This window comes from Amblyomma mixtum, chromosome 2, assembly GCF_055824585.1.
Source record: "Amblyomma mixtum isolate Tamu chromosome 2, ASM5582458v1, whole genome shotgun sequence".
Classification (NCBI taxonomy): Eukaryota; Metazoa; Arthropoda; class Arachnida; order Ixodida; family Ixodidae; genus Amblyomma; species Amblyomma mixtum.
Window position 1 is genome coordinate 223,979,356 of NC_143013.1, and position 72,089 is coordinate 224,051,444.

General features: G+C 46.2%; 1 protein-coding gene and 1 long non-coding RNA gene across 2 annotated transcripts; both read right to left on the reverse strand.

The window, feature by feature from the left end:
- Positions 1-14,935: 14,935 nt before the first annotated feature.
- LOC149362748 (carbohydrate sulfotransferase 6-like) lies at positions 14,936-42,782 on the reverse strand. Its single transcript, XM_089568372.1, has 5 exons — positions 42,651-42,782; positions 40,242-40,471; positions 36,083-36,114; positions 20,867-21,420; positions 14,936-15,498 (listed from the first exon to the last, which is right to left on the reverse strand). Exons 1-5 carry the CDS (start codon positions 42,780-42,782, stop codon positions 14,977-14,979), a joined length of 1,470 nt encoding a protein of 489 aa, XP_089424498.1. The 3' UTR covers positions 14,936-14,976.
- An 11,463-nt stretch (positions 42,783-54,245) lies between these two features.
- On the reverse strand, positions 54,246-56,068 carry LOC149362749 (uncharacterized). The gene is made up of 2 exons (XR_016288524.1): positions 55,898-56,068; positions 54,246-54,614 (listed from the first exon to the last, which is right to left on the reverse strand). It is a non-coding gene; the product is annotated as an uncharacterized LOC149362749 (long non-coding RNA).
- Positions 56,069-72,089: the final 16,021 nt, after the last annotated feature.

The following is a 72,089-nucleotide window of genomic DNA, read 5'->3' on the forward strand; positions in this document are numbered from 1 at the left end:
TTTTGGTCCCAAACGGGCCACACCGCAAGTCCCTTATTTGCGTCGTCTCCGAAGATGCTGCGGACCGAAGCGCCGGCTTGTCCAGGACCGAAAGTTGCCTTGAGGTCGACCGTGTTTCTTGGTTTCAGCACCACGACGATGTCGTCTTTTTCAATGCGCGGCGTGTTCTGCGGCCGCCACCGGAATTGCTTGGAGCGCTTCGAGGCTGCGTTCAGCGCACTCCCGCCCTGCGTATGCGCAGAGCTAGCCGGCATCTGTTGCTGGGTGGCACCAGCACCAGCGTCCCTCGATGCCGCCGCCGCGTTCTTCTTTCCGCGCCAGACGCGGACCATATCTTGAAGGTAATCGTCCTCGCTTGGTAGAGGATCCTCGCCTTGAGTCGTATCCTTGGATTGATCGGTATCCATTGTTACGATCTGCAAGGTGTCGTATCCGGTGACATAATTTGCAGCCGCCAGAGCCGAGGGATCCTCGACCGGGGCCATCGCAGGCCCCGGCGCTGTTAGGCTTAGCACCACCGCGGCGTGACGAAAGCTTCAAATGACCGAAAAGTGGTCAAAATTGGCCCCACCTTAACAAACGTTGTGTAGACGGGAACCGCTGAGGTTCCTGGACACGATGACACCAGGCTTGCAGAGGGAAAAGTTGGTGTATCGCAACTGATTGCGATTTGTCACGGAGCCGACGCGGTATGCGACCGCTCCCGTCACCGACGCTAGCTCCCCCTTTCATGGCTAATCCAGACGTTGACCAAGCGTGCCTGTCGTGCCTAGTCGGCGTTCCGCTGCAGCCGCGCCGTTTTTTTTCCCACGCGACGAAGGCGAAACGTAACAGGCGAGATAAAACTCAATGAAGTGACTAAACTCTCTGCCAACAAAAATTAGTTCCAAGAAGTAGCTTCGAGGTTCTTAACACTCTTATATACTAAGCTTCAGTACGTAAACCACAAAATCTTATAAATATTGCACTGAAAAAAGCAAATATAGTACTTCATTCCATCGAGAGGCGACATACTGCTTGTTTACAGTCGCCCTTCAACACACTAGTCCCAGACTGCAAATAGTTTCACTAACTGCAATATGAAGCGCGCTCTGCTGTCGCCCAGGGAAGACGCGTCCTTTTCTAACGCACGCAAAGCTTCTCAATTATTCGTTTTTTTTCTTGCGTATGCCTTATGAAAAATTTGTGAGTGCTTCGCTGTTCACCTGGGCATCGACACAAGCACTGTGTCAAGATACACCAAACTCAGTTTGTGCCCTGTACTGTTGGAGTGGTGTATAAGGTTCCACTCAGCTGTGGGTCTGTGTACATAGGCCAGACAGGGCGCTGTATAAACGACAGGCTCAGAGAGCATGCCAATTCCATGGGCTCAAATGGTGGCTCAAACCTGTCATTGGATTGCCTTAAATATAAACAATACGTAGACAGGAATAAGATGAAGAAACAGCAGTGCCGCTATCTCCTCCGTTCTACGGTGGTTATCGGGAGAGCTTCCGATAGGGTGGCCCGGGAAATTTTGGAGGCCTTCGAGATATCTTCCTTTGCGCGGCTCCTGGCTGGTCAAAAGGTTGAAAGGTTCCGACGGTGCGTTGAGCCAATCGACCTTGGTGAAGTTCTTCGCTCTCACCCGCCGTGCTCGTGGAGGATCCGGAGGTCTGTTGGGCCGTGACTACTGGCATCTTGGAGAAATAGCTGGGACTTGGGGGCTAGAACATTTTACTTCGTTTAATGCATGATTTTACCTTCCCGGAACATATGATTAAATAATCACCTAGAACAAAGCACTGCGATCAAAAACAGGTCCAAGTGCGCGGACGGAGCACAACGTCTTCCTCCTGTGTTCCCCCTCGTTCATGATGCGGGCCGCCGATAACGGTTGCACACACTCTATACACGGTGGACACAATGCCGCAAAGTTGCTGAGTCACTTGGTCGGCCGGCGAGCTGCACTTGTCTTTAGGGTTCCTTGGATTCGGGCTTGTCGCCACCGTACACGCTTGCACCGCCGCCGCTGGTCCGACGCGTTGTCGTCAACGTGCGGCGCGTCAGAATGGAGCCTGTTGCTGCCAAATTGGGAGCTATTACGGTAGTCGGACGCCGTTGTGGACCCTCCGGTGCATGCCAATGGCGCCCAGTTGATGGCCAGCCCGGCCGCAAGCAACCATTGTGCAATGTCTCTCCTGACTAATCCCATAATAGGAGGGAGGCCCACAGCGGGAGCCAGGGATCGGCTTCCCGCGCGGTCGCTCGAGGTTTCGTTGACACCAGACGAGGTCTTGACGAGCGCGACATTCGAAGTAGCAGTCAAGGCTAGGTGCACGGCTACCTCAAGCACCAAGAAGCTGGACATGCCTTAACTAAAGAACGTGACGAGGCGTTGATGACATGGTGGCAACAGGAAGAGATTTTCTTTTTTTCACCACATTTTAGCCTTTAAATTTTAGGTGACAGTCCTGCTTACGCAAGGGTAGAAACGTAGCGAAAAAGACGAGGACTCAGAGAGACAGATACACACAGCCTTAACTTCCAACATAGATTTATTAGAAGTTTGCACGGCGTGTGTCTGTCTGTCTGAGTTCTCGTCTTTTTACGCTATTCTTTATCCTTGCACTATGAACCAACAAGACCAAGCCGCTACCTTTCTGTTTAAGCACTATATTTATGATCAAATACCGAAGATAATCTCGTTCGAGGCGGTTGTCTAACACTCGTACAGTGGAAAAGATATCTTGAAATTTATTATTGGGCGAGAACCATCAGGACAACTTTTCAGTTCCCTTACATTGCCTCTTCCAAAACTTACACGTCCATAGGAAAAAAGGTAGATGGTTTATTTCATAGCCAGTTAATCAAGAAGGTGTGCTTAACGACAAACGCCGCAAGCCATTTTGACTATGCCGCATTAGCGATAGCTGAAGTGTCATTGCAAAAATTATAGAGCCAAGAAACACAAACTGAAGCCTACATGTAACTTAGTGGTTATGGTGCTGGGCTGCTGGTCCCAAAACACTGTTTCCATCGCGGCCATGGCGGTCGCTTTTCGATGGAGGCGAAATGTTAGAGGCCCGTGTACTCCACGAGGTCAAGGTACATTAAATAATTCCAGGTGATCGAAGTTACACGTAGCCCTCCAGTACGGCGCCTCGCATAGCCTCAGTCCCTTTGGAACGTTAAACCCCATAAACCAAAGCACACCGAAAAACACAGATTAAAACCATCTGCCTGGAATTCTCCATACGCTAGTTCAGCTGTGGGCTGAAAAGGAGGCAAGTTGGAAGAGCAAAAAAGGGAGATCTGAACAACATGTCAAAGCACTGATCTGTTTCCTTTTTAGCTTCACTATAAATTTCGAACGTTCAATTTAGAAATAAGGTTGAAGTTAGGTTATACTAACCCGGCCTGGTACCGTATTATCTGCCTTGCATTTTTAAAGTGTGACAGCCACGCGCAGTGACACAGAAATATTTGACTGCGGCACAACTGCAGCCGTACTTATAGCTCCTTATGGATACTGTGCTGAAAAAACACCGCGGTGAGATGTATGGTGAATGAAGTGGCTGTGCGCCGAACACATCTGTTAACATTTCTAGCAAGACGCCTTATTTCCTTTCTCAGCTTCCAGTGCACGTGCCTCGTGAAAAAAATATCCTTTTGACGTTTTTATCTTGCAGTCCTAATTGATCATTGTGACACGTTTTTCTTTTTATAAAACATACCGACCCTATCAGGCGCGGAGGCGTAACCTTATCACTTAACAGTAATACTGGTTAGAGGACAAAATACCGAAAGCAACTGTCTATCAACGGGGAATGATCCTTCCAGCGAACACGTGAGTGGAATGAACGCGACTTTCAATCCAGCGGCTCTTCGTTAGCGACATAAAAGGCGGAAACTTTCTCCTAGCTACACTAGAAAGCGTTCGACAGAGAGTCAGATACAGACGACGCCACGCCTGTGAGCCAGAAAGCTTATCATTGCTTCATTTTCCTTGGCATTGTTACTGAACAATTTTGTCGCTGCTATGTGTTTTGAAAAAATAGGAAAAAAAGTATGCTTGTTCGGTCTTTTGGTAGGGTAATTTATTTCACTGTTTTTGAATTTTATTTTGTGTGAGCTCGTTACAGCGGTGAAAAATTGCAAAAAATTATAATTTTCATTGTATCAAAAAGGTATCGATTGTATCATTTCACTCGTTGCAATTCAGCTCGGCTTGTTTATAATATTTATTTCATGATAAAAAGTTCCCAATGCAAAAATGAAAAACAAAAGTTCAATGGGAGTCCTCATATAGCACTCCTGGAGCATTGGTGCAGCAGTTAAGGAATGCTGCAGTCCTCTGCGATAACAGGTGCTGCTGCCATCCGTGGAACTTCTGAGACCCAGATTTTTGTTATGACCCTCATCAGAACATCACGCCGCCTGTTTAGCCTCCTCAGCATTCAACGTATACATGGATCGACCTTGGCATTTAACAAATCTTTTCTTCCAACTGCAATAGAAAATTGAAACCTGCTACCCGACTACATTGTTAACGAGCGCAACGCTACTAAATTTTGGCAGGCATTAATTAATCACTGTGTTGAATAAAAGATATTGCCCATTTGTCTCAAACTTCACCCAGTTACACTTATTATTTTACTTGTTATTGTGGTTGCCGGCTAATTCAGCCTTTCGCCCTTCATCATTGACCAACGTTGTATTGTGATGTATCGTTTTTCATTTTATTGTATTGGTTGGTTGGTTGGTTTATGGAGTTTAACGTCCCGAAGCGACTAAGGCTATGAGAGACGCCGTAGAGGAGGGCTCCGGAAATTTCGACCACCTGGGGTTCTTTAACGTGCACTGACATCGCACAGTGCACGGGCCTCTAGAATTTCTCCTCCAAAGAAATTCAACCGCCGCGGCCGGGATCGAACCCGCGTCTTTCTGGTCAGCAGCCGAGCACCATAACCACTGAGCCACCGTGGCGGCCTTTTTATTGTATTGCATTATGTTTTGTTGTATTGACGTATTATTCTCAGTTGCATTTGTCTTGTCTCCCCCCACCCTTATGTAATGCCTCAACAGAGGCCTTTATGGGTAAAATAAATTATGATGATGAGCCCCAGACCTAATAAATGTTTCGAAATGAAGCGATGTTCCTCCTTTTACTTAACTTTATATATATATATATATATATATATATATATATATATATATATATATATATATATATATATATATATATATATATGAAAGAAGCCAACAGCCACAGAAACCAAGGGGCACAGGAGATTTTTTAATTTATTTATTTATTTTGTGGTGTTGATAAATTTTGAATATTACTGAATATGTTATCGCTTAAAGCTAATTGATTAGAAAAGCAGAAGAAAAAACAACCACTGCCGCCGGTGGGATCCGAACCCACGACCTCCGAATTACGCGTCCGGTGCTCTACCTCTGAGCTACGGCGACGGCTGTCAAATCTTCTGCTTTCGGGGGTATTTATGTTTACAAGTAACCTAACCTTGAGAGTGTTCATCAGCGCCACCCACGTTCATAAGCGGCGGACGTAGAACGCCCTGAGTTACCGCAGGTGTGACGTAGAACGTCATCGAACGGAGAGGGTGGAAGCTGCGTGAGAACCCTCTTATGCTTCCTATGGCGTCAAGGCTGCCAGAACCGAGACCCTCGCTAAGCAATTAAGCAAACAAGGGAAGGGGTGTGAGGGGCTCGTTATAAATATGAAAGAAGCCAACAGCCACAGAAACCAAGGGGCACAGGAGATTTTTTAATTTATTTATTTATTTTGTGGTGTTGATAAATTTTGAATATTACTGAATATGTTATCGCTTAAAGCTAATTGATTAGAAAAGCAGAAGAAAAAACAACCACTGCCGCCGGTGGGATCCGAACCCACGACCTCCGAATTACGCGTCCGGTGCTCTACCTCTGAGCTACGGCGACGGCTGTCAAATCTTCTGCTTTCGGGGGTATTTATGTTTACAAGTAACCTAACCTTGAGAGTGTTCATCAGCGCCACCCACGTTCATAAGCGGCGGACGTAGAACGCCCTGAGTTACCGCAGGTGTGACGTAGAACGTCATCGAACGGAGAGGGTGGAAGCTGCGTGAGAACCCTCTTATGCTTCCTATGGCGTCAAGGCTGCCAGAACCGAGACCCTCGCTAAGCAATTAAGCAAACAAGGGAAGGGGTGTGAGGGGCTCGTTATAAATATGAAAGAAGCCAACAGCCACAGAAACCAAGGGGCACAGGAGATTTTTTAATTTATTTATTTATTTTGTGGTGTTGATAAATTTTGAATATTACTGAATATGTTATCGCTTAAAGCTAATTGATTAGAAAAGCAGAAGAAAAAACAACCACTGCCGCCGGTGGGATCCGAACCCACGACCTCCGAATTACGCGTCCGGTGCTCTACCTCTGAGCTACGGCGACGGCTGTCAAATCTTCTGCTTTCGGGGGTATTTATGTTTACAAGTAACCTAACCTTGAGAGTGTTCATCAGCGCCACCCACGTTCATAAGCGGCGGACGTAGAACGCCCTGAGTTACCGCAGGTGTGACGTAGAACGTCATCGAACGGAGACGGTGGAAGCTGCGTGAGAACCCTCTTATGCTTCCTATGGCGTCAAGGCTGCCAGAACCGAGACCCTCGCTAAGCAATTAAGCAATTATATATATATATATATATATATATATATATATATATATTTTAATGTGGAAACTCGCACAGTTAGTGTGGTCGGGCACAGCCCTTGTCCCAGCAGTGCTGCTCAGCACGCCAGCGTATATATATATGTACGATGTATATATACAGATATATATATATATATATATATATATATATATATATATATATATATATATATATATATATATATATATCTGTGTGTGTGTGTGTGTGTGTGTGTGTGTGTGTGTGTGTGTGTGTGTGTGTGTGTGTGTGTGTGTGTGTGTGTGTGTGTGTGTTTGTACAAGCCCAACTGGCCTGGTTGCACACAACCCGGTGGGCAGGTGGGCTGCCTGCCACAAAGGAGGCTTCTGAAAAACAACGGCTAAATGCGGGTAATGGCCGCTGTAATTACAAGTGCACTAAAAAGCATAGCAGTACAGTATGCCATGCTTGTTCGATATGCTGCAGTATAGACGCCAGCAGAGTGGCTAGCTAGACAACGGAGAAATGCGTATCTTAGTGAACTAGCACTTAGAGTTGCAATTCCCTATTAGCCTATGTCTGCCTGCCTGCCTGCCTGCCTGCCTGCCTGCCTGCCTGCCTGCCTGCCTGCCCGCCTGCCCGCCCGCCCGCCCGCCCGCCCGCCCGCCCGCCCGCCCGCCCGCCCGTCCGTCCGTCCGTCCGTCCGTCCGTCCGTCCGTCCGTCCGTCTAAAGCCGATTTCATGGAATCATGCTCACCAGCACCCCGGGTAGTGGGCGACCTGCCCAAGTGTACGTATACGCACACCTAGGAAAGTTGCCCCCACATTGGACACGCAGTGGGCAGGTAAGCAGCCTGCCCACCGTGTAAGGCAGCAGCTCAATTAATCGAGAGAGGCTGCACCACTGCGCCAGAAGTGGCAGGAAGACTCCCAGGGATCTATGAGTGTAGAGAAGGACCAGTTCCGTATATGGGGACATTAACCCATTATCACTATCCGAAAACTCACTTTCATAAACACTATATCTGAACACCGGTACCAAAGAGAAAACCGAACTGCTAGCACCCTTAATTCGCATTAAAGCTAACTGCTCAAATCATCCATAATTTTTGTTTCTAAATACGCTACCATAAACATTCGCCCGTGACAGTATATATCTCCCGTCTAAACATTTAGTGAGGCGTAGCGGCTGCGTTCATTGGTAGCCCCATGATGCAGACAGAACATTTTTAGGATAGGAACTCTGGAAAAAAACCAGCCCAGAAAAGATATTTCGAAATCAAGCGCCAGCACTTAGCTTGTTTTGAACGTGCGCGGCATATACAACGAAGTCTAGCTGGCAGCGAGGCGTTTGCTAGACACCAAAAAAATTTTTATCAGTAGTTCTTTTCTTTTTGATCAATTCGATCAGTTGGCGAAACGCATAGAGACCAAATGAGAATAGCTTAGCGTGAAGATAACCACCGGATAATGTGGAAAGGGCACAAAAGGTTCTAGGTACTGAGGTGAAAATACTCGACGTGTATTGAGTGAAATATGCGTATTTTTGCGGTTACGCCTATCTCAGGTTACAAATATTGAGGCGGATTCAGTGCATGCACCTTTCGCGATAAAATGCACAGCTGTCTCTAGGGTGCATTGTAGTTACATGTACAAAAATCATGAGTACTTCTCCCTAATTGAACTGATATGTAGTCATATCTAGCGTACTGAGCACTATTAGGGGAGGTAAGCAATTTTTTCTTTGCTCCTCGAAAAAACAAGGACCATGGCTTCTATGGTGTTCCAGTGTCAACTTGGCAGGAACCGAAAAACCAGCATAGGTTGAAGAAGGCTGCGAAATTTTCTCTTTTTCTGGCTGGTCAGCAGCATGATTCCAACGATGCTGATAAGAGAACACGCAAACATTTTTATAGTCTCTCATCTCCAGCACATGGTTACTTCAGGCTTCCACGACCTGCAGATGTGCGGTATCTTCAGTGTCTCAATAATTTGGCGCTGATTCAACGTTTCGGTTCCCACGAAAAAAGCTAAAAATGGTATTCACAGTTGTTATGTAAACTTTTAGGTGCAGTGATTATTATACGCAGTGCCGTTTCCATCTGGAGGTCAAAAACATTTCGTCCAAAGTGTTTAAAGAATGAAATCTTTATGTCAGGTGCAAATACTTGACGCCTCAGAGCTTACAACTTTTCATTATTACTTCCTGGCTTCCCGCCCCAGAATCCTTCATTGCTTAAAAAATATGTGGAGTATGCTGAAGAAAAGATACCTGCAATCTAATTCGCAATGGAACTGTTGCGTTCTTTATGTTTGTTCTCTAAGGAGCTTCTCTTTTTCCTTATAGGAGCATTAGAAACGTACCATGAACGCAGAAGTCATCCTACTTGGCCTGGCCATACTCGGTCTGCTGGCATCAGGTGAGCGTACATAAGAATTGAAGCTTAAGCCCAGAGATTACAGCACAAATATTGATCGCGCGTGCATTTTGCCGCAAGATATGAGAAAATGTGGACGTACTTGTGGCACGTTTGGGGAACCGTTTCAATATTATCATTTGACATTAGAGAGGAAATGCCATGTTCTGAGGCTGGGTGCTTTGCACATCCGGATACTGGCATTGCGAAGATATAAACTCACACAAAACTTCCTACCCTTTTTAATAGTATTGATAGAAATAGTACTTTGTTGTGTTTAAATTATAATGTGCAACTGCTGCGCGCGTAGATGCAAACTGAACCCATATTTCGCGTCATTCCATGCTCTTTTTCTTCCATGTGCCCAGACTGCGCTTCCGTGCGGCTGGACTTCTCGGACGAAACCGAAGCCCGAGCCTTATTAGGAGAGAGAGCTAATCGTCACGAAGCAGGTGTCCAGGATGTGGACGGTCGTTTGAGCATAAGCTGCTTTGAAACAATATGCGGTTGACCTTACGATGCAATGCGGCTGACCTGTTGGTGCTTACTCGAAGGTGGCGCTCTGTGGCGACAGTGAGCAAGTTCTTAGTGCTCAGTAGTCCAAATGCTGTTTCAGTGTTGCCAGGATTACTGTAGTAAATAACCGTACCTCTAAGGTGTTAGAAAATTAAAATTTGAGGGGCAAAAATTTTTCATGCTTTTCTGGTTCTGCAGCAGAACGCTTTACAAATGATACATCATTTACAGTGATAACAACAAAGGTCATTGTCACTGCGTGCTTTAAACATCTAATATATTTATCTTTAAGACATACGAAAGTAACCAAAACACACTGAAAACAAAGGACACGAAAATGTGACTTTTTTAGCGGTCTTGAATTGTGTGCTTGCTTAATCTTTTTATTAAGAAGGCAATTTTATTGTAGAAAAAAAAAAAAAACATGCCACCTGTAGGCGACCTTTTCTTGTTATTTATATGTAATTATCTTCGACCTAAGCCACAAGACCTCTAATTTCCTAACAATTCAAACCCACACAAGAAAATTACATTTATTTTGGCTTCTTTTCTTTTAATTGATTAGTGACTAATTTCGCATGTAGATGCTGTCAAGCCCGGCATCCCCTTGAACTCATCTTAATCTTCGGGAATGACATTTTGGACTCCGGCATAACCTTAGGAATTTTGTTGAAATGCTTTTTTTTATATTGCACGCAAGGAGCGCGGCAGATTCCTCTTCGTGCTTCACCGAAGACAGATCGTACGCTTACGTCCTTTTTTTATACTGCTTGTATCGAACTATGCGTATTTGGACGCTCTTATGGTTATATGATGAAGCTCTCCTACGGACCAGAGCAGCTTGCTAGCGCCATCTGTTGAATGCGGAGAGATGCACAATTTCCGGGCTGCCACGCGACGCCAGACGACCAAGGGCATATATGTTAGCAGGCCCCAGTCGACGCTTTTGAAACGCGGCAGTAGGCCTAAAGTTATAAACATGATTTCCATTGATCGAGTTTAGTCATCCTGCGTCTTTTAGCGAGGTCGCTGTGTTCACTGGCAATTATTTTTGCAGGTCCTTCGTTCACGACCAATGCAAATCCTTCCGGGAAGCGCAATAACTTCGCACGCAATTCTGCTCAAATCACGTGTTATTAGGAGCATGCGGAATTATGAGGCATACTTCAGCAATGCAGCGGCATTGCAAGAAACTCTCCTGGCATGCCTGCCTTTTGCGAGATAATAAGACAATAACTCTATAGTCGGCAGTTCTGATATGGTTTCGTCAAACTATTGAATGAAGCCCTCCGAGACAGGCAGTTGTAATGGAGCCACGAATTACACACGTGAGTAGAAGCGAGATTACGAAATCCAATGAATACGATAATTCGGGAATCCGTGACGAAGCGTTACCCACTTATATAATGTTTAAGGAGTGAATTACAAATGAAAGTGAGGCGGTTCAACAAGGAAAATGCAACTATGGTGGATCGCCCCACTCTGCCAAATTTGTTGCCTTCTATCGGTCATGCTGCCAGCCACCGCGATATTTCAGCACGATAACAACACAAATTGATGCCTCAAACATGTAAACGCAACAAAGCAGCGCTGTAGCTACGGCTAGAACTCGCATTTCTTGTGTAGCTAAGAAGAAGCATTCATTCAGGGTTTCGCTCGGTCGGTGATGCGGCTACTAAGATGGGCAGAGACCACTAATGACGGTGGGTTCGTGCTAAGGTCGAGCCTAAGCCCCCAGGACTAGTACACGCTCAATGGTGCCCTTAATCTTCGGCCCTTCATGCGCTACCCTTCACCTTCTTCACAAGCGTTTCTGCCAGAAGAACCAAGACCGACTACGGGAAGTGAGCTGACGATCCTGTAAAATTGACCAAGAGAGGATGGTTGCTTCTCATGCACAGGCGACTTGCGTAGCGAGGACTCTAAGCAGAGGGTTGCGATGCCTTTTTTCACTGTCTTTGAGTGGGCAGTAATATACGGAAAGAGCCCCTTCTGCGCATGAGGGAATAAGCCCAGCTCTTGCCGTATGAATCTTTCCTGAGTCTGTTTTCGTCCTTTTGGAGGAACAAAACAGAATTCGAGTGCAAAGAGGACGCCTGTAGTTGTGCCCTACATCGGCAGTTACACACATCGTGAAAAAAGTTGCTAACCGGTTTAACTTATCGGCGGTGTTCTATGCCACCCGAAAGTTTGCTCAGCTAAGTCCTTGCATAACTTGCGAAGGCTAAAAGGTTGGTTGTCACAAGAAGCACAGTCAGAGTTTCGTAAATGTCCCACTAACGTCGTAAACGAGATTCTTTTGTCCTGTGGAAAATCCGGTATTGAACATACGGGGCGTTGAGTGAACGATGTACTTGGGGAACATGCCAAAGATAGAGATTATTGAGGGTGATCGATTTGTAGAACAATGCAGGCTTTGCACCACTTGTTTCTCACGGTTCACAACAAATAGCTCGTCTAACTTTGAAAACCTTTCACATAAAAAATGCGGGATCGAACTCTGTCAGGGACGCATCTGTTTTTCTCGTGAGGGTGAGAAGAAAATTCCTTCTCACCTACTCTGATAAGACTTTTGCTTTCATGCTCTTGGTTCCTTGTGCGCTTGCGCATGCACATAGTTTTTGGAGGGCTATATACGTCGACAGCTTTTACCTCATTAAATAATTGTGAGTAAGCACCCGTGTTGTCATCCATGTTGTGTGTAGTCATGGCGCTTAAGTATCTTTCTAATTCTCTGAATTTATTTTTGCCCATCTTTACTCTTGTGTTAAAGAAACATGTCAATGCTTCGTTGAGAGTGGAGTAATGCTCTGAAGCATTTTACTCTTTTTTTTATCATGCTGAAATCCACCGGCACACGGCTTTTTCGCTTTGAGACGCAAGATTCCATCAGGTTTACCTCGAACGATCGAAGGCGCACGCGACTGTCTACATTGTTCGAGATTGTTGTTGCTAGTTGTGGCTCTTTCTCCTGAAGGCTCTTAACCCGCTTCAAATTGAGCGCGGACCACGGCGGTGATTCTGTTCTTCGAAGACAGCCGAGCATGTTTGCTGCTATCGCCAGCACCCAGTTGTTCAGTTGTTGGTGAGCTCAAGACAGCCAAATAACTGGTTGGCTATAGTGCCACCGTAGATTGCTCGTGTGTCCTTCCTGGCGTTGTCATCATCACGTCACATTATATTGTTCACCGCAGTTCTCATTGCAATCTGAAATCTGTTTGTGGAAAATGTGTACTAGGATAAAATATGTCAGCACGAAATATTCTGATACTACACTATTAAGATACTATACCACTATACTTTGCAATTATACTACTAAACTATTAAGACCATAAAGTTTGTCTACAACTAGTGTGCATTAAAAACCAGCAAAAAACCTTGAAAAGCTACTAACATGTCTTAAAATTTCACTAGCCTCAATGAATCCACAATCTGAGCCTCGCAAGAAAAACTGGCCATTTTTGCGGCATCATTTACATTCATTCTCTCATTGCTGATTAAGATATGTCGCGTTCATATTTCTTGCCAACACGCAGCGCCGAGTGGTGACCGCATGATGGCGTCATTCGGCGTGGTACATTTCAAAAGCATGAACGCGTGTTCAAAAGAAGAAAACGAGTGGCACCAAATTATGGTAAAGTCCTAACTACGTCGTTTTTCGGTACTTGGTAACGCAGGGCAGAGCACGCGTGGAGGCTGCGGGAATCTCAGTGCTTAACGCAGGCGACGCCGTCACTGCAGTTATCCTAAGACCACAACGCTGTTAGGAGAAGCTTGAGCGTCAACGCCAGAGAATTGACTGATTAATACACCTGTCACACTGCTTTCCTCGAAAGCCTTCCCAGGAAGGCTCCTCTTTTTACCAAAAGAGCGAAAGATGAAAGGAGCAGCAACGCAGCTACACGGTGCAGCCCGAAGGTGAAGCAATCGTTGAGGCCCAGCACCAGCTGATGCCCAGGAGGTGGCTGAAGTGAGAGTTATAAAGTTAGACCGGGGTTATTCTATTCACGGAGCTCAGACATTTTTTTTAAATCCTTATTGCCTGCTTAAAAGAAATTCGTCACATACTCTCATCAGTAGCACCAGTTTTTGTTAATTGCCTTCGCCGCCAGGGGCTCGGGGTATTGCTATAACAATCTTACTTTCGTGAAACCTGAGCATAAAATAAAATACAAGCCCAGGTACACAAAAGCAGACAAACCTTTCTTACAGATGTAATATATTTTCAACCAGTGTCAGCTGCTTATAGTTTTTCCTCTGCTTTTACTTTTTGACGTTGGACGGCGCTGCAATCGTAGATTGTCGAAGGCCGCACCTTTGGGCTCGAAAGGTCTCGGACGGATGCCTTCGCTTCCAAGGCACTCAGCAGCAAAGGTGCAACATCTGTGCCGTGTATCTGTACACCTTGTGCCTTTGGACATAAGGAACTGATTGTTACTAGGCTTTGCGGTGCCCGTGTGAAAGGGGTATAGGTAGCGATTTTGAATTCTAGCACACACTTTACACCTTTACTTAAAAGCTTCACACCTTCTAAACTTTGATGCCCTGTGAGTACTCAGCAAACGAATGCGGTTTACGTTTAGTACTAGATAATGCAAGGGTAGTTGCCCTTTGAATGGCATTGACCTTTGAGGTATCATGATAGCTGTTGCTGACTCCTAAGCCGGATCCCGTCTCCGGGACGCGAAGGGCAGGCCCATCAAAGAGTTCAACAGCTGTGTAGCGAAAAGACTCTAATGAAAAAAAATTCGCTGCTCAAAGCTGTGAATCATTGCAGTAACTTTATTGAAGAAACCAGAGATATATGAACAAAGCGAAAAGGCACAAACTGAATCCGAAGTAATATGGAACCAAGGGCAAGAAATACCACTCATTTGCAAGTGCACCACTTTACTTGCTTTACGATCATCGAGATGATAGGCTTTAGAGACTGGCACTGATCCTTGAAAAAGGAAACTCTTCAGGATTATAACGCAAGGATAGTGAACACAGGCGTCAACAAAACTTGCGTCATATCAACGCATGGTACGCAGGAGGACATGAGGTGCTATCTCTTAACTGACTTGCAACTCGACGGGAATGAACCTGCTGAGGATTCGTCTTCACAGTAAAACAATACGCCCTTTACAGAGCACTTGCTTGCACAAATATCAAATGTACGTAGGTATACTGTTTTTTGCATTGATTTCTAAATGCACGAACTTCCAGCATTGTTGAGCTGGCAATACTTTAAGAACCTCCTGCCATAGCTGTTGTGTTGCAGTGCATATTCAGCGCGATAGTACGGGTCATGTTTATGCTGTCATGAATGACAGAGTGGAGATGTGAACCTAGTGAACGTCGTTTAAAAGCCTGGACTCTTGGACCAATTACAATACTTAGGTGGTCATTGTTTTAATGTGCTCCGCACTTCACCGGCAATGTCGGTGTAACCTAGCCTTTGTTGTATATCACCGCACACACTCTCGACTGAGACAATGGCCTCCTTCGACAACTTCTTTGTCCAGCTCCGTATGGTCTCGCTTGTGTTCCTCTTCGTAGAGTACAGATCCTTCAAGTCCTTCGCGTTAGCCACAGTGTGGGTCTCCAGAAACGATGTCGCGTATAGACCATAATCTAAACCGAGACGGGAAAAGAGTGTCTTTGTTTCATTAAGAGGATCACCAGCCATATCTTCGAATCGAACCCTGTGCTTCCGGTTCAGCCACCTTTCACCTGAAAGATGTTCAAACGCGTCGAGGTCCTGACGCATTTGTTTACACAGAGCCTTTGCGCTTGCACATTCCTCGGCTCTCATGCACCAACTAAAGTTCCGACGAGAAGCGTAGATCGCCCGCGGGTCCCGCACGAGGTGTACCACTTGCACTTGCTGCGCGATTTCAGAGTTCCTGTTTATCCAGGCCATCACCTGCGTCATCAAATGATTCAAGTTTACAGATCACACCGTAAAACAGCGCGCTTACACGGGACGAAGAAAGAAGACACGCACACACACAGCGCTGAACTTACAACTGCATGGTTTATTGCATTGTTCGCAATAAATACCGGAAAGGAAAACAAAAAACAACCAAAGGAAGGCGAGGAGATATCCTCCTGTCGCATCATGTCGTCAAAGGTTATTCAAGATATTTAATCTCTTTTCTTGTCAGTGCCATCGATGGAGTGCTAACGCATGACGCGCTTTTCCTGTCTATGATGAATGCTTCATATAGTTCACGTTTGTGCTGATGATTGTACCGCCTCAAAATCTGGCTTCGTCCAAGGTTAGGTGAGCAATGACAGGCAGATACGTGTTTTGCCAGCGTGCTGCCGTATCCCGTGCGGATGTTAATGGCGTGCTCTCGTAGACGGTCGTTTATGCAGCGTCCACTTTGGCCCACATAAGATGCGCCGCATGACAGCGGTATCTCGTAGATTATCTCCGTGTCACAGGTGGTGAACATTTTCTCATGTTTCTTACTGCACCGCGCTGGTTTTGGGGCATCTTCATTCACCATTCTGCAAAGCATATTGAGCTTTCTGGGTGCGGTTAGGACCAAGTTCACTCCAGCACGCCCTAATATCTTCTTCAACGAGTGGCTGATCCCGTGCAGATACGGTTGGTTGGTTGGTTTATGGGGTTTAACGTCCCAAAGCGACTAAGGCTATGAGAGACGCCGTAGTGGAGGGCTCCGGAAATTTCGACCACCTGGGGTTCTTAACGTGCACTGACATCGCACAGTACACGGGCCTCGAATTTCTCCTCCAAAGAAATTCAACCGCCGCTGCCGGGATCGAACCCGCCCGTGCAGATACGGCATAACAGCCATCTTCTCTCTTTCTTTGCGTGGCCTCATCGGGAGGCTAGGTAGGCGGAGATCCTTCAGGAGCTTGAAGCCGATCCCTGAAATGAGGGCATCCGGGAAACCCGCTTCGCGTAGACGTTTCAGCTGAGATTCCATGCTAGCTTGCTGTCGGTGATGGCTCGATCTTTTGAGGGCATTGTTCAAGGCGCCCAAAGCTATTGCTCGTTTGACAAGCTTTGTATGCGCGGACGAGTAAGGCAGAAGGCATTTCTTAGACCTCGGAGCATAGCACCAACACAGATGGTGCTCACTCGAGAACAACCGTAGGTACAAGGTACTGAAGTTGGCCTTCGTCAGGCAGTTCTTTCGTGAGTTAAAACTCACCCAAATTTTCAGAGAAGACCTTGAAAAGGGCCTCCACGTCCTTGCCTGGGTCCTGATCCGACTTTTTGTAGACAACGAGGAAGTCGTCGACAAAACGGAAAACCCTTATCACGCTGGTGTTCAGCAACGCTTCTTTTAGCCGACGATCAGCCTTCGCAAGCAGAAGATCGCTGAGTAGAGGTGCGACACAGGATCCTATGCACGCGCCCTTGTTCTGTACAAACAGTTCTTCATTGAAACTGATGAACGTTGACATTAGGTAGAAAGCCATCGCCTCGAGGAACTTCTCTGTGCTGATTCCGCAAGCGTTTTGAAACCGGACACTCCCCAGTGCTTAAATGCCTTCTCTTACCACAGCAAACAGAGAGGGGTGCGGTAGTGAGTAGTATAGATCCTTTACATCGATGGAAAATACACCCACTCCTTTCGGGCATGAGCCATGAAGGAAAGCGGAGACTTCTTCAGGCTTCTTGACCTCGAACGGATCTTCTATGGCTAACAAAGAAAGTGAGTCTTGTAGAAACTTGCCCTCGAGTTGTTCTCGAGTGAGGACCTTCTGTGTTGGTGCTATGCTCCGAGGTCTAAGAAATGCCTTCTGCCTTACTCGTCCGCGCATACGAAGCTTGTCAAACGAGCAATAGCTTTGGGCGCCTTGAACAATGCCCTCAAAAGATCGTGCCATCACCGACAGCAAGCTAGCATGGAATCTCAGCTGAAACGTCTACGCGAAGCGGGTTTCCCGGATGGCCTCATTTCAGGGATCGGCTTCAAGCTCCTGAAGGATCTCCGCCTATCTAGCCTCCCGATGAGGCCACGCAAAGAAAGAGAGAAGATGGCTGTTATGCCGTATCTGCACGGGATCAGCCACTCGTTGAAGAAGATAGTAGGGCGTGCTGGAGTGAACTTGGTCCTAACCGCACCCAGAAAGCTCAATATGCTTTGCAGAATGGTGAATGAAGATGCCCCAAAACCAGCGCGGTGCAGTAAGAAACATGAAAAAATGTTCACCACCTGTGACACGGAGATAATCTACGAGATACCGCTGTCATGCGGCGCATCTTATGTGGGTCAAAGTGGACGCTGCATAAACGACCGTCTACGAGACACGCCATTAACATCCGCACGGGATACGGCAGCACGCTGGCAAAACACGTATCTGCCTGTCATTGCACACCTAACCTTGGACGAAGCCAGATTTTGAGGCGGTACAATCATCAGCACAAACGTGAACTATATGAAGCATTCGTCATAGACAGGAAAGGCGCGTCATGCGTTAGCACTCCATCGATGGCACTGACAAGAAAAGAGATTAAATATCTTGAATAACCTTTGACGACATGATGCGACAGGAGGATATCTCCTCGCCTTCCTTTGGTTGTTTTTTGTTTTCCTTTCCGGTATTTATTGCGAGCAATGCAATAAACCATGCAGTTGTATGTTCAGCGCTGTGTGTGTGCGTGTCTTCTTTCTTCGTCCCGTGTAAGCGCGCTGTTTTACGGTGTGATCATGTACCAACTGGCCCGGCAACTATCCTTAATGCAAGTTTACAGAGTGTTTGGGGGGTTAAAGGGGCATTCTGACGTCACTTTGCACTGTGTTTCCCCGATGCAGTCTGTTTCGTTCGAAAGGTGTCGTCAAGCTAAGCTAACATCGCTGAAAAGAACGCCTGGAGAGGCAAACATTTTCTTGTATTGTCTTAACCTATGAGCGAATGATGCATTTAAGAACAAAAAGCAGGGTACGAATGAAAAACAATCCAAATCAAAAGTGACCGCTGATTGAAGGTAACTGGAAACTTGTGTAAGGCGTAATATTGAAAAAATCGACGCAACATATCTATACTTGTCTTAGCGCAATAAAAGAAAGATATTGATGCACCTGCAGCTTTAGTGTTGTGAGATTGAGAAATCCCGGAGCATGTTTTTTTGCCATCTGCACGAATGGCGTTTGCTATGAGACGAAGACGAAGATGGGAGGTGATGGTGAATATAGACAAAGGAAGATAAGGTTGACGCACAATGCTTACACTAATTACCCCCTCCCCCCTCCGGACGAAAGCAACAATCCTCCTTTCGACTAGATTGATGACGAGCAAAGGGCCTGAGCCAGGATACGTGGACGATCTGGATGCCACTACAGCGACAGTCAGCAGCAGGTTAAGCGGTTGCTACACGATACCTAAGGGTGGACGCTTGTTCAAGCACTGTATAAGGAACAATACAGCGGTTCATCAATTTTTTCACGTAGCTAGGTGTACGCACGGGTGTCCAGTGCAAAACTTCATCACCAGTGCAAAAAGAAACGGCATGGAGGGTAAGGTCACTACGTCGTTTTCCGGGGTCCTGGCAAGCTTCTGTGTGGAATTGCGCAAGTTCACAGCAGAGGGTGATACGGGATGTAAATTGTTCGTAGAAGGGTGCGAATGAAGGGACGGGCAGAGAAAAGAACGATGGCTCCATGACAAAGGTAGGGGTTCGGCCGTAGACAAGCAATAACGGTGAGTAGCGGCTCGTTCATTGCAGGGCAGTATTGTAGGCAAATGTTACAAATGGGAGCACGGAGTCTCATTTGGTATGCTCAGGTTGAATGCAGGTGGAAAGCATGTCTAAAAGGTAGGATGGAAACTTTCTGTGAAGCTATTGGTTTGAAGGTGGTAAGCGGATGTGTTTTTGCGCATGGTTTTCGAGACATGAAGCACTTGCTCCAAGACAGCGGAGAGGAAAGCATTCACATGGTCGCTGAGAAGAACACGAGGGACTCGGTGGCGCAAAACAATGCCGTGCAGAAAAAAATAGGCAATCTCTGCAGCGGAGCCGCTAGGAAGAGCAGCAGTTCTTGCGTATCTGGCTAGATGTTCCACTGCTGTCATCCAGCGACTGTCCGCTGGTGCCAACGGCAGAGGTTCGTAAAGGTCGATGCCGACAACTTCGAACGGGGTGAATGGGCTGAATGCCGGACAAAATGCAGGTCATCCATGAACACTGGCCGTTCCAATTTCCACTCGTCGTTGCAGTACAGGTATTTTTTTTTAAGTTTAAACTTCTTAGAGATATCTTGAAAGAGATAAATAGCGAGATGCGCAACGACAAAGAGGAATGACAGTGCTTGACTGGAATGTAAGAAATTTTTTGTAAAGACCTAAAATCGTTTGAAATTGTAACAAAAATTTCCAGGCTTTTTTAATGAGAACATCGGATATTAGGCAGTATGTACTGTTTATCTAGCAGACGCACATGAAACGAGAAAAACGGCCGAAAATATCATTTACACTTTTGCCAAATTCAGTGAGTGCAAAAATAGCCGGGGACCAGCTCCAGGTTCACGCCCACTTCCTTCCATTCAAAAGCATTATGCGCCCGCTACGCTAAAGACACGGTGGTGAGGCGTTCATGTATGGCCACCACCTCAGCGGCCCTATAGTGAAGCGCCACAAAACTAGCGCTCGCAGCGAATGAGTGCGAGGAGGAGACACGGAAAGGAGAGCGAACCAGATTTGTTCTTTGGATCACACTGCAGACGTCGCGCACCAGCAGCTCCGCGTGAACCGCACTGCCTTTAGACTGGTTCGAGCTTTAGCTTGCGATGGATGCGCCCGGTCTCTCGGCTAGGGAAGACACTGTGAAAGCTAGGCACGCGCCGAAGTATGGTGCTTAAGGCAACAGCGGCAACAGAAGAGGGAATAGGCGGCGCAGGGCTCAGCGGTGCGAGCGGGCGATGCGTGAGCGAAGCGGAAAAAGATTCAAAGATCCTGCGGTGCTAGTAGCCAAATTGGAAATTACGTATAAAAAAAGCCGAAACACAAACGGAGGCGTGGCGGTTTACCCAGTGCTGGTGCAGATTTGGGGCATCACACTGAACGATCGACCGTGAATTTTTTTTTGTCACGATATCATTAGCTCGAGTTTATTATTCAGTCACAATCTATTTATCCGTTCTCTTACCAACAGTCGCCCCATTAATCTGTTTTCTATCCTAAGCTCACAACTGATATTGGGCAGGTGGGGTGAATACTGAAAGAATGTAATTGCTACACAGTTTCCTTTTATGGATCGTCAAAAGCTTCCTGTCGTGGCACTTCGTATATGCACAAAACCATGCCGCAAATACCTGTGCGATGGAGAGTCGTCCGAACTTGAAAACTTGAATTTCAGCCCTTGAGCACAGAGCGCTGATGTGGCCTGGGGATGAGCACGATGGTCCCCCTCCACAAGCGTCCGCAAGAAACCGGTTGATCTTGTATTCCACACGGTTTTCTTGCCAGAGCGTGAACAAAGGCGCATTATACATCCGGCACCGAACGAGCTCGTCAAGAAGTCCGAAGGCGAGCTGTTGTCTGCCCGGTCGAATACGACTCGTTCGGGTAAATAGCTGCAGGGGTTCGAAGTGAAAGTAGGTCTTCGGGCCCGAAGAAAGGAGCTCGCCGAGGAATGATGATCCTGCTCTGAAGTAGGTGACGATCAGCACTATTTTAACTTTGGTAGTCGGGACTACAGGATACGTTTCCAGGATCCTTTGAAAAGCGATTGGCAACGGACCGTCTAGCGATGAGTCTGAAATGGCGTCTTCCGGTGGTTCAGAAGTTTCGTTGGTTAAGAGCCATGAGCCGCTTGTTTTTTTCGTTCTTTGAACCAGGAACCTTGCTCGCTGTGTGTACGTAGAAACTGCGCAGAATAAAAGTAACGTTATATCATGTGCTGGATAACACGGGAGATCTGCAGGACGATCTAAGACACGGTTCATAATGCTAGATATGAGAGAGAGATTCTATTTGTTTGAAGGCAAAAATCACTCATCTCGAAGAAATTGGACAAAACGCATAGCACATCAAATGCCATTAAGACGCCATTTTATCACTGAGCTTCCGTCTCAACTTTTCGCGCAAGAGCTCCGTAAAACATCAATGTACCTGTGGCATGCTCCTTAGTTTCTCGCGGACTGGAAAGTTATTTGCAATATTTTCTTTTCTTTTTGGAACCATATAGCTCCTCTTCACTAAGAACTCCACATTCGTCCCTATTCACACTGACTTTGGTATGTGATGTAGTCGAAAGTTCAATGCATGGCCACTACATTTTTATTTATTTATTTATTCGAAGTACTGCGGACCATGCATGGTCATAGCAGGAGGGGGCATTCATACATTTTGCAATACAAGAAGTGACAAGCATATGCATAGAGAGAAAAAAAATAATAAGTCAGACAATCAATCAGAATTGAAGATATAGACAGGCATCGCAACACAAAACAAACCAAACTCATGAAGTAAACAGATAGCGTTCCAACTCCGCTACAAAACTGCTGGACAGAAAAATATGAGAAGGTAATGCATTCCATTTGTATACAGTTCTAGGGAAGTAAGCATGTTTAAATGGTTTGCGCGGGCGAAAATTGGTGCTAGTGAGTGTCCCTGCGTATGTCTGGTTCTTCTCGTACAATGTGCTTTGACGCAGTTAGACAACTTCATTTTTATTTTCCTTGCAGGCAGATGAGAAAAAGGGATACATGAGAAAAAAGGGATAAATATTTGCCGTATGGCGGACAGAACGGTAAACGGAGTTCGCGATTCCCATAGTCGCAACTTTGGCAAGTATTCCTTGACAAGAAGAATAATAAGCAATGATCGTAACTGCACTCCCGAATATAGAATTTGGTTACTGAAAATTCAATTGAAGGCATAGCTTACGAATCGAATACAAAAGCTAAATGCGTGAAATTTGATTCATATTTCAAATTTCCCAATGGTCGTACACGCATAATTTTTATGCATTCGATATTAATTACGCTGCTGTCGTTACCAATGCTCACTTAAAGGTCACCTCTACGTATGTGCTTGCCTGAATGCGTTGTGCTGAAATCTTCACGGCAGATACCCCAAAATTTTTTACGCTTAGTGCCTAATTTCGCAGCCAGGCAGTGCTTTGGGAAATGCCAAGCGAATTTTAATTTTCTTGTTTCGTGGCCTCGATCGTAAAGATTCCTACGAGTAGCCTTACTTGTCTGACTTCACGAGGATCGCGTCTGTCGGTATTCGCTCTGCGTTTGCTGAAGGAAAAGTTTCGGGCTTGTTTATGGTCACTTCAGACTAATAATAATCGTAGCTGTAACTTACATTTGTCAGTTATGCCAGCTGCTGCGAAGACGAAAGGTTTTTGGACAATGTCAGAGACGTGCTACTGTGGTTGATTACTAATTTCGGCTTCGGTTTCCAGGTTCGCCGTATTCTTAAATGGTTTTGATCCGTTCATTACATATATAAATATATATTCGTTGCAACTAAGGCAGGGAGATCCGAAACATGTAAGGAGAAACTGAACTACACCCGTGGTGGCCTGTAATGTGCCTTAAAAAAATATAAAACTCTTATTCATTTCTTCTTGAGCTATTTCTTGTTCGCACCATTCCGACTTTTCATGCAGGTGGTATCCTGAAATAATCGTATTTTATCGCATACAGTTTACTTGTCTTTGCGGTTTTCACTCCCTAATCATGCAGTTGCTAGTGTTCTAGAAACTGAGGGAACAAGGTTGACAAGGAACGCACGGAATCATTATTTATTAGTACCAGAATATATGCAACATGTACTTAAAGTGAAAAAGGTACTTCAATTTATCATTCTCTGGAAAAGCAGATTCTGTGGCCCTCTATAGGATTGTTATTGTTTGTCCCAAAGCAAAAGACTCATTTATGGCTGAGAAAATTTAATATTAATTAATTTAATTTAATATAATGTTTTCCCGCCACCTGGCTCAAAATGTGAGGTCTACACCGAAAACGACTCCGTGAACAGCGCACTGGGGTCAGTGGCGGTGTAACTAAAGCTCCGGAGTCCGCGCCCAAAAGACTCTGTAGACGCACCGCAGTTTACTTCCTAATACGACCGATGATGGCGACACTTGTATTCTATTTGTTGACCTTTAACAGCTTATAAAAGCTCTGTTTTCAATGAAAAGTGGCGTCTTCGTCGCTATATCGCGGGAATCCATCAATACAGGCCAACTTAAGTTTGCCTGGAGCGCTTGTCTGATGACCAGTGGAGGCTTTTTATCACAAAAAAACTTTATCTTTTGAGGAGCAGACTGCAACGACTGGAAAAGTGATAACTTTTCTTTTTTCGATTTTTATCTGTGTCTTTTCTCTCTTGGTTAGGTCGCATGCCCCTCCGAACATTTTAAACGTGCCTTTTGACGAAGTAAAAAAAAAAGACTTCAGTTGATCTTTCTTTTAAATCATTTTCCGAAGGGCTGTTCTGTTTACATGAACGTGAATTAAAAACTGCTCCGGATCCCTGGAACACCATGCTATATCCCAATCGCATTCAGAGCAGGTATTTTCTGAGTGCATGCTGCTGCATGTCAGTGCCGTTAAAGGAAAGGAGAGGGGGAGGTTTTTGGCGAAGGCGGGTCCATGGCTAGCATGAACATATATTATTGTCAGCATTTTTAAAGGTGCAGTGAAGAGGAATCTGAACTCGCCTTTTTGCCGCGGGAACTCGATCGACACGTTGCGAGCATTCTTAGAACCTTCGACTTATTGCCCTGTGTGGCCGATTTCCTTAATCAAATCGAATTGACGTCCGGCTCCCGCCTTTCCTTTTTGAATTCTCCCCGTAGGGTGGGCGGACTCCACCAACGCGTTGAGTGCCTTTCAGCCAGCTCCGTGGAGGCTTTGCTTTCGCTTTATTTTGTTCTTTAGGCTTCCGTGAATAAATAGTTTCATTCGCAAATAATACAGCCGCAAAATAAGCCCGCAGAAATAAAAATACGCGCGGACTATTTGCTACTACGGATTACTACGTATTACTCCGCCGATTGCAGCGTGGCAAGCCGCCACGGGGCTGGTTGAAAGGCACTCCACGCGTTGGTCGACTCCGCCCACCGTACGGGGAGAGTTCAAATAACAAAGGCGGGAGCCGGACGTTAATTCGATTTAATTAGGTAAATCGGCCACACAGGGCAATGAATCGAAGTTTCTAAGAATGCTCGGAACGTGTAGATTGAGTTCCCGCGGCAAAAAGACAAGTTCAGATTCTTCTTCACTGCACCTTTAAGTCTTGTCCAATCACGTTTTCTTCTTATTAAGCGGCTAATGTTTCCCAGTGTTCTCGGTTAAAGGTATAAAGTCTGGGGCCTAATTATGAGGTGTGATTTAAAGATTAGTTACCTTGCAGTGCTTGAGTCGAGTGATTAGGCTTTAAGCAAAGACATTCTTCTGGCATTCTTTCTGACCTCTGTGTGCAAGTGATATAGAAGAGTACCAAGAATCCTACTGCAAAAATGAGATATACGACACTTCGTGTCATGAAATTCCTGAAGGCGATGAAGCTCATCTGTCAGCAAAAGAAAAAAACATGAAAGCAGCATTTGAATATAAATTGTTTCATTTCAGTAAACAATACACACTAATCACGAAGCATATTGGAAAGAAAGCATTAACTCTAAGCTGCAATGTTCTCCGGTGTAGCCATAAGGAACACGTTACTTCTTCTGATGAGACATTGTTTCTTAAAAAATTCAAGGCAAGGATAAATAGGAATTTTCTGTTGAAAGCAATTACGAAGCGGGTAATTATTTATTATTTTGCCAAGAAAGTTGCTGTAAAAAATACAGAACAATAGCAATAAATTATGTCTTGAGGAAGATACTAGAAAACTCATCAAAAGAACAATACACTATTTTCTTTACAAAGCAATACTCTTCATTTTCATACAATTCACCTTCGAAACTTGAGTGGCGCAGAGTCACGCCTATCATAGTCAATTTATAACCACCTCTAAAATTTTGTACCCGTCGCAATAGATTGGTAAATATCTTCGACCACTCTCGCGCAACATCTGATGGCGTGACACCACTGCGCATGCGTTCATACAACTTTTAGACGGCTGCGAGAACGTGAAAGTCGAAAGATGTCAGCGAAGGCACCATGCACATGCCGAAAGTGCACTTTTATCACACGAGCAAGACGAAAAAAAGAAAACCTGGGCGGTGGAAGTCAAAGAAAACCTTTAATTGGCGGCGCAACAAGCGGCCAGCTGAGTTTCGGTATGTTTCGAGGTGTCTCGCGGCCATGCGTTTTGCGTGCCCGCATGGTTTCGTTACGCGCCTAGATTTACAAGGGCGGAGCTACAAAGGACCTCCAAGTACCTTTCTAAGTGCTGCTCAGACGAAGTTCGAGCAAGGCACACACCTGAGAAGAGGAAACAGAGCTGGGGATAGCAAAGGCTCCGCGCGCCTCCACGTTAACAAACGGATCGCTCGGTGTGTTTGCGTCGCGAACGTACCGAGAAGTTGGACAGCATAACCAGCCCTAGGAGGACAATTATTGCAGAACTTAAATATGCCCGCAAGTACCAGTCTCTACACGCTAGTTGTGACGGTCGCTCGGCGGCGACAGCGACGCTGCCGACTCCTCGGCGCTCGGACGAAATTTCTTGCCACACCCTCCGCCTCAGCCCTCAAAAACATCGCAGACTGTGTGGGGTGGAGGTCGCTGAAGTACACGCTGCAGCGAAAACTTCGTTGTCGGAATCGGGAGCTGGAACCATCGTAACGTTGGTGCAACGTAAACGAAGCGACGACGGCTGATAGAGGCCTTCAACGTCAGGCCGGCAGTAGGTTTCATTTCGGCTGTTGTAGGCGGCAGCGGTTATGGTGCTCGGCTGCTGACACGAAAGACATGGGTTCGATCCCGGCCGCGGCAGTCGAACTTCGATGGAGGTGATATTCTAGAGGCCCATGTACTATGCGATGTCAGTGCACGCTAAAGAACCGCAGGTGGTCGAAATTTCCGGAGCCCTTCACTACGGCGTCCCTCATAGCCTAAGTCGCTTTGGGACGTTAAACCCATAAACCAACCAACCAACCAACCAACCAACCAACCTTAGTGGTGATGACGTCATGAGGTCGCGTGCGTTTTCTTACCACTTCCTGTCCTCACATTTTGTGGACGCCACGTATGAGCTAAATAATGCATTTGCATTAAAATACAGATTTATCAAAGCAGAGGTGTATTAATGTTGATATATACCAGGCGGAACCAAGTGGGGTCGATGCTCGTTCGTAGCCGGCGTCCGGCAATACGGGATATGTCTACGCCATTTTAACAACCAGTGTCTATCTTTTTTTTAGTCTGACAAACAGGAATGTCCATTATCTGTTTGCACTCTTTAGAGCTACAGAGTAGTTCTATTCGGAGTTTCTGTATCCTAGATAGTGAGCCAAAATATTAGCTTATGCAGATGGTCTGATGTTTTTCTGCCCAGAGAAACCTAGTGTGGATGAAGTTCTTCGCTTAACTGAGCAGTTTGGCACAGTCTTGGCTGCCTAGATAAAGCGTTCCAAGAGGTGCGGCCTGTGCATTGGATAGTGGGAATCTACACCAGCTGAATATGATGGCGTGTCATGGTTATGTGCACCGCCATATTACCTTGGTCTACCATTAAGCAGCTACACGCACAATGGAAACTATTTAAAAGACTGCGTATAGGCTGTACGGCACTACGCTCACACATTTTTCCCACACGCACCGTTTTGCAGATTATGCTCTGCGCCAGGATTTATATCGATCGCTTCCATAGAGTTTTTTCAACTTTTGTTCGGGGTTCTTCAGTGGAACCCACAGGACGTGATTATCTTTTGCGACTTGTCAGCGCGGGTGGGCTAAATGTTTTTTTTTGCGACACTTCCAACCGGATACTTCAAGCACTTTCGAAGAAAATTTTTTACTGCTTTGCCAGCACTGAACTTATCCTCTAACTTCTCTGACTGTCCTTCTTTATAAGAGTTTATTAACGTGGTATATTTCGCTGCATGGTTTTTGGTAATATCATTTTTTAATCAAATTCTTATTTTCTGTTTCGCACAAACGCGTGTACAAAGAGATTACTTCGATGCTTTTCCAACCTGCTATTCACCGCTCAATGTATTCTTGGAGCTTTAAACAGAAGAAGGTAAACTTTGGATTGCCAGTAGATGATGTACTTACGCGGGTGCGTAAAATGCTACATTCACCGTGCACTAAAACCATCTTCTACAAGATACATACGGAAGCATTGCCCGTAAAGTCTCAGGTTCAGAAAAAGAGCATTTTTATGTCCTCTGTGAACCGCCGCCTCTGTGATGTTCTAAAAATAATTTAGCATCGCTTCATGAATTGTAAGGGCGCTATACTGTTCTGGGATGTCACGCACGGACCTTGAAAAACTGAGTGCATTTGAATTCGCATGCGATACGATAGCTTAAAAGACTGGAATATGTTTCTGAACCTATTGACATGTTCTTTTCCTGATTGGACGAAACAGCTTATGGAAACATAGAATGATGGACCGACACTGTGAATCAGTTGTTTCGACAAAATCTTCTTTCTCCCAAATGATTGTTCATTTGAGGGAAGTGTATGAACAGACTGACTTTAAACCGGAGTGGCAACCCCTCTTGGTCATGTGCTCAGCCCTACCTGCCGGCTAGTGTTCTGTTCCTCTTTTTGTGACGTCTTTATAAGAGTTTCCTAAAAGATTTTAAATAGTTCACGTAAATACAATAGAATTTCAGTCTAATAAATAGCATGTTTAAAAACAAGCCAAAATGGTGCGGTGGTCTAGTCAATAGTGTGCGCGGATCCCATTCTACGAGACTGTGGTTCGATGCCCACCACCGGCTAGCAGTTTCTTCATCTTGCTCAGTTAGGATGAACGGATGCACATTTTCGTTGCTCCCTCCAGAGGAACAGTTTAGCCCTAGGGATAATTCGGGGCTAGAATAGCGGCTAGCCGCTGTGCATTTAGAACAACACTCTGCCAGCAGGCGCTCTTTATGTCAATCGAAAAAAGATACTTGGTGTTGCACAGCGGATCAAGAGTCTTCGACATTGGTCATCCGACGCTCACATTTGCTGCCCGATGTGAGCTCCGCATGGTCCCTTGGTAGTTACCACGAAAAAGTGTAATCTGTAACGAATGACATTCATGCAGGCTAGTGCCTGTAATCGAACTCATTGTTTATGAGTCGCGTTGACTGCCGTACGTCAAAAATTGCATGAAAAAAAGTTATTTGCTGGAGCGGCATTCGTCATCATACCTGGAACAGTTTTCTTTTGCTCTACTGCCTGCCGCAGTGGCTCAGTGGTCAGGGCGCTTGACTGCTGAGATCTAGGACTCCGGTTTGATCCCGGCTGAAGCGGCCGCTTTTCGATGGAGGCCAAACGCAAAAGGCTCCCTGGTACAGTGCGACGTCAATGCACATAAAGAACCACAGTTGATAGAAATTAATCCGGAACCTTCCATTGCGATGTCCGCCATAGCGCATGTCTCTTTGGGACCTTGACCCCACGTATCATGTAACGTACCACACCTTTCTTTTACTCCCTTGTCATCGTCTTCTGGCTGTTGTTCCCGATCGTCCCAATTTTTTGGGCTCGTTACAATTGCTTCTGATCTTTTATTCTTTCATACTGTCGAACAAAAAGAATCCTGGATCAGAAACTCTGTGTCGCGGACCTCCTGTTGTTGGGCTGCGTGCACTTGCTTTTCTAATACCTTCAGAAGCATGTTTCTGTTTCCCATCTAGTGGCATTAATGGCAAGGTTTGCCGACTTATTCATGTCATATTAGGATTTGAGGGTTTCTGTATGTACGAATGTAGCGCCATATTAACCGTGCTTTTTATCGCTCATTTGGACGCAGCTGCACGAAAGAAAACGCAGCGCATTATTTGACAATGCTTGCCTGAAACTCAAATTCAATGTGGGAAAAACGCCTATATGAGAGATAATGCACACTTTTTCAGGCGCAAACACAAGTAAAGGGCGCTGCTATGACCTTCAAAGTCTCAGTGGCAGCTACAGCATGTGAAATGATGCCAGTGATCATTGGTACGGTTTCTCTTGGACAGACAAAGGTTCCGAATTTGTTCTACGTAAGGCTATATGTCACTTCTAGCAGAATGCGTGCTTCAATTACAAATGTCTGCAGCCGTATATCCGAGGCGATTCCCAGGCAAAATGACGGGAATAGCTCATTCCAGTGGATGATGGCGATTTTGGGGTCCATGCGTCACTCATTTTGAGTGCATGTTATTGCCTCCAGGTCACAAAACTCTGGACACATCCACTATGATCGCTCTTAAGGCAGCAGTGCAGCTTCGAGACTTTAAGCGACATATATTTCTCCCGGAGTTTCGCACAACCTGCTGCCTGGGTGAATAGCACAATGAAAGGTGATATACAGCCAGCTGCTTTCTTCCCAGCATGAAGAACTTGCGATTACCTCGTCAGACTTAGCCGTTATTCAGTGACCTCACTGTGCCTGGTGGCATAGCGTTTTTGCGATGTGAAATTTGTCGGATTTCCTCATCATCGACCCGATTACGCCCACTGCGGAGAAAAGGCCGCTCTCATGTCTAGCCAGTTAACCATGTCATTTACGAGTTGCGGCCACCGTATCCCCGCAAGCTACATAATCTCATCCGCACACCTAACTTTCTGCCGCCTCCTGATACGGTTGCTTTCTCTTGGAATCCACTCCGTTACCCTCAAGGATCAGCGGCTATCTTGGCTTCGCATTGCATGCCCTGCCCAAGCCCATTTCTTCCTCTTGATTTCGACTACGCTGTCATTAACCCCCATTTGTTCCCTCATCCGCTCCGCCCGCTTCCGAGCTCTTAACGTTGCACCTACCATTTTTCTTTCCAGAGCTCGCTGCGTTGTCCTTAATTTAAGCTGAGCCCTCTTTACAGCTGTAATACCGGTAAGATACAGATGTTGTATACTTTTCTATTGAGGGTCATTGTTAAACTGCCATTCATGATCTGAAAGAACGTGCCACGCGCGCTCCACCCCATTCTTACTCTTCTAGTTATTTCCCTCACATGATCCGGATCAGCTGTTACTACATGCCTTATATAGACATATTCTTTTACTACTTTCAGCACCTCGCCACAAATTGCGAACTCCTGTTTTCTTGCTAGACTGTTGAACAATACTTTGGTTGTCGGCATGTTAATTTTTGGCTCCACCATTCTTCTCTGCCTGTCTAACTCATTGATCATGCTTTGCAGTTCATGTCCTGAGTGACTTACCAAGGCAATGTAATCAGCGAATTGCAAACTACTTAGGTACTCTCCATTAACTCTTATCCCCAACTATTCTTGTTTCAGGCCCTGGAACACCTTCTATAAACAGGCGGTTAATAGCATTAACGAGATCGTGTCTCCCTGTCTGACACCTTTCTTTATTGAAATTTTATTGCTGACTTTATGGAGGACTGTGGTCGCTGTACAGTCATTATAAATATCTTCCAGTATTTTCACATTACACTCTTCTACACCCTGATTCCACAATGCCTGCATGACAGCTGAGGCTTCCGCTCGGTCAAATGCTTTCTCGTAATCAATGGAGGCTATACATAGGGGTTGGTTATATTCTGCGCATTTCTCTATCACCTGAATGATAGTGTGAATGTGGTCTATTGTCGAGTATCCTTTACGAAAGCCTGCCTGATCATGTGGTTGATTGAAGTCTAAGGTTGTCCTGACTCCATTAGCGATTACGTTAGCGAATATCTTATAGGCAACGGACAGTAAGCTGATCGATCTGTAATTCTTCAAGTCCTTGACGTCTCTTTTGTTATGAATTAAAATAATGTTACCGTTCTTCCAACCTTCTAGTACGTTCGAGGTCACAACGCATTGCGTATACAGGGTGTCTAGTTTTTCCGGCACAATCTCTCCTCCATCCTTCGACAAATCTGCTGTTACCTGATCCTCACCAGCTGCTTTTTCTATTTGCAGTGCTCCTGAGGCTTTCTTTACTTCCTCCTTCATTGCTTGCGGGATCTCTCATTGCTGTGCTTTAATGCCTCTCTCAGTAACGTTCTTATTACATTCGCTACTGTGTAGATTCATCTAGAACTCTTCTTCTACTTTAACTATCTTATCCATATTGCTAATGACCTTGCCCTCTTTGTCTCTTAGGGCATACATCTGGTTTTTACCTATGACTAGTTTTCTCTGCATGGCTTTTAGGCTACCTCCACTCTTTAGAGCATCCTCGATTTTGTCCAAATTGAACTTCCTTATGTCTGCTACCTTGCGCTTATTTATAAACTTCACTAGGTCTGCTAGTTCGATCTGTGGAGTTGGACGTCCTCATGCTTCGGCGTTTCTTGATCAGATCTGTAGTCTCCTGAGATAGCTAGCTGGTATCCTCTCGAACCATCCAACAGCCTACTTCTGCAGCGCACTCCGAAACGATAGATGGGAGATTATCGTTCATTGTTTCAACATTAAGGTCGCCTTCTTCAGTTGAAGCGCAAAATCTGTTTTGCAGAGAAATCATGAATTCCTCTACTTTCTCTCTTAACGCTAACTCGTTAATAGCCTCCCGCTTCACTAGTTTCCTCCGTTAGCTTTTCGTATCTAACCTAATACAATACCTTATTATCCTGCAGTGGCTACAGGAGACCTTTCGGGGGACCTGCAAATCCTCTACGATGCCAGGGTGAGCGCACAGTATGCAGGCTATCTCATTTTTAGTTCCAACAATGAAGCTCTTCCACGTCCACTTCCTGTTTGCTCGTTTGCGGTAGAAGGCATTCATGATCTGTGAATTATTTCTCCATGTGAACTCTACTTATAACCCCATCTGCTATTCCTAGAACCTATGCCATCGTCACCTACTGCCTGGTCTCCAGCTTGCTTCTTGCACCTTCGCATTGAAGTCGCCCATCAGTAAAGTGCACTGAGATTTTGCTTTGCTCATTGCCGATTCCACATCCTCATAGAAGCTTTCAACGAACTGGTAATCATGGCTTGATGTAGGTGCCTAGGCCTGCACCACCTTCAGCTCGTACCTCTTGTCAAGCCTAATTACGACAGCTGCCATCCTCTCGTTAATACTATAAAACTCCTCTATGTTGCTAGCTATATCCTGATTGATGAGGAATCCCGCACGTAGTTCTCATCTGCCTGCTAATCCAGAATACCCCAGCACGTGACCGCCATTTAGTACTATATGCGCCTCACCCCTCCTAACCCCATTAAGCCCTATGGCCTCCATTTCAATACCGGCTATTTCCTCAAGTAGCAATACTGAGCTAGCCTCACTGAATAAGGTTGTAGCGTTAAACGTTGCCAGGTGCAGTTTCCAATGGCGGTCTGCCCGGAGCCAGTTATTCTTAGCACCGTCAGCTGCGTCACAGGGCTGGCCGCCGCCTTGGTCAGTTGCTCCGCAGGTGCTCAGGGCCGCGGGTTAATTGATTTGTTCATAGAAGGTTGCGGTCTAGTACTACACCAGGGTGGTCAAATCGTGCTCTGGTGAGGAAGTGCGTTGTCTGTTCTGGTCACTGAGATCAGGCTGCACTCCAGGCCTGATTTATATTGATGCAAAGAGTGATCTTTTTTTCTGAGTATTGAGGAATCGCAGGCACTGGTTCTTCAGTAAAATATAAGAAATTCATCCTGTCCTCCAAAAACTCTTTCGTTCCTTTCTGGTTTCTATGAATCGTGTTCAGCATGAATTTTGTTCTACCAATGACTTCCAATTTACAATTGCCCTGTTCGCAATGCGTACTTTATGTGAGCAAAGTGCTCTTTTGCTTATGTTGATGTCAGATGTTCGATACTCAAAGATCAGTTTCAGGTACTTGTCACACACCACATGTCTTCATTGAACAGTTTGGTTTTAAAAAGAATACGTCAAGCATGCATCGGGTGCCTTACCTTTAACGGTACGCATCGAGAGCGTTTCAAAACGCATCATGACTTGCTAATCAGATCACCTGTGAGCAATCTCACATTAGGTTGCGTGTTCTGTTGCTATATTCGTTTCTTTCCTGCTTAGTCAAACCGGAAAAGTAAAGAAAAAGCTACAGGCTTCGAGCCGGCAAGACTGTCCCTCCACTCACATTTTCAGAAGCATTACAATGATATTTAAGAAATCGATTTGTCGATTGGAGTATAAAAATGAGAGTCTCGTTATAACGCCAGTAACTGGAACAAAGGAGAGCACGGGTAATTTTTATTTTATATTTAAGATGGCAGTAATTGTGAACTTATTAGAGGTATTATTTCACGGCTAGAAGATAATGAATTAGAAAGTAGAACAAAAACAACCACATGCCGCCAGTTGGATCCGATCGCACCAGCTGCGAAGAGCTTAACAAGCGCCTCAGATCTGGCAAACTTGATGCCACAAGTAGCCTAAGAGAGTCCTCACGCAGCTCCGTCACTCACCGTTTTGTCACTCTCTAGGCGACACTTGCTGTAATACTGGACGTACTGTGTCCGCCGCTATGGACGAGGCTGACGCTGGTGAACATTCTTAAGATTAGGTTAATTCTACCATAAATACTCCCGCCGTAGCTCATTTTGTAGAACACCGGACGGGCAATTTGGAGGTTGTGGTTTCGGGTCCTATAAGCCGTATTTTGTTGCTTTTCTTCTACTTTCGAATCAATGATACCAGACGCATGAAATGATTGATTAACCATTGATTTGCACGAATTAAAAAAAAGAAACATTCCTCCATTCTCTCCTTGGTTTCGGTGACTGTTGATTCCTTCGTATGCGTGCTGAGCAGGCTTAGTACATTAAATTAAAGAGAGCGAGCTCGAGGTAACCGCTCGAGCTCGTCTGGTCGTACTGTTCTCTTATTCTTATTTTGTGTCCACGTATGTTTTCGATGCTTTGTTGTTTTGCGCCACAAAATACCTGGGGGGAACGTCAGATTATTAAATAAAATTCACGTCCGGCATATTTTTAGTTTCCCTGAATGTGTCCATCCACCTCTGGGATGCTGGTGGATCTTCTACATTTGTCGTCACGTTATGAACGCATGGCCTTCTATGCAAGCTAGGCTAGAGGGATACATTTAACCTTGCATTTCTCGCCACAGTGTGGGTGTTTCGGCATTTGTCCCATTACGTGTGCTTGTTGCCGCCGCCCCGAAGAGTACAGCCGTCAAAGGCTTATAGGTTTCGGACGAGGCCGCCGTGCTGTCGTCTTCAGTGAATCATGTACGCGGATATTACGAGAGTTTCTATCGCTCAGGAGTGTCACAGCGTGCATATGACCATCCACACTGTTTCTTCCGGCAGCTTAGAAACTATGAGTTTGAAGGGAATATTTAGGGCTAAGCGACACAAACGAGCAGAGCGACAGTACCATCGGTTGACGTACGCTTACTGAACTCTGAGAAAATTGACCTTCAGGCTGGGCAACTTTGTTGTTATCAGGCGTATTTATGTTTGAGCACACAAACGGTTAATCGATGGTCAGCGCAATACTAGCAAGGGCTCCAGGAAGGCTGCTGTCCAATTAGTACAGCAAGTCGATGTGTTTTTCTTCTATACGGAAACCTGAAATAAGTTTGGTTGCGCAGTAAACTTATATTTGAGCGTGTAATTTAACAACATAAAATTTTTTTATAAAATATGTACTCGTCATAGTGTAAATAACGGAAAGGAAAGCAAGACCGCTATGAGAAGAAACATAATGTGAAATGAAATATTTGACTTCTTCCATTCCATGATGTCAGCCCACTGAAGAAAAGCAATATAGTCAAGTCGGAATATGTTTTTGCAAAAGAAGAATACTGTAAATTGACTACTGTACTAATTAACTTGCTTCTGTACGCTGTTATCTTGCAAAACATTACAAAAAGGAAATGTAGGTCATCGTATATAATTTGTTTCGCGAAGCACAGACCTCTGTGAGCAGTAAAATGACGGCATACATGGTTGAAAGAGGAAAACGTTTTGTAATGATTTCAATTTCTATTTCTTCTTTTCTTCTTGAACCCATAACCTGAAATTCTCATACATTTCCTGGGTTCGTAACGGTGTAGGACTAATACGCAAGGCAGGCCTCATACCACATCAGTATATCAGACTTCTGAGCAATATGTTGCAAACATTTTTGACACTCGGGCAAAGACTGGCAATTCCCCCATGTCAATGTTTGTAGTCAAGCAAAAATACTTAGTCTGTATGAGGTACGAGCCCACAAGCTTGCGAGAAATGAAAACAAAATATAGCCTTTTTCTAACTAAAAGCTCGTCGTTTTCATGCTCACCTATTTTGCTCACGAGTGTTGAACGGAGTTTCAGAGCTGTCTAGGGACGAAGCTGCAGTTATATTATTGTTGAATCAGGACTTTTGTCTGGGGCTGGTTGGTGCATTGCTGATGAAAGGAAAACATAGCGTGAAAAAGCGTTGTCAGAAGAGAGCGCCCGTCTTGTCGTGGATACCTTCTTGCCCTAGTTCTTCCGCGATGTGTTTTACTTCAATCAGCAAACAAAATTCCCGGATCATTTTTGCCAAACATTTGCACTCACCTGAATTCCTTTTGCGTGACTGTCGCTCACGACTGCTTTCGCGTGCGTGGTCTGTAACAGTTCGGTGAGCTCAGAACGCGCTGCTTAGTAGAACAGCGGATGCGAAACAGCTGTACTCGGCTCAAGGGTACCCATCCTGTTAGCTGCAGCGATGCGTGTACGCACCACAGAGAAAAAAAAAATTCCAGGTACACGCCAATGCCGAAAGTGGAACTAAAAAACAAATGGGTTGAAAACAAAGCTGCATCGGCATTCGCTGCGCTTATCCAGAGCGCCTTGATTGCCAGCATTGACGCAGCGAATCCCGGGGGTTGTTTTCCCGTTTTCCTCGCCTTCACGCCATTCTCCCGCCTGAAGACCGTGTGGGTGATGGGACGGCGCCGTTGCATCGTATCCATTGCAGTGGAAACCTTCCGTGGAGATGCATCAAAGAACGTCCAGAAGAACGCTTTGGCGCTCGATCGTGCTGCTACCACGCTTCCCTGAGCACTTTGGTATAAAGGTTTCTGTCCAGAGTCCAGAATCCAATCCGGAATTTCTTCGCCGTACTTCCAGTCAGTGACTCCTCATGAAAATAGGGGCGTACAATACAGTCATTGAAAAAGCTGCAGCAAACGTTTAGTGCCCGCCTGTGTTGGTGTTTGTGTGCTCGAAGCTGATGAGGATTCGTATCAGCCCTGTAAAGGACACCGTGCAAAATCACAGACGAATTGCGACAGAACTGCGCTTCATCCGTCCAGATCACCTTCTGTAAAAGCCAGGATCTCTTTCTCACTGAATCAGAGAACAATTACAGAAAACCTTGCATTCGTTCAAAGTCTCAGCCGCCGGCCCGCTTGCCTTGCCCTCATGTGACGTTAGTAGGGTGATGCAAAGAGCAGGGCGGAGCGATCGATGTCAGAGGCGCTCATTGCAGCTGAGTTACGGTGTGCACCGCCTACGAGGATTGCTTCTTTTCGTCTCGCAAAGCGGTCAAAACATTTGTGGCTAAATTTTTTTCTTGGCTGGACTGTTTCGAGGACGATCTCTCTCCAATCTAGTAAGAAACATACTCCCTAATATGAAAATAACACCAGTTAATTAATGTATTTGAGTAATCAGCGAATTAGTCGATGCATTCTGTTCCTTATCAGGCATTCTATGTAGCCCCAATAAAGCACCTGGGCTAAATTAAATCTAAAGCAAGTTGCCTTTTCAAAAAAAATTAAAGCAGGCGGTACGTTACTGTTTTATAGCCTCTGTCCATTAAGAACTACATTTTTTTAAATTAAACACTGTTATTTCCTCCACTCTAGACTGGTCCCGCTGATTATCCGAAGCTTCACCTCAATAATCACTTCGATGATCTCAGGTCAGTTCGTTAAAACTATAGTGAGCTAGATAGGGGTAGTGGGGCGAGAGCGATCCGCGTTTGCACGGAAACCGGCAGGCGGCGCTGCCGCTCCTTTCATCTGAAGCGCAGCGCGGCAGCGCGCGCCTGTTCTCCGCATAGTCATCGGAAAATTACGATGTCAGAAGGACATGCTTGACTCCCGAGTGCTTACATACCAGGACCAAAATTTGCACTTAAACCGAAGCTCGGGCCGGCTGAGAACCTTGCAAGGATTCATGGAATTGCAGACAGATAACCAGATAAGGAAAGAGCCGCATGCATTATTGAAGCAGTGCGAGGCATCAAAAGAGGTTAACCATCTGAAGTCACGGGACAACAAGCCAAAATATACCATCACCTATATGAGAAACAACAGCCTCTGCCTGATGACCTCCGACAAGACAGGCCGGTTCGTGGTCATTGACAAAGGCATGTATCACAGTAAGGCGTTGGAAGGACTAACAAAGGAATTTGATCCCGCCAAAATCAGCAAAACAAATTTTGCCAAACTTCGCAACAGTGTGGCTTTGAAGTGCAGCTCCTCTGGCAATGAAAAACTGAAGAAACAGATTACAGAGTGCAAGGCGACATGTCTGAAGCCTTTCTTCACAACCAAGACGCACAAAGAAGGCATGCCTTTCAGGGTCATCGTTGAAGACCGACGAACATGGCAACGCTGCTTGTCTCAGTTCCTAAGAGCCCATATTTCGATCCTCCCGATTCGGGACCCATTTACGGTTAAAAGACCTGAAGGAATCATAGATTTTTTTTAAATCAAGCCCCCCGGTGGTGTGCCTTTCAATTGATGTGGTGGACATGTACTATAGCATTCCACGGAGCGCCGCCTTGAAAGCTGTGGAAGAAAGTATTGAACACTTCGCAATTGTCAGGTTTCAAAACCACTGTAGGATGAATGTTAAGTGCTTTCTCGAATTGATTGAATGCTTCCTATGCTCCTTGTACGTAGAATTTGAGGGTGAATTGTTTTTGCAAAAGGGAGGCATAAGTATTGAATCTTGTTTGGCGCCTGTGTTGTCCAACATTTTCTTAGCACAGGGTAATCGGAGGATATCGAGCACCCTAAATGCGCATAACACCTTAACTTGCTTTAGGTACGTTGACGATTACTTGCTTTGCCTTCCCAACAGCCCAACTGATTCTATAAACGTGGAAAGCATTCTTAATGAATGGAAGATAGCTTTTCCTGGCCTTCAGTTCACTTCTGAAACCCCAAAGGACGGTCAGATTAGATTCCTAGACCTGCTGGTGACTATCTGCGACAACCACACTTGCTGGGCTTACAAGCCTAGAGCAGAAAAACCGCTGTTGCGGTTTGACTTCGGTCATTCGAAAATTGTAAAGCGAGCTGTAGCTACGTCTTGCCTGAAACTAGCTATAAAAAAATCTTGCCCCAACTCGATAACTCACTGCGTAGACCAACAGGTCTCCCGATTGAAGGAGAGCGGTTATCCGGAGCAGTTACATTACGGCATTGCTGAAAGCTTACTAAGGCAAGTTACTGGGTCCCACAAAACTAAGAAAACGAGCTACGATGGACGCCCTGCCGTGGTGCCGTATGTTCACAATATCTCCCACAGAATAAGGAGGACAGCTAACAAGTACGTAGTCCAGGTGGTTTTTTGAGCTTCCAATAAGCTCATTGAAATGTGTAAAAATGTCAACGAGACTGATGACCACAAAAAGAAACCTGGGTGCAACATCAAACACGAAAACACCCATGTAAAGTGTGACGAAAACGTCATTTGCAGCATTGCGCTCAGCTACCAACGAACATACGTAGGGCAAACGGGTAGATGCCTTAACAAGAGGTTCCGGGAACACGAAAGATCGTGTGAACAACTTGAAAAATCCGGGAATCTGGCACCTCATTGCGCACGCTGTAAATGCACAGCACTGCTAGAAAACACCAAGGTAATAGGTAGGGCTAGAAATAGGCGGCAACGAGAAATTATCTAAGCTTTCGCAATGCACGTTGCTCCAGATAAGCAATGCGTCAGCTCCCCTTCGGTGATGTTAGGGGGAACTGAATTAACTAATATTCGGCTGTTGTAAGCGCGCGTAGTTTTTACCTGTTTTTCCTTCGTTCTTGTCAGCGCGTGCGTTCCTCCCTCTTCTGTGTATGATATGACGTCAAATGTGTGCATATAGTCATGTTTTCTTCTGAGATTGAACAGTTGTTAGAAAGCGCTTCGTCCTGTGTGTTCGTCCCTTTTCCGTGTTTTTATAGCGCTCATCAATTCCTTCAAAAACTCAGAAACCGACCCTTACCAGAGTACCAACTTCTCATTTGTTAAGATAAACAAGGAATTCCTCTAAAGCTGCAGAAATATTAGAAGCGGGCCTCAAAGCTTCTGCAGGAAATCTTGACGTCATCGCTTTCATCAACTTGCTAATCGTCCTGAAAAAGGAAAGAACCAAAAACAAAAATACTCTTCACGTAGGCGGAATTATGGTTTATGGGGTTTAACGTCCCAAAGTGACTGAGGCTATGAGAGACGCCGTAGTGAAGGGCTCCGGAAATTTCGACCACCTGGGGTTCTTTAACGTGCACTGACATCGCACAGTAAACGGGCCTCTAGAATTTCTCCTCCAAAGAAATTCGACCGCCACGGCCGGGATCGAACCCGCGTCTTTCGGGTCAGCAGCCAAGCACCATAGCCGCTGAGCCACCGCGGCTTTTTTTTTTCTTTATTATCTGAGCCACCGCGGCGGCAGTAGGCGGAAGTAGGTTCGACGGGGTAGTGTCACATCATAAATTCCACTTACTCGAAGAACTTTTCCGTGGCCACTATTCTGCCGCATTTTCTTTCAACTTCTTTCTTGTAGAAGGACATGGCCCTCAGAACATTCGGTCCAGAAAGCTGAAAAGCATATGATACCCTTCTCTTTTCAAATGAGCTGCGGTTCAGGTGTGCTTCGGTAAACCCTCGCATGACCTTCAGTGTGCGGTCAGGGGAGTTCAGAAGAAATGCTTCTCGAACAGGCCGCACCGTCACCTAAGAGTGAGCAACAGATAGGCATGAATGTAACCATCCCAAGATTCAACACCTGATAACTGGCCTAAGTGGCTGCGGATAGTGATAAAGGAAATGTCCATGACATTAAAGGAAATACAGTGGCAGAGTGCGCATGTCCTGTCTGTCCTGCAGTTTTGGTAATACAAGTTATGATAAGCTTTTTTTTCTTAAAGCACAGTATCATCCACACAGCTTTCCTTCCGGAGTGATGAATCCTGTCTTCAGAAGGACATTCCTCGGGCACAGATCAGGAAAATCAGATACGAAGTGAAGCTTTTGTTCGGCATCAACTGGGTTGTCCATTTTGCAGGGGATATTCTTTGATGATGCAGACACCCCAGCCAGCATCCTCATCTTTCTATTCCACGTGGCTCCATCTCACGTGATATTTTCTACGAACAGGCCAGCTTTGTCAACAATAAAGAAGGCCTCAATCATTATTTTTAACAAAATTTCTCCTATGACATTCCCTTTAGTCGCAAAGACGCCGACAATCGGGCTCCGCGTCCCCACAAAAGACACAAATATAATTATCATTCCATGGTCACACTGTTGATGCCTCTCTTCTGGCCTTGTGAAGTCACCAAGGTCGACAATGCCTTGAATCTGACCGCACGTAGACACGCTGAAGTGCTCGAAAAGTTTGATCTCATCTACGAGGAACCCTCCTTGTCTCTGAATGATCTGACATAGATCACGGCTTCATTCTCAAATTATTGATTGATTTTAAACCCAACTGCTGACCTGAAGGAATTCTTATATTTTTTAACTGTCGTCTTGCTTGGCAAGACCAAGATCTCGTGTTTGTGAATGTGGTCGCACAAGCGTGGGCTCTTGAGCTTCATTAAAATACATTCAGAAGCCAGTCCTGCGCATACTTCATACCCTTCCTGCTCACTCTCTTCGATGCTTTGAAGCACTCTCGCACACTAGACAGTTGCTTTGGAGGAAGGCGCATTGTTTTTTTCCAGCACCTCGTCTTCAATTCTAGCACTGTTTGCTCTTATTTCTTCGAGCTGCTCCGCCAGTGCAAGTAACTTTGTTTTCATGCGGCGATTTCTCTCCCTGAGAATCCAGAGCCTTGCTGCGGGTGTCCTCCTCTGCTTCCTTCGATTTCCATCACGTCTTCGAGTGAGCAAAGCCTTCCGCAAGTACTTGCATGAAGTACGGGATACTCCTGCTGTGGGTTGAAAAATAAACAATGATCTGTCATTGCACATATCAGGTTTACATGGCATTCACTAAGCTCTTTTGCTATTCGAAACACTGTTGAGTAAACCAGTCAACGAAGAAATCTAAAATACACAAGAGAAGAAACTGTAAAGCATAGTGCTGACAACTGAGAGCACGGAATAAACGAAAAGAAACAAATGAAAACAAAAATATGTCCAAGGCATTGCTAATTATAAATTTAAATTTTATTAGAGCATAATGAAATCGTCTAGTTTGCTACTACAAATTTAGGAATAAAACATATCTAGCTGCCCATGGTCTTTACCGACTAACATACAACAACTACGTATATTATCGCGCACTGAACTGCTTCATTTACTATTCCTTTGCACTTGCAGCTCTGGACGAGTCCATCTCTAATATTCATTTCTTGCTTCATTCTCTCGGTGATCGGCACAGCAGCAAAATCTTCCAACATGCCTGCTCTCTTGCAAACTAGCAAAGAATGTGCTCTCTCCAGCACCTGCTTTGCCTCATCCATCGCCCGGGACACATTTTCAGATACGAGTGTCTTTCGTAACTACGTACGGCAAAACAGTGCACTAGGGCTCTCGCTGTAGTTCATAAGCATTGTCTTCTCAACGCTGACAGTATTCTTCTCAGTATCGAACGAAGCCAAAACATACCCAACGCCGTCGTAGTTAGGAAACGTGTGCACTGCCCAGTGCTCATTGAATTTGGGAACTTCACTCAGCCCAAATGCACGATTTTCAGCATCGTCATATATGTCCCCAGTTTCACTGCTCTGCAGGTCATCTTCTTCTAGGCACCACCTTTTTGTCTGGTCGTAGTGTAGATGTGAGGCAGCTCTCTTCCTCGTGGGTTGTTCGCACGATGGAGTTTTCGAAAGCTACATGTGGAGATTTGGCAAAATCGTGGGAACTGCGTCTGCCGTGAGCGGGGGCTTTCCGCGTGGTGTACGTACCTCCTTGCCATCGATCACGTGCACGTAATCTCCCAGTATATATCTTCCGTCGAAATGCAGCTCGCACATGGCGTCAGTGACTTGCAGCGGCTTGTCCTTGCGGTGTAGATTCCGCTCCCACGTCCGGCGCATTTCTTCATCTTCGGGGACATCGAACAGAGAAAACTTATGGGCATCTTTTACTCTACTCTACCCAGTCTTACAACAAGGCGCATAGCATTAGTTCTTTCGCCGAGGTCTCCCCATCTCAAACTTCGGTAACTCAGCGCTGTATTCAGTGCGCTTCCATCCGAAGTGGCGACCATCATAAAAAAAAAAATGGCTGAGGCTTAACTTGGTTAACCCTGGTCAGATGCGAAGCATATTGATGGCTAGGCTTGGTAATACATGGCTTTCTTTGGTTGAATACTTGGTCATTTTAATACAACCACTAGAAGCCTTCGTCGTGGGGGAAGACAACGGCATGGCTACAGCGGAACGCCGACTAACCCCGAGACGCGCGTTGGGTGGGCGCCTGGATTGCCACGGAAGCTGCGTCCGCCTGCCCGGTGCAGCGAGCGTTTCACCTACACCGAGTGTGAACGCGCGTTTGAAATGCACGGGAATGCCGCTCGAGGACATTCCGGTGTCTGTGCGATGGCATCGTTCTCCCTCTCCCAGCGCGTAACGGCGATCTGTCGTGACGTCATGTGTCACGTGGTATGTCACGTGGTGTGACGTCACTATACCACGTGGTCTGCACGGCGTGCAACCACAGCGACGGCGCGAGGTGGACCCCCATCTTCCTGTCATGACGTCATAAGTCACGTGGTATGTCACGTTGTGTGGCGTCACTGTACCACGTGGTGTGCACGGCGTGTAACCACGGCGAAGGGCTGTAGTGTACCTCCGTCTTCCTCTGTCGTGACGTCATGTGTCACGTGGTATGTCACGTGGTGTGACGTCACTGTACCACGTGGTGTGCACGGCGCGTAACCACGGCGAAGGGCTGTAGTACCTCTAGTAATATGCTTCGCATAAAAAAATCGGCAGAGGCTCAGCTGGTGAAGCCCGGAAATTGCGAAAGCAACTTCATCGGTTTCTTCAGACCACCGTCGCTGCCTAGCTTGAGTGAATCGTTGCAGCCTTGCCTTGTGCATATGGGCCGACATGGCCTGGCTGAAACGCACAGCGTGGTTACGCCGGGACGACTGCTACGAGCCGGGTCGAAGCCCGATATATCTCCGTCTGGCGTGATGTCATCATAGCGAGCGCCTCCTCGCGGCAGCAGCGCGCAGCTGCTGCTCGCCGCACCGTGGTTACACTGGGACGACCGCGACGAGACAAGTTGGGGCTCTGTCTCTCTCCGTCTGGCGTGACGTCACAGCGGAGGTCATGCTAAAGGTCAAACGGTGCTACACCGCCGGGACGGCGCTGAAGGGCTCAAACTGCGAGCAGTATTGCTTTCGCAATAAAAGCAAACACTACTGGGCCTGCTCGAACGCACGCGAGGGCGATGCTAGCGATGCGGCTTCAGATGAAAGGCGCAGTGGCGCCACCATGCGGCGCGTGAAAATATCCATGCGGTTCGCCTCGTCGGCTTGCTGGTCTCCGCTCTCACTCTGCCCACTACCCCTATCTAGTTCACTACAGTTAAAAGGGTGTCAAGTAGAATACTTTTCTCTGCCTAGCATTTCATCTCAGCTTTCAGGCATCGTAATTTCTGTTAACTTTGGCGGCGAATCACAAAATATGTTGAGAGATCATGCTTCAAAATCTAAGAGGAGTTCTGAGATTTTCGTAGGTGCGTCGAGTGATTCCTGTGAATAATTAATTTTTTTTCTGTTCTCAAGAACCTCGCAAACTAGATCACTAATTTTTTCTGCTATCTTTATACGTCGTTCATGCTAGAAAAAAAAGTAAGCTATAGCCAAAAAAAAACATTTTCCACAAACTTGTACACTAGATGACATACAATTCACCGAATTCTGTTTTACGCATCAGTTGCACATAGTATTTCAGGTGGTAATAAAAACTTAGGTTGGCTTCAACTAATCTTGAGCCTGGTAAGAGAGCGAAAGCTATGGCGTATCGGCTACTATACGTGGCATGGAGTCTGTAACGTTGAGTGCGTTCCGGAAACTGGGTAGGCAGCGGACCCACCCTGTCATCCTGGCAGGTGGCAGTTATTGCTTTATCGCGAGAGTTTGATCACCCAATGAACGCTGCGGCCTATTGCAGCAGTGCCGCGTGTCTGCCACAACGTTGTCAGCGCTAACGCATGCAGCCCACATCCCTCTCTCGCCATCGCCACGTGCCTCAAAGCGCGATTAAGGCGTCCACTGAACCAGAAAGCCAGTTATGCAGATCTCCTTTCATTAAAACTACACAGAGTGTTTACTACATTTGAGTCACAGCGAAAGTGCGGATCTCTGCTGTGTAGAAGACGACGGTGAGCAGGCAGTGCCGCGGAACGCAGCAGATGAAAGTTGATGAAGACGAAGCTCTCCGATGCACAGCGCGAGAGTGTGGTGCAGTTTAACACGAGTCATGGATATTGGTTCAGGTTCTTTTTCTCTTTTGCATGCTTTGACCTCTAACTCAGCTCAAGGTCAAACTAGGCACCCGGCGATCGAAGCACGAGGTCCCGTTGCGAAGCTTTCGCTTCGAAAATATAATTTTCGTATTTATTCTGTTCAGTCCTGTATTTCACATTAAGTGAATTTTCATGATAAAAAATTCTGCGTAATATTGCTGGTGTAGAAGCGACCCGCTTATTACGAGCAAGGACTCTCAAGCGTGCGAAGAATTTCCGACGCCACAATGTGTCTGATGTTCCTTTTAGTCGCCGAATAGAAACTGCGAACATACCTGGGACCACAACGCGGGCGAAAATTCGCGCCCCAACCAATATCTGAGTACGTTCATGCTAGGAACTGGTACCTCCAGCGGACATTATAGTGTTGATGTACATCACCTGGATTTCGAGACACCTCAATGGAATACATAGAACGTAGTGTTGCAGAAGCTTCAGAAGGGCCCCTGAAAGAAGTTACTACACCACCCCCCACTTTATACATTTGCTGTGGAGGCCACGGTTTCCCCGCACATTTATCTAAGGGTGCACGAAATGTCTGGTTGCTAGCATGCAAGAGATGCCTGCTGCGTGTCTCTGGTATTAAGAAAAACTTGTTTGTGTGACTGTGCTGAGCAAGCCAAACTACTCTTTAGTGTGCCTCTTGTTGCTAGTTCCTGTGCACTCTCTTTGCTACCCGAAGCACTTTGTGCAAAGGGCGAAGGTATCGACTCGGTATGCCAGCGACCATTAACTCGCAAAGGTGATTGTTTCGGAAAGCATAACGCAATGAAACGTGATCACAGGGGCATGAAAAGAGAATTTCGCCTACTTAGCACACTCAGAAATAAGACGTCTTTATCTAAAACGCACACAGCGACCATCACTGTTGCTCCAGCTGCCACATCCCTCCAGCCCAAAATTAAACAATGTGTTTTATTAAACCACGTTTCCTCCACGGGAAGATTTTGAAGTGAGGGCTAATAATTGTTTTAGGATGTCCTTTGGAAACCTCTCTCGTACCGTTGAAGCTGCAGCTTCGCAAGCCCTAGGTGCCAAGAACAGAGTCAAATTCGACTGTAATCAATATGCTGGAAAGTTAACACAGATGATACTCCTTGCAGTGACTGCATTCGCTCGCAACGAGAAGGAAACGTTAGAAATAGCATCGAGATTCTTCGCAATGTTCTATTCTCAGCTGCAGTATTTCACAAGCACGTGCAAATTTTGTACTGAAAAGAATGAATACAGTCTTTCGTTTAAAGGTAGGACAATGTACTGATTGTTTAGTCACCTTTCTGCCCATTAGCCCTAAAGGTAACTTAATGGAACTAAGTGAAATATGAAGCGGGCTCTGCCGTCGCCCAGTAAAGATGCGTCCACATCTAGGTCATGCAAAGCTTCGCAATTATTAATGCGAAAGCTTTCTGGGCTAAGTTGGCGAGGACGTGTCACCAAAACGTGTCTTCAAAACGTGTCCGTAAAACGTAGCCGCAAAGCATGTCCGCAGCAATTGCGACGTTCTCAGAAGAGGAAGCATCAAATGAATGGTTGTGATTCACCAAAAGCCTATCTTCGCGAAAAAATGTCAGAAACAAAAAAAAAAACAGCGTTCGTCCTCCTTTTGATTGCGTGGTTGTTTTCAAGAATGTTTCAGCAACTAGATCAACCGTTTGTATATTAAGGGCCGAACAGCATGATTTTAAACAGGAGACAGCCCAAGGTCACGTAGCGGCCCCTTCGCTGTCCATGTCAGACGAAACTGTCAGCTGCTCTCCGAAGCACAGGACAATAGATGAAATTTTGTCTAACGTCGTCGCAACAATAGACCTGCGACTAGCACACGACTTCAGACCTCTAATTAAGCGTATTAGGACTGACAGCCTCACCAGCATAACTTGCGAGTGCCGTTAGCAGCATTAGAAGACAGTGAACCAGAGTGGACCTCCAAGGCGGAACAACCGCCTAGAAAAACAATGAAAGTCATGCGCCTCTTTCATGACTACTTTCTCGCACGTGCTGCTGTGTGCAGCTTTTATGCTGCTGGTCACACTACGAGGGGGTACCCAAAAGAAACCGGACTTATTTTGTTCGAACTTATTTGTTCACATTTTAAGCACAGACCTTCAATATCCTTCAAAATATTCCCCACTTGCAATGATACGCTTGTCGAATCTTTCATTCCATTTTTCGAAACATTGTTTAAATTCATCTTTTGTGATGCTTGACAGTGCCTCCGTCGTTTTTTTCTTCACCTCAGCAACATCAGCGAAGCGCTTTCCATTCACCTGTCTTTTCATTCTAGGAAACAAAGAAAGTAGCACGGGGCAAGGAGAGTATGAGGGTTGAGGAATAGAGGTCATGCCATTTTTGGTCCAAAATTGTCGTAGAGACAGGGCTGTGTGAGCAGGGGCATTGCCATGATGGAAAAACCAGTCTCCCGACCGCCACAAATCTGGCCGCTTCCACCGCACACTGTTGCCCAATCTTTTCAAAACATCCAAGTAGAAAGCCTGGCTAACTGTCTGACCCTGCGGAACAAATTCTCAATGGACGACTCCTCTCACGTCGAAAAAACAAATCAGCACTGTTTTGAGGTTTGGTTTCACCTGACGAGCTTTCTTGAGGCGAGGTGAATTTGAAGTTTTCCATTCGCATGATTGTTGCTTTGATTCAGGATTCGATTAAGGAACACTTGAGTTGTCCCCATAGCATCGTACTTGTACGTCTTTCTTAATATTTCAAGAGTTTCCATTCAACTTTTTCCGAGAAAAAATCTGAATTTCACCTGCGCACGCTGTTCACGAAAATCAGCCATTGCAAAAACGACATTCACACAAAACAGTCGTCACTCTAAAACTCTGCCTAAACTAGTCAGACCTCCTTGAATGACGGCACTCGGCTTACTGACTCTGGAATGTTCGTTCTATGCGCTCCAAGTGGCAAAATGCGGTACCACACAAGCTTTGCCGACCAAAAAATTTAGTCCGGTTTCTTTTGGGTACCCCCTCGTATGGTACGTCGCGTTACACATCGTTTATTATTTACGCGTCAAGCGGCAAGAATTCCACCCCATCTCATATTCTCTTTACGTGGGGATTTACATTGGAGAGATTGAAAGCATTGTGTCTTTTCCGGCGGTTAGGCTGCGGTAGACTCAGCATGATTTACTTTTGCTTGCACCGACTTGTCAACAGAGTTTGCTTTTTTTTTTTCGTGGTATAGACACTTTCTTGCTAATTTCATACCAACAGTTATCTACGAAGATATGTACTCAATTCCGCCGCCTCTAAAAGAAGCACGCCAGGTTGCTGTTCAAGTGCTTCTAAGAACGTATACTAAGTCGCCTGTTTTCTTAGACGATTCCTATAATGAATATTTTAAGCAATAGCTTAAGGGTCCCGTGCTTCAGAAGGAGCGGCCACAGAAGCGGCGTGTTTGCGGTAAATCTTTTAAGGCGAAAGCCTTTAATGGCTCACACTCCGATCCGTCCATGCACGTTACATCTAGCCCATGGGGTGGCTCATCGATGATGACGGTGTCCACCGAAATATGCGAGACAGTTACTGCGTAACTTCCTTTCCTCAAATATATTTCATTTTCTTCTTTCACTCCCACTTTCTCCCTTTCTGTACGGTGCGGTTCGGGTGTCCACCGAGATGACAAAGAATTACTGCTCCATTTCTTTTCCTCAAAAAGCGCTGCGTTAAGAGGTGTTTCTAACGGGCAAAGGCATCGCGCCGAAAGGGTGGTGGCGTTCCGTGGACTCCCTGGCAGCGCGGGAGGACGCTGTCGCGTTTCACTCCTAAAGGCGAAGCTTAAGCGTCATTAATTACTAATTTGCTACCAAGCGTCCCGCCTGGCCCGTGGTCGATGCCTCGTTGCGTCGCTCGTTCCGAGCCTGTGGACTACAACTTCAACTTCCCGCCCAAGCGATCGATGTACCCGGAGAAACTGCGTATCTCGGAAGCCGCTGCATCATTTGACGGCTGCGCATCCCAGTGTGCGCAACCCCACCTCCCTTCTCTGGATCAAAGGCCGTGGCTATCTTCTCATCTGGTCACCGGAACTTCAATCATGCTATCGCCGTCACGGTCAGCCAATATATTCCGTTCGCACATCGGCGCACCCTTCAGTGGGCTCGGCAGCACATCTACGATGAGCATCACTAACCTGCCTCGCTTCTTCGCTGTGCAGGTAACGAATTGTTATTGCCTCTATGCTAAGCGTACTAGCAACCGTTGTTTATTCGTGCTGCCGGGCCCACGCAGCTCCTGTCTCATTATGTACGACTGTGCCTGCATGCTATTGAAGTTACTATTATTAGCTGGTGATGTAGAGACGAATCCTGGACCTCCTTATGAAGATTTTGCCCAACTGTTAGACGGGGTACGTGAAATCAAGTACGGGCAGGCAGCTATGCTTGAAGAATTGAAAACCATTGGCTCCACTTTAACCGAACATGAATTAACTTTTAACGAACTGAAAACGCGACTGACGAAAATTGAAACCGATTGCGCGTGCTTCTCTGACGTCAAAAATGAGGTAGAAAGCATCAGGGCCATGACTAAGGAGTGTAAGGATTTCGTCTTGACACTGTTTGCCCGGATTGACGAAGCGGAAAACAGGTCACGTCGATGTAATTTGATATTTTACGGTCTGGAAGACAAAGGCAAGGAATCATGGGATGTTTCCGAGAAACATGTCATCGACCTTTGTGCTGAGCAGTTGGAAGAATCTGTTGAACCCCGAGATATTGAGCGCGCTCATTGGTTAGGCGGCTTTCAAAACGGCAAGACTAGGCCAATAATTGTTAAGTTTGCTCATTTCAAGGATAAGCAGCGAATAATCTCTGCAAGTGGCAAGCTGAAGAACAGCGGCTTCAGTATTGCTGAGGATTTCTCGCCCCGAACACGACTTCCTCGTAAACGCCTCGTCGAATTCGGCCTCAGTCTAAGTCTCAAAACAAAATTTAAACTGCGATACGACAGGCTTCTCCTGGGAAACAAGATTTACGTGCTTGACCATGATGCCGAAAAAGTTACTGAACTAACAAAATAATAACCAGTCACAACAAAGCCCAAAACCAGCCATCGTGACCCATATACTCTGTCATTTTTGTTAGCCAATATTCGAAGTATCATCCCTAAACGAGATCGCTTATGCAGCCTAATTTCTTCGTCCTCTTCCAATATCGTTTTACTAACAGAAACATGGCTTAGTTCAAACATTCGTGGCTCTGAGATTCTGCCTTCACTATCAGGTTTTGACGTTTTTTCGCAGACAGAGATGACAGCATGCGCGGTGGTGGTGTCCTTATAGCCACGAAATCGGAACTGCGTTGTTCCCGCTTAGATATCTCATCCCCGCTTGAAATGATTTGGCTCATTTGCACTGAAAGTTTTCCAAACGTCATCGTTGGTGTCTGCTGCCGCCCGCCCAGTTATGATAGTTCCTTTGTATCTCTCTTCCATGACGCGCTGAGCACCATAACCACCACACACCAAAACACTCGTATCATGCTCTTTGGTGATTTCAACTTTCCGTCAATAAACTGGTCTGATACAGCGTCCATGCTAACCAAATGTACACTACCGAGTGCATTCATAAACACGTGCCTTACGTTCGGTTTAACACAGTTAGTTACCACTCCTACGCGTGTAACAGATCACTCCGCCAACATTTCTGACCTTGTTCTAACGACTAATCCAGAGAATATTTCCTCTACAACTTGTATGCATGGCCTGAGTGATCATTTGGCAGTTCACACTATCTTCTCTTGCAGCATGATTAATCACAAAAGAATTAAAAAGACAATTACACTTTATGATAAAGGCAATTACATAAGCATAAATCGCGACCTAACAACCTTCTTAGATATGTTTACACCTGGGTTTCCTTCTCGCTCCGTCGAATCAAACTGGATACTTTTCAAATCGGAATTTCAGCGTCTCTTAAAGCTACATATACCAACCATTGAAATAACCGACCGGGATGGTTCCCCATGGTTTAACGTATCGTTAAAACGACTAAATAACAAGAAAAAACGCTTATTTCGAAAGGCTATGATCACTAACTCTCCCCTAGCATGGACGAAGTATTACAGCGCCGAAAAACACTACAACACGCAAACAGCGCAAGCAAAACGTGCCTTCTTCTCCAACACTTTACCATAAATGCTACAAAATAACCCCAAGCGATTTTGGAAAACCATTATGTCTCATGAACCTTCTGTCATTACCCTCTGTGATAATTCCGGATTTCCGATTAATGAACCTGATGTGGCGAGTGTCCTTAACTCTGCGTTTTCTTCTGTGTTCACTAATGAACCTGCCGATAACCTTCCCGATATCCCATTTTTGGATCATCCACTCATGGAAAACATATCATTTGAACCTCAAGTCATTGCAAAAATTATTGACTCGCTAAGCAATACTTCGTCCTCTGGTATCGACGGCATAAATTCAAAAGTTCTCAAGAATACTAAAGATATTAGCAGTGTGATCTTGTCGCTAATTTTGCAGCAATCGCTATCATCAGGATCTTCACCACGTGACTGGAGGATTGGCAATATCATTCCAGTGTTCAAGAAAGGTCACCGTTCATCCCCGTTAAATTATCGCCCGCTTTCACTCACCTGCGTTTGCTGGAAAATCATGGAGCATATTTTGTACTCACATGTTGCTGCCTTTTTAACTTCTGTAAATTTCTTTCATCCTAAACAACATAGATTCCTTAAAGGCCGCTCATGCGAGACACAGCTTGCCCTTTTCCTACACAATTTACACTCGTACTTAGACCGTAATATTCATTGTGACGCTGTGTTCCTTGATTTCAAGAAGGCGTTCGATAAAGTTTCTCATGGCCGCTTAATACACAAACTTTCCCGTCTGAATCTGCACCCCTTCATCGTTAATTGGATTTGTGCCTTTTCAACTGACCGTCATCAGTTCATCATCTCTTTCACCTGTGAAGTCTGGCGTCCCACAGGGAAGTGTACTAGGTCCCCTTCTTTTCCTAATATATAATAATGATCTTCCACGTAGTCTTTTTTCCAACGTCCGACTGTTTGCTGATGATTGTGTCATATATCGCCCCATAACAAATTCTTCAGATATCGTCGCTCTTCAAGAAGACCTTTCACAAGTGCAACATTGGTGTAACACGGGGCTCATGTCTGTTAGTATTTCAAAGACCTCACTGATTTCTTTTCACCGTCGCCCCAACTTCATCGCGCCAGTGTATACTATTAATAACTGCCCAATTTCTGCGGTCAATCATTACAAATACTTAGGCGTTCATATCTCTCACGATCTAACTTGAGCTCTCCATGTCGCCAACATAACTAACTCCGCAAACAGTGTCCTTGGGTATCTTCGGCGCAACCTTGCTCTAGCACCAAGTTCTCTCAAATCGCTCGCTTACAAGACTTTCGTCACTCCTAAACTTGAATATGCTAATTCTGTCTGTGACTGGATCCCCATCAGACTAACCTAATTAATACCATTGAGTCAGTTCAGAATCGTGCCGCGAGGTTCATCTCATCTGAGTACTCCTATCATACCAGCATCTCAGGTCTGAGATCACGATTGCAATTACCTACGCTAGTCACCCGTCGGAACGCAGCACGTCTCTGCTTATTTCACAAGTTCTTCCATAACTTTCTAGAAGCCAACCAATTAATTACACGTGTGCATCGCATTTTCCGCCATAACCACCCGAACGCTGTTTACCCTGAACGTGCACATACCACCACATTCCAGCAATCCTTTTTCTTAAAGACTGCCCGTGATTGGAATGCCTCTCTGCTGAAGTGGCCACCATCACGAATCATCGACTGTTCAAGACCACTATTAAGGAAGCCTATTCATCAACGTATTTTTTGCCCATTTTCTTATTAATGTATATTTTTTTGCCGTGTTATCTCCACCCCTCATGTAATGTCCCGAAAGGGACCTATGATGAATAATAAATAAATAAATAAATAGTAATTACTAAACAATTGATAATTAATTAGTAATTAGCCATTAATTAGGTGTTAGTAATCCAGTGGCGACGTCACCAGTGCCCCAGAGGCAGTTCATGTCCCTGCAGTTCATGTCCCTGCTTTTGGCATACTGGACTCGCCCTATGCACCCCCGCCCCGCCATGTGGAGCTGATATGGGTGCCTGCGCACTCCGGGAATCCCGGAAACGAGGCTGCCAACCTTTTAGCCCGAGGTTCATTAACTGGGCTCAGGTGGCCTCGGATCGGGGATTCACGAAGGAGCGCATGCACACATTTAGTGAGCTGACCCAGGCATACAGAGCCTCACGCCAGCTCTAACCCCCCCCCCCCCCCCACCCCTCCCTAGATAACAAACACGTAACACTCTGGCGCAGACTACAGACACACACTGTCCCCTCACCCCTTAACCTAGCCCACTATCATGCATCATTTCCCACTCCCGCATGTGCTCTATGCCCAGAACCCTTCGCTTCTTCCCTCCACATCCTTTCCCTCTGCCCGGCGGACACTCCCCCGCGGGACTTAGAGAACCTCAAGACCTGGGAGGACTGGGAGACCCTGCTGCGCTTGGAGGACCCGGCCGTGCAGACCATCGCCACCGGCCGCGCTGCCAGTGTTATAGACCTTAGGAACATAAACACTTGAGTGCAGTGGGGTCGTGCGGGGACCCTGGGGCGTGCCCCGAATTCCTGTGTAAATAAAGTTTTTTTTCTCTCTCTCTCCGTGTTCGCACGCCGAGCGCGCGCAGTGATCTGCGTCCTAGCAATTTCGCAGCCTGCCGCGGCCTCTTTTTGCCTCGCATTCTTTGTACTCGCTTCGCATTATTCATGACCAGTCTTTCAAGTCAAATTACGCTCCGTTACATGAAAAAAAAGCAACTGATGACGCGTTGCTCCCGCCTCGAGGGGAGCTAATTACCAATATTTCCTGAGCCACGGCGAGGGCGTTCACCGACAGCAAAATAAAAGACATGATCAAAATCTTTCTCTTTCATTTCACTAACTCGAAAAGATATGTCTGCTCATTAGAGTAATTCACGAATTGTTCCGGCTTTATTAGGCAACTTGAGCATAAGAAATTGCTGCATTACAGCCATTTGCTTAACAGTGCTGCGGTGACTTCTTTTGACTATGTGCTGTAGATTTGTCGCAGCGACGCAGCATTGCTCGAGACCGTCAACCACAGAGTGATTTCACGCAGTTGCTGCTGATGCGCCCATCCACATCTTGCATCCCTTCACCGTAGCGATCAATTTCCTTGGCTGCCTCCCTGGCTTCAGCCTCATCCGGGACGATAAGGATACGGCCGTCCAAATCCTGGACCCCTCCACCGTGACGATCGACTTCCTGACCAGCGGCCCTTCCCTCGTCACCAGGGAGCTCGACAGTTGCGGCTCGGCATTCTGAAGAGGCATGAAAGTAATTATTAAAAGGACGAAAACTTCGGCCAACTTTTTCATTGTGCACAAAATGCGCGCAAATCAGCATGCATTCGAAAAGGGTAAATTTTTCAATTGTTTTAGGGGTGTGCGAATAAGAAATTTTTCGAATACGAATCGAATACGAATACTTGGTTCCGAATATCGAATCGAATATCGAATAATCAAGGACAGACGCATTTAACCCCTACCAAACATTTATTTCAGCACCCAAGAACATTACACCTCAACTATCGATGAATAAATGAACACCAGAGGTGTCTGTGGCTGCACAAAAAGTACCAAAGTCTCGAACATTATTCTTAAAAGAGTGGAAATATCAGAGAAGATGGCTAGTACACAGCATTGATTAAGGCTAGCTTGCCATCAGCACAAAAGCGCGTTGCTGGGATGAACATAAAAGGTTGTCGTGAAGGAAAACCAGCTGCTCCACATGGTCTGGCAGAAGTAGTTCCCTTCTACCTGAAACGACTCCTCCAGCCACAGAAAATGCCCTCTCACTTCGCACTGACCTGACACATATTGCGAGGTACTTCGTGCACAGCTCTGACTATACCAGCTTCGCAGGTATAGCAACAAAAAAGCTCACCAGCGCAGTCAGCTACGGCACTTGAAGGAAGGAAGAATTTTCCTTCTTCCATGCGCATTGCTCTGGGCGCCGCCATGTTATGTATCTGTCGAAAGGGCTTGCGGACGGAAATGAACGCCGGTGCTCACAATGAATATTCGGCTAGATACGAATATTCGCGTCAGGTCGAATATTCAAAACGATACGAATACTTGGATTTCGAATCGAATACGAATACTAAAAAATAATATTCGAAATATATTCGAAAATTTCGAATATTCGCACACCTCTAAATTGTTTCCTTACTAAATATTAAATTTATGTTCGATACTATAGGCTAAGATGAAAGCTTGATAAAAGAGAGCAAATTTGTGCTTTTCACGAATAAGTATGTGCAACATGCGAGTATACCTCTTCATAAAGCCCACTGCATAAGAGAAAACGTTTTGTACAATGTACACCACTTTTGTTAAAATATTTAGTACTTGTGTTTGCTTGGGTCTCTGCGTCCTCTCATTACGCAGTCGTATACTTTCGTTAAAGAGTGTGTTTGCTATAGTCGTACAGCTGATCTATTACTGCGCCAACTCCACTCAGACAATGCGTGAGCGGTATGCCAGATCAATTAAGATGCACCCATATACTATGAGCTGAGTATTTCCTTTTTAGAGTTTCTTACCTGATGCAAGAAGACCAAACAAGGCAAGGCCAAGAAGAATAACCTTCACGTTCATGACACCTTTTGATGGGTGCTAGGAAAAGGCATAGAAATAAAACCATGGTCAAAATAAGCAAAACGTGTAATAACATCGAAGTGCGCTCACAAGGGAATTATTATGCCTTCGTAAAGTGCTCAGGTTCTTTTTCTTTTGTGCACCAAAAAGCAATTGAACTCCACAGCACCTGACGTAGGGAGCTGTTAACAACCTCATCGAATGATCTGAACGATTGAATTGCGGAACAATTGTTTGCTCGTTGAATAATTAGCACTCCGTGGAACTTGTGTAAATTTTATGCTGCTCTCTTTAAAATGAAGACCTAAGAGACATCCAGTTTAATCTACATTAGGACTTGCGCAAATGAAATACTTCAGAACAAGATTGGCGGGGGCTTAGCTTTGGTTAAGCCTGGTAGGTTGCGAAAGCAAAAGCGCAGCGCCTCCAACTGAAGGAACGCAGTGCGCCGCGTATACAGGTCATGCGTGGCTACCGGCCGCCGCTGCGCGACGACTGAAAGCGTCTTGGAACGCAGTGCGCCGCGTCTACAGGTCCCGCGTAGCTACCGGCCGCCGCTGCGCGACGACTCGAAGCGTCTTCGGTAATTTTTATTATATTTTGTTTCTGATGCTGTTGCGACAGAGATAAAGAAGACAACCTACAGCTGGTATGATGTCACAGCGGCAGTAGCGCTACAGGTGCGCGGCGCGGCGTAACTGCAGCCGAGCTATCTGAAGGAGCGAGTTGGTCGCCCATATTCACTCCGCTAAAGGTCAAACGTAACAGCGGCCGGGTCACGCGAAGGCTTGAAAGCGCGAGTAGTATTGGTTTCTCAATAAAGCTCCAGTAGTGAAGAAAACCCGTATTCCAAACTCTTCTATTGCGAAAGCAATACTACGCTCATGAACGGCCTTTCGCGTGGCGGCGGCCGGTAGCCACGTTTAACGTTTAGAATCACCTCTGACGTGATACCAAGGTGAGAGATGGGCTACCAAGTCGAGTCGTCGCGCAGCGGCGGCCGGTAGCCACGCGTGGCATTTATAATGACCTATGGCGTCATGCCATGCCTAGTGACTTTACAGCATGACGTCATACCTGGAGCGAGAGACGGGCTACCAACTCGGCTCGTCGCTTAGCGGCGGCCGGTAGCCACGGTGCGCCGCGCTCCTCCCGCTAGAGGCGTTAGAGACGTTATAGCGTGACGTCATACCAGGAGCGAGGGACGGGCTACCAACTCGGCTCGTCGGGTAACGGCGGCCGGTAGCCACGCGTGACCTGTAGACGCGGAGCACTGCGTTCCTTCTTTAGACGAGGCGAGCCGCTTTCCTTCTGCTAGAGGCGCTGCGCTCGCTTTCGCAACCTATCAGGCTTAACCAAAGCTAAGCCCCCGCCAAATTTTATGCGAAGCATATTAACGTAGTTTTCGGGCCTTTGCGCGACGCCCGGCGGTGGCCACCATTGACCTTGAAGTGAGATCACATGATGTGACGTCACGTGATGACGTCACACCGGCTGCAGATGGGGCCTCATATCGCGCCGTCGGACGTCGCCCGGCGGAGGCCTCCACGCTTCGGTTCGCGCCGTCGCGCGCGACGCGGCGGCGGCGCCACCATCGCTGCATCACGTGATATGTGACGTCACGCCAGGGATGAAGCGGCGCGCGCCCGCCGTCGCGTCAGTCTCTGTGCCCGCAACCGCGCCAGCGTCTTTGAGCCGGGCGTGTATGCGGTCAAGATGCCTCCAAACGCTAAGGACGTTAATAATAAGAATGCAAAACGAAGGCTGCTTCGCATCCACTGTTCTTAACCTTGATAAGCCTCCAACTTTTTTTGTAACCGTGGATTAGAGCGTTCAATGCGCAGTTTAAGTCACGTTAGGCGTTTTTTTCAAGCTTGTTGATCTCTTTCTCAAGGCTTTATCTCTGGCTGCCACACTATTGCAACAATAGCACAAATCTAATTTGTAAAAGCGATAAACCTAAACTCTTTGCGACATCTATTAGTGCTTAGGGCCTTCAATAAAGCACAGATAGTGGCAGACAGATTGCCACTACTTTGCTTTAGATAAAAAATTGGCTGTGGTTTAGCTCTGGTTAAACCTGGAGGATTGCGAAAGCGACATCTGTGCGTAGCCATATATTGTTGCGTGAGCTATACTCCCCACAGTCCCGCCGTTTCGCGTGCTCTTGCACGACCATACTGCGCATGCGTGACGAGCAAGTGACGTCACTACGCACAGCTGGCGTGCCTCGCCGCGCGCACTCTTCCTTTCCTTAAACATGTCGGTGTGTAAAACGTGGTCAACTCCAACGCCAATGAACACAGTGAACGCCGAGGACCTATCGCTTAAGCGCCGCATTTCTGGCACAACCTTGTCAATGCCTGCAGCTCACATCTCTCTCTCTCATCACCCCACGTACATATAAGCACGATTCAGGCGTCCACTGACCCAGGGAGCCAATATGCGCACTTCCTTTCCTTAAAATGAACGGAGCGTAAAACGTGGTCAGGGCCAACGCCAATGAACACAACGAACGACGACGGCCTATGGCTTCAACGCCGCGTTTCTGGCGCAGCGTTGTGAATGCCAACGCTTGCAACGCACACCTGTCACTACCGCCGCTTATCATAAAGCATGGTTGAGGTGTCCACTGTTTCAAGATGGCAATTATGCGCCTTCCCTCTGGTTCGGGTGCCCACCGAGATGTGGACACCTCGCCCTCACCTCACGCAACACATATCCTGGCATAGCAGTGCTAAGCCGCTGCCAATTTTATAAGCGGAGCGAGTTGGTCGCCCATAATATACCGCTGGTATGACGTCACAGCGAGAGTAGCGCCACAGGTGCGCAGCGCGGCAAACACACATCGTAACTGCAGCCGGGCTCTCTGAAGGAGCGAGTTGGTCGCCCATATTCACTCCTCTAAAAGTCAAATGTAACTGCGGCCGGGTCACGCGAAGGCTTGAAAGTGCGAGTAGTATTGCTTTCGCAATGAAACCTTCACATCCGTGGAACCTCCTTCCCCATTACTAACTTATTACGACATACTTTAGCACTTAAGATTATCCCGTCGGGTCTACCCTCCGTCGGCTAAGACACTGGACAAAGGGGAGGAACTACACCTCCGAAAGCTACAGACCAGCACTTACAACAACCCACGAAGACTACACGCCATAGACCCGGAGTCATTTGACTCACTCGGCAAATTCTGCAGGGAGAAGGCGGACCTGTATGGTATGGGCCTGCCAATGAAATCAGGCGGTCACTATTAATAACCAGCCAATGCAGGAGGGGTGGGAGGCAGCTCTGACCAGCTCGGACGAAACGAGTCAAAAGCGACTCATGCAAAGAGCCCGCACAGCAGCCTACGCCAATGGGGTTCCGGACTGAGACTCCACCCGCAGCTACAACCTCCTAAAAAATTTCATTAAACTATTTTCACCACCACTTAACACAGTGCGAAAGCTGTTGATATCTTTAAGCAAATTGTCTTCATAAAATCCGCTCCAATCTTACACGATGTCAGTGCACGTTAAAGAACCCCAGGTGGTCGAAATTTCCGGAGCCCTCCACTACGGCGTCTCTCATAGCATTAGTCGCTTTGGGATGTTAAACCCCATAAACCAACCAACCTCACACGGCCACAATGCCGAAACTTCACTAATTTCAAAGTTTTAAAAATTATTTCGCTGCATTTTCACTCAGAGCGTTGTAAATGTTCCGTGTGCTTTAAATTATGTCCTCTTACTGATTTAAAAATAATGGCAGGAGTTTAGCTTTGAGACGACAGTATTAGTATACTTTTATACTTATGCAATCATGCTTCGTTGGCGCAAAAAGTTTGCCTGAAGGGCTTTTCACGAAATTCAATCTGAGGAAAATAATTGTTCTCAGAGTGACTGTACATTTAACTTTAAATCAGTTATGCTTTGTCTTCCGCGGATCTTTCATTAAAATTAAAACACAGTCGCTACAATTTTATGATGATGAAAACATTTTCTGGTGCCAATGTTTTTTCATTACCTGTATAAGCACCCGATCACGAGTACCGCGAAACTTCCGTTAATGAAAGTAGTTTGCCGTGTGTCACCAAGTAAAAAAAATTCAAGGGGCACTTTGTTGGCCTAAAGTGCGGTGATGCGAAAGCCTTAAGCGCAGTGTTGCTGCTTCTGTCACTGATGTGTGGTTAAGATGTAAAGCTACGCCTCTAAGAGTGGAACGCGACAGCGTCTTGCAACGCTGCCAGGGAGTCCACAGAACGCCATAGCCCGTTCGGCTGTACGGCTTGCTCGACGGTAAATTAGTTTTTGAGGAAAGGAAATGTATCTTTCTCGCATACCTCGGTGGACACCTGAACCTCGCCGTAAGGGAAGGGAGGAAGATGGGAGCGAACGAATACCCCGTATCAGCTAGACGCGCCTTCGTTCATTCCAAAACATCCAGTTGGCATGGCGGTGTGGTTAGCGTGCTCGTCTCGAACTTCGGAGACCCTGGTTCGATTCCCCAACTCGACCAATTTCCTACTCGGTTTTATTTATTTATGTGGTCTGAATGGAAAAGTTAATTAGGCTAATTGGCGTTTACCATTGTTCTAATGCCATCCGTCATGTCTTGTCACTCAGCTGTCAAGTGATGGAACCCTCTGGAATGTTCCACAAAATGTCTACAAAACGTCTAGAAACGTCTAACTATGAACGATGGTAAATGATAGCTAACGTGATCATAACTAGTACACTGATTAATTCGTGTTAGTTAAGGTACAGGCGCAGTGCACAGTCCCACATGCCACTTCTTAACTACTACTAAATACCAATTAGCCATTTAGTCATTAAGTAGAAGGATATAATCATGAAATCCCTTTTTATCATGTTCCGATGTCTTTCGATGGCTCCCGATGAAGTGTCTGTTGTCTATTGATTGGCATATGCCCATATAAAACATGCATCTAAAAGGCGGACACATTTGCGAACACGCCTTGGTCACGACAGTATGATGAGGCATTAAAGGCTTTCGCCTTAATATTGTAAGCTATGTTACTTACGACACGATGTAGATTTCTTTGTAGATTGATCGCTTTGAACTGTGGCTGCTTGTATGAACCGCCTTTTATATATGAAGCCGGGTATGTGGAGGAATACGAAAACGAACTTTATTCTACGCTGATCGCTAGTTCAGTCACCCTTCCTTGGAGATAAGCAGGCTGTGTTTTTCGATATTATGTGCAGTACCTCTTACCGTCACTTGATTGGGCTGTCAGAACCGAATGGCGAACGGCCGACATAGCTTAAAAGCACTCTGATCATATTGTTGGGAAACTGAGTTGAAAATAGTTCTTCACTGCAACCTGATTCTGCAAGTGAAAAAAAATGATATGCAAGTAATATACATTACAATTTGTATAGTCTATATAGACGCTACATTCACTTTTTGTGTTGCTGCTTTCTTCAATGCTTGCAGAATAGAGACTTTAGACGTATGATAATGCGCCTCTCCTGCAGATATATATGTTTCTGAGTCAGGCCACGTGGCTGTAAAACTTCACAAGTTCAAAGCCAGCAACTTCATTTTAAGTTCAGGAACATACATTTAAGAAAAATTAAAAAAAAGAACTGAGCACTATGAATGTAAACCGCCACTAATACAGAAATACATCAATGCATTTACTTCTTTCACTGCCAGCCCCATACGCTCGGATCTTCATTTAAACGGCGTCTGCCATGTTTAACTTCTGACTGCACGCTGACGTTTGTATTTCCTTTGACTTCAACTTTAAATAAACGTAATATTTAATTTCCTGACTTGGTACACATATATGCTTAGTGACCATTACTTTATAATATTCGCTTTAAAAAAAAGTGCCGACATGGTATTAAACATATTACGCCCAAATTGAGTATTGTAACGCAATAATGTATTTTTTTTCATGTCAATAAAAGTATTTTTATAAGGTTATTTTTCTTGTTCAACCGTTAGCCAATGCTTAATGATGATCCGAGCTGAGACAAGATACCATGGCATATCCAGTAATTCTAGAATACGTTAAATGCAGAAATTTCTCTTTTATCGCTTGTATCTGAACATGCCTATACATTTCCGATTGAAGTGCCTTCACGCGCCCTACATCAACAAAGAAAAGTAAGCAAGGGTTACGTTTGAGCTCTTTTTACCGCAGCCTTCATCTTCAAACAAAATACTGTTACATGGTGGCGGACTCTACCTCGGAAATGCTTTGCTGTGAACTGGCCACCATAAAGTCGGTGCCGAAGACGCGTGAAAAAAAGTCCGCCTTTTTTTTTTTTATTCCGGCTCATGCCTAATGCAAACATGAGGGTTACCATATAGTACAAGTAGCTATAGAGGGAATGTTGCCGCTGGAACCTGAGCAGACGCCGACCCTTACTGCAGTCCGTCAACTACACGAAGAAGTATTCCTCTTTCTTCCGGGAGAGGAAGTCCATCTTCCTGAAACATTTTAGTCCTAGAGTTCATTCTCATTGCAAAGTTCTACATCCGGCTGGGAAATCCATCTCAGTACACAGTACACAGCGTGGAGCATTTCGGACATGTTCCTTCACTTGCTCTTTACGAGCCTCTCTTTCCACAATGGCAAATTCTATTAAGGCAAACCTTTAAAAAACCATTAAATGCATTTTTGATTTCAAGGAGCGTCTCCCACACCCTGCGGTACCGCATATTCTTTCATTAATGACCCTCTACCTCTCTTTCACTCCTTCGCACCCTTAAACCGAACAAAGAACTAGAGCTGTGCAAAGGCCGTAATTTCGAGCCCGCGCCCGGCCCGGGACCCACCCTACCGACAGGAGGCCCGTGCCTACCCTACACTGAAGGACCCAGAGCCCACACGGGCCCGAGTCTCTGAGTTAAGGCGTGGCACCGGTGCAGCTGAACCGACCACAACCGGTGGTGGTGAAAAACATTTATGGGCAATTAAATTTTTACAGAAAGGTGATTTGGGTAGGACCCTATTGGCCCTTTCCCTTACAATACTAGGTGGAGCCCCTATTCCGGTGCCCCATTGGCAAAAAAATTCTCTGCCTCTCCCGTAACCGAGAGTAGAGTAAGCATGAAATGTTTACGGGCCTAATGTCATCTCGGTGGACACCCGAACCGCACCGTACAGGAAGGGAGGAACGCCACCACCCGTTCAGCGCGATGCCTTGCCATTTGAACGCAAGGTTTTTTGAGGAAAGGAAATGGCGCAGTAATTCTCTGCCATCTCGGTGGACACCCGAACCGCGCCGTAATGGAAGGGAGGAACGCCACCACCCGTTCGGCGCGATGCCTTGCCCTTTGAACGCAGCGCTTCTCCCCCGGATCACGTACGACAACGAAGTGTAACGTGGCATTTATGTGCTTTTTGCACGCGTTATTAGAAATCGGAAATTATAATTCCGTGCATTATCAAACCCACAGCTCCACTGATATCTTGATAAACATTGAGAAGGCACTGGCAGCAGTTATTTTTTGTCTCGTTTGGAGACCAACCGGCGCTTGCATGCCGGTCGCGTAGGAGGGCTTAGAGAGTCTCGTTAAATCTCGTTAAGTCTCGTACGGTGCCCGGATGTTCTCGTTTCAGAGCCCGGATGACTGGAATTCAGTGCCCGGATGAGTGGATTTCAGTGCCCGGATAACTGGAATTCAGTGCCCGGATGAGTGGATTTCAGTGCCCGGATAACTGGAATTCAGTGCCCGGATGAGTGGATTTCAGTGCCCGGATGAGTGGATCTCGGTCTCGGCGTGACGTCACCACACTGCCGACAACGGGAGCTAAAAGCATTTCATGCTTAAAACGCCGCCCGCGTCCGTTAAACCAAGGCCTTTTGGCTCTTTAGGTCTTGACAGCCGAGCAGGGCCGCCTCCCACTCCTCTCTGCTGGGGCATGGCCGGGCTAGAGGGGTGACGCGCGTCACCCCGCTAGCCCGGCCATGGGTGGGGTTAGGGTTGGGGGGGATAGATGGGTTTGACTAACACGCCCAAACCATGTACAAGGCGACAGCCACCTCCCCACAGAACTGGCACGCGCCATCAAAGGATGTATTGAAATGTTTAAGCACCGCCCGGCACAGTTAATGTTAGTAAGAATTTTGGTGAGGAGGCGCTCGTCAACGCGATCCAGATCCTTACAAGGGGTCGGGTAGCGACGGTGCTCCTCCTTGTAGTAAGCGGTGATTTGTTTGAATGTAAGGGACAGATTGTCTGATTGGGAGTACCGTTCCAAGGACAAGGAGATAGCCCGGGAACAGAGTGCGCGGGCGGCCTGATCGGCCTGTTCGTTTCCCTGGAGTCCCTGGTGACCGGGGGCCCAAATCAGGTGGCGTGGAGTTGGATCTTTGCATCGACAGCTATATTCCAGTATGCGCCAGGCAAGCGGGGGAGCCCAGCCCAACTCGTAGTTCCGACAGGCCCCTCGCGAGTCGGTGATGATGTGTTTTGACTTGGGATTCGTGAGAGCCAGAGCAATGACAATCTCCTCCGCGTGTGTTGCGCTGTAGGCTTTGAAAGTGAGCCCGTTACCTGCGTTTGTGTTGTGTACGACTGCGGCCGTGTACCCCCCGCGTGGTGTGGGCCGGCGACGTCCACGTATTACACGTGTTCTTGGTTACCATAGTATCGCGCCAACGCTTCCGCGCGCGCCTGGCGACGACCGCTATGGTCTTCTCTGGACATGTTGCGTTGAAGGGGTCGGACCCGGAGGGCGCGCCTCCAGGGTTCTGGCACTCTCTCCCTCTCCTCAATGTGGTAGTTATGTTTGATGTGTAGCCGGTCCAAGAGGCGGCGACCGGACGTTGTCTGTGCAAGACGGGTGTATTGGTTGACTAAGTGGGCTTCTCGAAGCTCCCGGAATGTGCAGAGACCCCAACCGGTGGCTTTCCCCGAAATTTTTTACTTGCTAGAACCGAATAGGCGTTTCGAGGCCCGACAAACTTTTGTTTCCTTTTCGTTAGCGTTTGTACTTTCCTCCTCTCCTTGTACATTCCCTTCTGGATGGTCTAGACAAAAAAACACTTCCTGCTGTTAATGCAAGACACCAAGCGCACCATGACCATATTCGCATTTTCGCATATCATAAGCCTTTGTCCAGTTTAGAGCTCCGGGGGTTTAGTTCTAACACTACATGGCTCGTAATGCATTCTCATAGTTCCATATCTCCTGATGGTAAGATTTCTAGTCTTGCCCTCTGCAATGACGTAGGACTTCTATGAATGGAACACGAGACCCACTACATGGCTTAGGAGCAAATCCCCTGGGCTCTAAACTTTTTAACAACGCTGTATGTGTATTCGTGATCACGAAGCCTGCCCAACCCGTCCAAGACAAATATACCCTGGCCCGGGTCCGGCCCGAGCACGGGTCAAAGGGCTTCGGAATGGTCCGAGCCCAGCCTGTGGTTATGGCCGGGCCACTGTATCCGCGGGCCGGGCCGGATACGAGCTTTCGGGCCGGTCCTAACACGTGCACAGCTCAACAAAGAATCCACTTCGCACTGCACAAGGACAAAGGCCGGCCTCCTTATTTCCTGTGTAGCCTCTTTGGCCTCCTTCCTTTGGCCTCCTTTGGCCTCTTCCTTTTTGGCCTCTCCAAAAAGGCCAAAAAGCTGTCCTATAGTGGCCAGTTTTCACACCGGAATTTAAATATCTGGTATGCAGATTGAAAGCCAGTAACTTCCTACCTTTGGCTGTATTCCTGATTGTGAGTCACTAACTCGTGTTTTGTACGAGGAGAATGTGTTAAGAATGTAATAAAAGGCACGGATGATTCACCTGCCAGTAGTGATGGAAAAGGGAATCTGCAAATTGACCCATCAACCGTCTCGTCGGGCGCTTCAGCAACAGTCGTGTACTGTTCATTCAAGGAAATCACATTCCGAAGGCGGAACGTGCAACTACAGGCAAATAGTAAATATCCTTAGCGCAACCACGACAGAAACACAAAGAAGGAAAGACAAGCACGAGCGTTCGTGTTTGTCTTTCGTTCTTTGTGTTCCTGTCCTGGTTGCGCTAAAAATATGCATAATTTGTCACAAATCCAACTAGCCCTACACCTAACTCTTTTATAGGGAAATAATCATTGATCTGAAGACACTAAGGGCACACCTCCGATTGCACACAAAGTATGCCTATGTGAGTATGCCGAAAGAGCTGTGTGGCTTCTTTTCTTTTTTGGAGGGGGGGGGCAGGGGAATGGTACCTGCAGCCCTCTTTGAAATCTTATCACCTTACTCAAAGGAGGAGAAAGGATGCTCCTCTACTATTTTTTTCTTTCCGCTCAAGCCTCGGACTTCCTGACTGCCACTAACCGTAGGAAAGCACTGTCGTCCCTCAATCCCTAAGCTCCGTTCTAATCCTTACGCACATTTCAACGTTTTAGGTTTTTTCACAAACAAACTGCGGCTCGAAATGCCGGCCCAACAAAGGTGAGAAAACCTACAAGTATGAAGCTCTGCACATTTAGCTAGTCAAGATTATTATCAAACAATTTTAGCAGTTGGAGAGTATAAAGGCAAAATTAAGCTAGCAATTTCCTTGTTTCCTTCAACGCAAGGAATTCAAACTGATACGCCATTCACCCAATACGGTTGTGGTGAGAATTACGGAGTTAGGCCACGACAATGAAGACACGTTAATGAACCGACGTCGGTACTTCGAAGCATTTTCTCTCCACTGACGAAAGCTCTGACATTATAGATAACGGCAAGTGTGCTATTTTCATTAGGGATATTGACAAAAGTCTCAACATGACAAAATTAGTGGACATTATCGCGTTGAAAGGCACCATTACAGAACCGGTCATCATTTTTTGGCTAGAAGGAGTTGTTGAACGCGCCAGCTTGCAGTACAAGTGGATGATGTGTGCGGAAACAGACAGTGCTCCATCACAGACGGAAGCAGGAGCGTTCTTGTAGGACATTTGCGAACGATGTTTGAAGGCCTGGAAGCCACTTAGCAGTTTTTGGCGGTGCACTGTATCTCACACAGACACGTACTAGGCAGCAAGACACTGAATTTGAAATCTCTCGTGGACATTGTGTTCAGCGCAGCGACCTTCTTTCCTTGAAGAGCGATTAACCACCGTCAGTTAACCTCTCTGTGAAAAGAGGAGACATTCAATCATAAGGAGATGCTATACCACACGGACGTGCGCTGGGTGAGCCGCGGAAAAGCACTGAAGAGATTTTTTGACCTCCGAGAGGTCATACAATTTCATACATACAACATACAATTTTAGGGAAATAAAGAAATCATGACGAGAATGAGCGATGACGTGTGCATTTCAGACCAAATTGCAACTCAGGCAGCGCCACGTGAAAGTGAATATTCCGGACCACTTTCCAACTCTCAAGTCACAAGGACACGGTGCTCAAGAATGTTGCGATGTTTTCGCACATTTGCTCTGCAATCTCGAGTACGAATTTATAACTCGAATTTAAGACGTCAGCCGCCTCTCAAAATTGTACGAAATTTTTCCAGCACCCTTCGCACTGGGAGTTGGTGATGCTGAGCTTGAGTTGCAAATGTATCTTATTGAACTTAAAGCAAGCACCACATTACGACAGAAGTTTGACGACGTAGCTGTCCGAGCAAATCGCAAGAAACATTCCCCAGATTCTTCAGGGGCACATACTTGAGCGAGCACCTCGTTCCTTGATCGAAAGTGAACAAATCTGCTCTGCGTTGAAGGGTGATAGACCACCACCTCAGAGCCACTATGCGAGTTATCTACGCACAAGCTCTAATACCGGTTATTGCATTCGTAGCCGCTGCAAAGCTTTGTCAAACCTCAAGCCAGCAGCATGCTTGTAACCAAAGGGTGCTTCCTGCGATTAAAAATAAAACCACTTCTTGAGAAACTCAATTATCTTCGAAGTTTCTTTTATTTGCCACACTGCAAGATTAAGGCTCTTCACACGCCCCACAACAAAACACCATTGTGACTGACCCCTTCCCTCCCTTTTTGTTACTTGCCGGCTTCTGTTATTTTGTTATTTTCTGATCATAACAATAGGAGTTCCAGACGCCTGATAGAGGTCGTCATTTACGGGGACAGGAGGGCGATGCAAAAAAATTCAGCCTGATTCAGTCTCACTGGATGCATGCGCTGCAATTAAATTTTAGGAACTCCCTGCCCTCGGGAGTTTTTCTATTACCGTCATGACGAATGTGTGTATGTCTAAATCACTCTGAAGCACTCATTTTCGCTGTTAGATCTATTTAATTATCCTACCCTTATAGCACTGAAGTGAAGCAAGCGACATAAAATTTAACCAGTACGAAGCAACAACGTGCAATTGGAAGAAAAATAGCGCCTTTGCCGCAACGGAATCCCCATTCCCTACCTGCAGCTACACATTACCTGGTACATTGCCTCGGACAGCCATTCTTTGCTCCAGATATTCTTTACGGCTCAGACAAACCGGGCCAACGCTGTTTATCGGCAAGAAGTTAAAGTAGAGGTTAGGAGATTTCTTTTTTTTTAATTTTGCTGTTTTTTTTAAACTGGCTGACAGAAACCTTGAGAAGGCTGACCTGAAGATGTATGGTGACAAAAAAAAATAAATCTCGTTTGCACCTTTGGTAAATCATGTGATCAGTGCTAGCTATCCTTCATTTTTCCTTTTCAGTTGCATATTCTCTGAATGATGCTGCCATATATCAATCTATGACTTCTTATTTTTTTGTGTGTGTAGGGGGGGGGGGGATTACAAGGAGCACTTTAAGGTCGAAAAAAATTAAATGCCATTGACTTGAGCATCTTCGTGTGGAGGGTATTTGGGGGCAGCCTCCCGTAGGCATTCATCCTATGATCGGCCCCACAAACGTCAGTGCAATGACCGCCCGCTTTCGTGCAGCGTACATCGCACTCCGCCGAAGTTATTTGCATGGTTCTCCAGCAAGGTGACAGAAGCGCCACGGCACCACTGGCAGCATTACCAGAATCGCGGCGGCTGCTATTGAGCAGATATGTAGTATGCCGCGCCATCCAGTTATTTCATGATATTTGGAAAATGGAACATTGGTTTTGAGGAAAGGAATTTGCGCAGTGACTGTCTCACATATCTCGGTGGACACTCAAGCCGCGCCGTAAGAGAACGGATCTAGGAGGAAGTGAACGAAGAAACGAAGAAAGGGATGCCATAGTTAAGGTCTCCGGAATAATATCGACCACCAGGAGATTTTTAACCTGCGCTGCCATCGCGCAGCACACGGGCGCCTTTTGAGTTTCGCTTCCATGGAAACGCGGCCGCCGTGGTCGGGTTCGATCCTGGGTACCACTGCATCATGATGTTTTCTTTCGTGCTGTTTGGAGGCGCTTGACGCGATTATTTGCGACACAGCGCCCCCTGATGACGAAGTCAGGGTAAGGCATGGGCTCATTGCACATGGTGGTCACGGGGTCGCAGAAGCATGTTCCGACGGAACCGCCACCCAGCACTCGGGCGGGGAAATTTCGCTTTAACAGCTGGAGCTGTAAAGCTGGCTAGATGGTTTCCACAGTGAAAAGCGTCGTTGAGCTAGTTTTTCACGGTGGTGTATGTATTATTCTTTGTTCATTAATAGTCGATTTTTTATGGCGCAATGCGCGTGACGTAACCCTTCTATCTCGTGTAACGTCGACGTGTTCAGAACTTTCAGCGTGAGCCGCTCCTCTGGTGTGCTGCCGTGACGTTTTGCATGGCGTCACTCAATGCTGTTCAGTCAGCATGGCTGGGTGTTACCGCAGCCCTAACGATGTAAAACTTGGAAACATACTCCTAACAGATTTCGCAGTAAAATTATTTCTGAGGCACACAAAGCCTCTACTCCCAAGTCATCGACACACATAAGACGACATGAAGTGTTTTCTTATTTTTTATGTGAATAATTCCGACTGTGGGCATTTATTCAACGCATACAGCTAGCCTACCGCTCCTTCTACAATTTATGACTCCTCTCTAAGAAAGAAGCTCAAGTCTGCCTCTATGTCAGCACGTGTTTTCTCTTATAGCTGAAATCTATTCCGCTAATACAATTTACAATTTTCGAAAATGGCAGTCTATTGCAAATAATGTAAATAATGCCTGCGAATTATCGCTTTTACCGACTCTTTGCCTCAACCGGGTTACGCATTTTCGCATACCCGCTTTTCGGTCCCGTCCAAAAAATGACGCAGACCATTCAAAACCCGAGCCAAATGTGCTGCACTCAGTTGCTATTTTCAATTTCATATCCTGTTGCACAAATGTTTTGTCTATGATTTAATAAGTGGTTGGTATTTTTCGCGGTTTAATGCAATACAATTTCAATTCCTAGTAGCCGTGAAATATACATGACAACCACGACAATAAGAAACCAGAGATACCTCAAATCTACTTAGCAACTCAGGTTACCGTTGGCGACACGGCCGGAATAAAACAGGATTTCTTTTGTTTTGCTCTCATTTTAGTTTTTTGTTCTCACGAGACGGTACTGTTTTGCGACTACAATCATCAACACATACAGAAAACACGCATGCTTAGCGGTATCGTGTAGCGCAAGTATAGTTAAAACGAAATATTTTGAAACATTATAATGTTGGACGAAAACCGGAAGAACAACGTTTCAATTTTTAGATAGTCGCCTCGTCAAAACGAACAGAGATACCGCGGAAAATGCAGAATATATTTTCTATTTAAAGTTAATCTTGAAGTTCTATTTGAATAAAAGTGTATGTAGCCACTCTGGGCATTCTGTACCAAAACTGTACAAAATCTGTACAAAATATTTTTAGGATACTGGCTTCAATAATCACATAATACGACAACAAAATTCGAAGGCCAGCGCCAACGCTTTGGTGACTACAAAGATCTGCCACACAGAGCACGATCGAGCTCGCAGAGAGACATTCGCTACGCATTCATATTTTCGGCCGAATCACTCCGCCCCTAGGGTGGCCCTGCCATTCGCCGTCGCCTTGTCGCCGCTCCAGTCCGCTGCCACTGTAAAACGAGCTGGTGCTAGCGATGGAGCAAAATGAACGCGTCAGTGTCGTTCTCGACGGCGTCAGCAAATGTAGACTCATCTTAGCTTCCAACAAGTGCCACTTCGGAGAGCGACAAACTCGCCTTCGATTCCTTGGGGATAAGGTCGAAGCCATACCCGATACGTAGAGGCTTGCTGCTCTTCGTGATATGGAAAAACCACTAATTCTAGAGAAATTCGGAGTTTCCTTGGAGGGTGGTCGTATTTTTTCCGCTTCATTCCTGGGTTCGCGCACCTTACACACCCCTCACTTCTCTTCTGCACAAGGTCTCGCAGTTTGCGTAGACATCAGATTATGATTTGTCTTTCAAGCTGCTAAAATTTGCTGATCCTACCGCTGCTACTCAGATTCACACTGATGCCAGTAGCATCGGCCTTAGGTCGGTGCTTCTCCAGATTCACAGTGGTGGCGAGAATGTTCCTGCGCATGCCAATGGCACATTAACGAATTCAGAAAGCGACTACGCCGTAACCGAACTGGAATGCTTAACTGTTGTCTTTGCTGACTGCATGTTCTGCCCGTACTTGTAGGGAGGTTCCTTGACGACCGTGACCGATCAACATACGCTACGCTGGCTGATAGGCCTAAGCGCTCCATCTACTCACCTGGCACGTTAGGCTAGATGCCTGCACGAGTACGACATTTCTGCCTCACTTTTGTCGTCCTGATGTGGTCGCCGCCGGTGGTGGTGGTGAAAACTTTTAATTTCTGAAATAGAGTTTGGGAGCCACAGAGTGGCCACGCTACATGGTCGGCGTCCCTAGTCCGGGACACCGCATGACAATGCCCCGTCTCTAGCCCGTTTCACCAGAGCCCTTTGGGACTCAAGCGAGGAGCAGTTGAGAAGGGCAGTCTCCCATGCCTCTCTGGAAGGGGTAGGGGAAGGGGGGAGGTGGGGATTTTGAGTACATGCCCACACCATGTGGAAGATATCACAGGTCTCCCCACAGTGTGGGCATCGCCCATCCGTGTTAGGATCGTAATGCTTTAAGATTGCAGGACAGAGTAGAGTACCTGTCTGCAGGCGCCTTAAAGTTCGCTCCTCCGTCTTACTCAGCCCCTTTGCAGGGGCCGGGAAAAGGCGGTGGATGTCGCTATAATGCGTTATAATTTCCTTGAATCGCAGCAGCGGCTGGT

Bases quoted from the DNA above. Each gene is read 5' to 3' on its own strand.
- LOC149362748 (XM_089568372.1), bottom strand. From the start codon at position 42,782: ATGCGCCGGACGTGGGAGCGGAATCTACACCGCAAGGACAAGCCGCTG. The intron at 40,472-42,650 runs GTACGTACACCA...GCTCACTCTTAG, and splicing joins ACGTGATCGATGGCAAGGAG to GTGACGGTGCGGCCTGTTCG. The intron at 15,499-20,866 runs GTATTTGCGGCA...TTGATGACGCAG, and splicing joins GACGACTCTCCATCGCACAG to GTGATGGCCTGGATAAACAG.